Consider the following 71943-nt stretch of genomic DNA (forward strand, 5'->3'; position numbering starts at 1 on the left):
ATTGGTAATACCGTAATGGCACCCCAAGCCCAAGGCACTACTGAATGGGCTCCTAGGGTTGGTATTGGTAATACCGTAATGGCACCCCAAGCCCAAGGCACTACTGAATGGGCTGCTAGGGCTGGTATTGGTAATACCGTAATGGCACCCCAAGCCCAAGGCACTACTGAATGGGCTCCTAGGGTTGGTATTGGTAATACCATAATGGCACCCCAAGCCCAAGGACGAGAGGTGTACCGAATACAGAATATTGGGGTAGTGAAGGACAGAATGCACATATCCCACATGTAATTAAAGGAAAGTGATTGAGAGTGTAAGATTGAAACAGGAGAATTACACTACTGAATGAGAACTTGCAAAATGCTCTCAGGCAGTTGAAAAGAGCAGAAGCAAAACTGAAAAAAAAACTCAGTCTGAACTCGATGATCTGAGACAAATAATTTGAACGACCGCTTACTAAATCTCCAGGTAGATTGCCAGACCAAGGAAGAACTGGTTTCAGACTTGGAGAATAAATTAATGAAGTCAAAGCAGAATGAAAATTCTCTTGCCTCCCTTCTAGCTGAGAAGGAAGATGCTTTACTTGAAAAAGTTGACAGGTTAAAGCAGTTTTCGGAAAACATTGAGAAAAGTCAGGTAACAATAGAGACCGTGGAAAAAGAAAAGTTGAATCTTGAGAATAACTTTAAGCAATAGATTATGCTTTTAGAGAGCCTAATAGCTGAGAAAGCCGCATTAGTGAAAGCACAACTACAGGAAAGAGCACTTCAGGAGAAAGAAATGGAAGAGATTAATGTAGAGCTAGTTACTGCTAAAAATCAGCTTGAAATCAAGCAGGCTGAAGTGGCCAGATTACAGGCAGAGGGCCAAGAGCTCAGGTCAAAGCTTAAATAGCAGCAAGTAAGACCTTGAAGAAGTATTCAGCCATTAGACGACTACAATCTTTCGATAAGATACCTGAAAGCCCGAGAAAGGCTTGTATCGGATGGCATGGGTGGCATGATATTGAGATACCGGTATGAGTGTGTAAATGTGATTTGTTACGTATGAAATAATTACCATCCAGGAATGTATGGTGAACCTGCACTGAAGAACGGGTCTCAGACATGCTCAGTTACTTGACAACAGCAAGACATGAAACGGTTAATGTGGCTCAGGAGAGCGAGACAACTTTTAAAGCATTGACACATACTCCATCGAGAAACTATCTAATTAATGAAACAATCAGAATAGAGTTAAACACACTGGTACCTGTTAGAGGGATTGAAATTGAAGTTGAAGTGGAGAGTTACATGGAATCTAGATTGGTACAATTGAGGGCCAAGGAAAAATCATGTTTAGTAAAGAATTATCCACAAGATGGATACAAGTAAGAGAGATCTGGAGGATCTTTTAAATCCATGATTTGTTGATTAGATGTTAAACTGTAATGTCGCTTGATATGATTGCAAGATTGAATTTAACTGTGACTGTAATAATTGTGTTTTGTAGGTAACAGAGCGTGGGAAAAACCAGTACGAATCCAGTATGAGGTGATTTTGGCAGTGCCTCCTGTGTCACTACTACTGCAATTACCATGCTTTACGGGTCTAACAGGACCTGTCCCATCAACCAACACGTTTTTAAGTATGAGCTACACAATTATGTGGCACAATTCGGATACTCGGATACGACATTCCCCTGTTGTTGGTGGGTTTCAGTGAGCTCATGATACGACTGAACTCCTCCCTAAAGCATTAATTTTGGAGCAAGACAACACGAGAATAGATATTGAAATTGACAGCATAGGGGACAACTCACATTGATGGGATATTGGGCTTAATACATCAGCACGCCCTTAGGTTCATATTATTTCACATGCTCTGGTAGCTATCCAACTTGTAATGATAGTGTATTTGATATATGGAACATGTGTAGTAAGACTTTGATACATAAGCCAATTGGGTACTCATGCCCATGACTGACAAGCACTAACAAATTAATTGAGCACACCGAAAGAGAAGATCCGAATTAATATAGAGGAGACCCCAGGTGGGGTAACATCAGGAAAGATAGAAGAAACAGAGGATACCCCAGGCGGGGCAGAATTGGAACACCGGAACAGTGAATTGAATTTGAGTAAGGGGTCAGAGGTTGCTCCTCCCCCCCAAAGGAATGGACTGTAAGGAAGGGAGAAATCTTCAAGACTCCCTACTAACTAACGCCCAAGTTGAGAGAGCAATAAGAGCTAGCTAGATTAGTCAAGAGCCGATTGTGAGAAGTATTTCCTTCTCAAAGAAGGGAATTGTAAGAAATAGCTGTTAGATTCAAAGATGGGTTTTAATTCTTAGGCCAGGGACTGACAACAGGCAAGTGGAAAAAGATAGCATAAATGCCAGCAAGGTCGAATAAATGGTAAGGGAATGGTAAAATGCAAGGAAACATGGAGGATAGCACCTGCTAGATAACAAGGAGCCACGAAGCCATAAAATGCCCTTGAAGAATCTTGACAAAACATTCCTCAGAAAGATAAGAGGGAGGCCTTGTACAACAGGATGGGGATCAAATTGTGTGTTTCTGTTGATTAAATGTGCTTGCCACCAGGCGGCTGCTGCCCTGCGGGCAAGACGCCTTGCAGGTCGGCGCAGACTGTTTTTACATCTTAAAGGGGCATGTTATATTTAGCTGCTAGATTGTTTTGTACCTTTTTCTACTTTTTATAATTTTTCTACCTTTTTTTACTTTTTAATTTTTACCTGAATGTATTTTTCAAAGCCAAAGCCATAAGCTGAGGGGAGCTCCTCCCACTTTTTAAGATGCACTAATTAATTTAAGATCATGAAATCAATTAACTTATTAAAACCAGGCTTTTACTGTGGCCATGTAAAATCCTGGTTGATGTAAATTTGTGCAAAAGCCACTGATCCGGACAGTGGCAAAACACAGCAATGATTGATTATATTTTTAATCTGACTATTTTATGATTCAATTTTTGAAAGAATCAAAGGAGGGAGTGTTAGGGAATATATATATATATTATATATATAACATAGATTTTAATATGATTAAAATCTAATGACTTAAAGAAATCTGATTATGCTTAAGCTGACCACGTGTCAAAGGATGGTGTGATGTATCAGATCCAATCACAGCTGGTAACGTCACATCGGCTGACTTAAAAACTGAGAACAATGAAAGTGCTGATTTAGCTTAACATTGAAAGTGCTGATTTAGCTTAACTAGAGAACAAAGGAATGAGTGATGTATCAGAGATCCAATCAGTGCGATGTAGCTGAACCAACCATAGCTCTGTATGCATGCTGCTGAGCCAATGGTAATAAAGGGGGCGGGTACATCTGCTGCTGTATAAAAACCAGCCATTTTGAACATGATGTCAGTTGCTGAAGGAAGTCAAACAGTGTAAATCAAGTGATGCAATAAATCGACTATTTAAAACTTACCACCGGACTCGCAAACTTTTATTTTAGTGTGTTGACCTCAGATCAGTGTGGTCCACTGAAATTAATTACCCGATCTAACACCGGCCTTGCTCAGGAGCTTCACACACAGCGTAGCCGAGATTGGGAATTCAGGACTATGTCTCTCCTCCCACCCCCAGGTGCTGTGTGTTGATGCCCCAATCTACATCACGGCACCACCTTAATACGTCACTGCCCCTCTCATGCTGTCCGTGTGAAGTAAAAAAAAACTTAATAGCTCATCAGAAGAGTCCGTGCTTTGGTCAACCGATCCAGGGTGTCCTTCAAAGCTCTTCGTTTTTCTACAATATCATCCCCCTCGTGAAGGAGAGCGTCCACATCCTTACTGTGGAATAACTGAGCCAACTCCACCTTGAACTGGTCAGACAATTCTTGGAGAAGGAAATATCTCAGCACCATGGGAACCATTTGGACCAATCGATCTATAGCAATCTGAGGATTTAAAAGGAAGGTAAATGCTCAAACAATACTCGGCAGACCCGCACAGTTTAAAGATTAACTCTCGCTTTCCCAACAAAAAATGACCCATAAACAAATACTTTGGTTCTAAACAAATACTTCGGTCCTGTCTTCACAGAAGAGGACACAAATAACTTCACAGAAATGCTAGGGGACCAAGGATCTAGTGAGAAGGAGGAATTAAAGGAAATTAGTTTTACAGGAAACTTTGTGATATCCGGCACCGACGGGACCGAGCTGTTGCCGATCTATCAAAACTGCCGGACATACCAGCGTTAATGTTGAAGCATAGGGAGGTTTTCATCTCCGTATCTGACAACAAACACTGTTGCTTAGCAACAGCTTCTAAACAGTCGGCCCGTACCTTGGAAGCGTCTCTGTAGCTTAGCAACAGCTTCAGAGAGACTTTCCAGAGCCTGACTGTTGGAAAAAAAAGCCACGAGAAGAAAAAAACCTAACAAAACGGCTCCTGATTTCTGCTGGTAGATCGAGGTTTCCGGATATACAACCTCCGGATAAACCAAAGTCTCCTGTAGTAAAAAAAAGTGCTGGAGAAATTAATGGGACTGAAAGCCGATAAATCCCCAGAGTACTAAAAGAGGTAGCCATGGAAATAGTGGATGCATTGGTTGTCATCTTCCAAAATTCTATAGATTATGGAACAGCTCCTGCAGATTGGAGGGTGGCAAATGTAACCCCACTATTTAAAAAAAGGAGAGAGAAAACCGGGAACTACAGACCAGTTAGCCTAACATCTAATGCTAGAGTCTATTATAAAGGATGTGATAACAGGACACTTAGAAAATATCAACAGGATTAGACAAAGTCAAAAGGTCTTTGATAAAGTCCCACATAAGAGGTTAGTGTGCAAAATTAAAGCACATGGGATTGGGGGTAATATACTGGCATGGATTGAAAATTGGTTAACAGACAGGAAACAGAGAGTAGGAATAAATGGGTCTTTTTCGGGGTGGCAGGTGGTGACTAGTGGGGTACCGCAGGGATCAGTGCTTGGGCCCCAGCTATTCACAATATATATCAATGATTTGGATGAGGGAACCAAATGTAATATTTCCAAGTTTGCTGACGACACGAAACTTGGTGGGACTGCGAGTTGTGTGGAGGATGCAAAGAGGCTTCAAGGCGATTTAGACAAGTTGAGTGAATGGGCAAATACATGGCAGATGCAGTATAATGTGGATAAATGTGAAGTTATCCACTTAGGTAGGAAAAACAGAAAGGCAGAGTATTATTTAAATGGTGATAGGTTGGGAAATGTTGATGTACAGAGGGACCTGGGTGTCCTTGTACACCAGTCACTGAAAGCAAACTTGCAGGTGCAGCAAGCAGTTAGGAAGGCAAATGGTATGTTGGCCTTCATTGCAAGAGGATTTGAGTACAGAAGCAAGGATGTCTTACTACAGTTGTACAGAGCCTTGATGAGACGACACCTGGAGTACGGTGTGCAGTTTTGGTCTCCTTACCTAAGAAAGGATATACTTGCCATAGAGGGAGTGCAGCGAAGGTTCACCAGACTGATTCCTGGGATGGCAGGACTGTTGTATGAGGAGAGATTGGGTCGACTAGGCCTGTGTTCACTAGAGTTTAGAAGAATGAGAGGGGATCTCATTGAAACGTATAAAATTCTGACAGGGCTAGACAGACTGGATGCAGGGAGGATGTTTCCCCTGGCTGGGGGAGTCTAGAACGAGGGGTCACAGTCTCAGGATACGGGGTAAGACATTTAGGACTGAGATGAGGAGAAATTTCTTCACTCAGAGGGTGGTGATCCTGTGGAATTCTCTACCACAGAAGGCTGTGGAGGCCAAGTCACTGAATATATTTAAGAAGGAGATAGATTGATTTCTAGACGCAAAAGACATCAAGGGGTATGGGGAGAGAGCGGGAATATGGTAGAGATAGAGGATCAGCCATGATCATATTGAATGGCGGAGCAGGCTCGAAGGGCCGAATGGCCTACTCCTGCTTCTATGTTTCTATAAAGTGACTTGACTTTAACTGAACTGAGACTTTTAAGTAAAGACAATCTGGTAGTGAAACTAGATATTACTAGCTAGTCAGTGGATACTATACTGTAATATAAAACATTTCCAATTTGAGCTGAGGGCAGTTAAAGGCTTGTAAATTGTACTTTCATCAAAATGGTACTTGTGTCAATGGCATCAATTTTCACCATCAGCAATCATGTGGAGCATGTGCCCAAATTTGTAATATGCGTCCTAGTGCGTGAAGCTCTGTGTCAAGAGAACTAAATCATAAAATACATCACAGTGACATTCAATTTAGGTGTCATTGCAGCTTTAAGACAATCTCGGTCGCAGGACTGTCAGGGTGATTGCTATTGGCTTTTCCTTAGCTCCATCTCATCAAAAAGTTGATGGGTTGATGACTGACCTAGCTGCAGCTATGTTGCATCAGGCAGACTGCACTTTTGCAAATGAACATGCTTTTATTGCTGTTTACGGGACCTTACTGTGCACAAATTGGCTGCCGCGTTTCCCTACAATACAACAGCGACTGCGCTTCTGAAGTACTTTATTGGCTGGAAAAAGAGTTTTGGGATGTCATTAAATGGAGAGAGATTACAAAATGCTACAGTTCAGAGGGACCTGGGGGTCCTTGTGCATGAAACACAAAAAGTTAGCATGCAGGTACAGCAAGTAATCAAAAAGGCAAATGGAATGTTGGCCTTTATTGTAAGGGGGTTGGAGTATAAAAGTAGGGAAGTCCTGCTACAACTGTACAGGGTATTGGTGAGACCACACCTGGAGTACTGCGTACAGTTTTGGTCTCCTTATTTAAGGAGGGATATACTTGCATTGGAGGCAGTTCGGAGACGATTCACTTGGTTGATTCCTGAGATGAGCTGGTTGACTTATGACGAAAGGTTGAGCAGGCTGGGCCTATACTCATTGGAATTTAGAAGAATGAGAGGTGATCTTATCGAAACATAAGATACTGAGGGGGCTCGACAAGGTAGATGCAGAGAGGATGTTTCCCCTCGTGGGGAAATCCAGAACTCGGGGGCACAGTTTTAGAATAAAGGGTCGCCCTTTTAGAACTGAGATGAGGAGGAATTTCTTCTCTCAGAGGGTCGTAAATCTGTGGAATTCTCTGCCCCAGAGAGCCGTGGAGGCTGGGTCATTAAATACATTTAAAGGTGGAGATAGACAGATTTTTGCAAGATAAGGGAGTGAAGGGTTATGGGGAGCGGGCGGGGAAGTGGCTTTGAGCCCAAGATCAGCCATGATCTTATTGAATGACGGAGCAGGCTCGAGGGGCCAAGTGGCCTATTCCTGCTCCTATTTCTTATGTCCTGAAGGCCATGAAAGGCGCTATATAAATGCACGTCCTATCCTTTTATACAATACGAGTGTGGGGCAAGCCGTACAGGTTCAGTCATGCTACCCTCCCACAGTCGAACAAAATGGTCAGGTTACTTGGGTGACTTTCTGAAACATTTGAAAGTTTCTGCCCACACTTAACCCTTTAACTCCCATTCCTAGCCAGTTCTTCTGCAACAGAGTTAATGAACATAATGTTACTAATTTCAGTTCACTGTGCTCTCGAGATCTCACCTGATAATAGGTTTGTAAATGAGCGACCATTGACTGGGCATCAAGGTTTGAGTTCGCTGTTGAGTTGCTCCCCTTTTTTTGAGATAGTGACTGAAATTCCATTAGTTTGTAGCTGTACATTGTGTCTGGTGCATAGACCATTCCCTCCATTTTAAAGTTTGTCGTAATCATATGCTCCGCCTTGTTTTCCATTTTCTGACAGATTTCAGCAATTTTTATCTGTGTAAAATAGAAAAGACAATTCTGATATTCAAAAATGCAGCAATTAGGAGATAAAATCTCAATAGCACCCAACAGCCTCAGGCTGTCCTTCTTTGGTAGTTAGTACAAGTATTCGGAGATTTTAATTGGTTAATCTCAGTGGTCTAGTGGAAGAGGTTTAGAGGATGCCATCTGATGCGTGGATGCCAATGTACCCGACTTGCTAATAGTTCATTGTGCTGGGAACATGGCAGCCCTAAGTTTGGCTTTGCAATTGTCCAAATTTTGGGGCCCTTGCAAACAAAGCCAAAAGAAGCTCAGTGACTCATTGAATTGTCCATTCTGTTCTGCGGAACCGTAGTGAGGTCCTGTTCGGCATCATCCCCAGTAGTTCAGAACTCGTCTTGGGGAGAGTCACGTTCACCCATCCACCCTACATCCAGCATGCTAGATGTGTATAAAACGGCAATTGGTTGGTTGCTACCGTTTTAAAAGCGTAGAATTAGGAGGAGATGGGTAGATTTGAAGTTACACCACTAGGCAGGAAACTGCTGGTAGCCGAACAACCACTCTTTGTACACCCTGTCTGATTTTTCTTTCCATTCAGTTCCAACTATCATTCATACTTGGGCTTTTTCCGAGGTTGACAATCTTGGCAGGACTGCTCCGGGGGGAAAAAGGGGGGAATAAATTGGCTAGGAAGAGATTCCTTGCTTCAGTGCTTCAGCACACCTCCTAATAATCCAACTAAGTATGCCAAAAGGCCAGCTAACTGGGAACCCACCATGCCTCCTAGTAATCCAACCATGGACTTCAAAACAAGCATCAGCACATATCCTGACCGTCTGAACAAGGACTAAATTTGCCTCCCAGCAGTCTGACTGAGGACCAAAACCTTGGGCAGATCAAAGAACGAAGTGGCTGCGATGGATCGTTATGTGTACAGTCAGTCCACCATTGAAACAACCTCACATGAGTTAGCAGTTAGTGTTACATACCTGAACTTCATTGACTAAAACTGGGAAACCATGAAAGTGTTGAATTGCCAACATGTTAAACACTGTCTCAACTTTATCTGTAAGAAGAGAACAAGAAATAACTGGATTACACTTAGTTACGAAACATGACTTAGTTACAAAACACAACTATCAAAAACGTAAATTATTTGATGGAGAATGAAAAACACTACATTAGAGGAGCATGAATATATATGAAACAATGCTTCAGTACAAATTAAACAACATCTTTCACTTATATAATGTAAGTAATGTCCCAAGGAGCTTCATGGACAGGTGTTAGGAAAATCGATGTCACGTCTGGAAAGTATTTAGGAGGGGTGACCAAAAGCTTGGTTGAATATAAGAATTGGGAGCAGGAGTAGGCCACAAGGCCCCTCGAGCCTGCTCTGCCATTCAAGAAGACCATGGCTGAACTTCGCCCTCATCTCCACTTTCCCGCCCGATCCCCATATCCCTCGATTCCCCTAGAGTCCAAAAATCTATCAATCTCAGCCTTGAATATACTCAATGACTCAGCATCCACAGCCCTCTGGGGCCGAGAATTCCAAAGATTCACAACCCTCTCTGAGTGAAGAAATTCCTCCTCATCTCAGTCTTAAATGGCCGACCCCTTATCCTGAGACTATGCCCCCTGGTTCTAGACTCTCCAGCCAGGGGAAACAACCTCTCAGCATCTACCCTGTCAATCTCCCTCAGAATCTTGTATGTTTCAATGAGATCACCTCTCATTCTTCTAAACTCCAGAGAGTATAGGCCCATTCTACACAATCCCTCCTCATAGGGCAACCCTCTCATCCGAGGTGAAGAGGTGGCTTTTGAAAGAAGTGGAAGGGGGAGGGGTTTAGCGAGGCCATTCCAGAGTGTAGGGCCAAAGCTGGGGTGAAGGGTGGAGGGATGCATTACAGGCCAGTCAGAGGATTGAAGAGCTTGGGTTGAAGGGATATACAGTCGGAGGAGACTACAGAGATAGGGTGAGGGAAGACCACTGAGGGATGTAAAGCAGCAAAGAATTTCAAAGTTGAGTTGCTGAGCAATGGGGAGCCAATGTAAGTCAGTGAGGTGATGGGCGAGCAGGGCTTAATGCAGAAGGTAAGGGAGTCAAGGGTTATGGGGAGCGGGCAGAGAAGTGGAGTTGAGGCCAAGATCAGATCAGCCATGATCTTATTGAATGGCAGAGCAGGCCTGCTCCTACGTCTTTTGTAACAGGATTTTTTTTAGTGCATCATCGAGATGTGGGCATCACTTGCAAGGCTGGTAGGTACTGCCCATCTCTAGTTGCCCTGAGAAGGTGGATCCTCTTCTTGAACTGCTGCAGTCCATGTGAACAGTTTGATACAACAGAGGCTTACTCGGCCAATTCAGAGGGCGGCTAAGTGTGAACCACATTGGTGTGGGACTGGAGTCACATACAGGCCAGACAGGGCGAGGACGGCAGGTTTCCTTCCCTAAAGGAGATGAGCGAGCCAGTTTTTAAAAAAAACTTAATGACAATATGACAGCTTTCATTGATACCCACTTTCTATTTCTAGATTTTTTAAATAAACTTAATTAAAATTCTCAATCTGCCACAGTGGGATTGGAACTCTTGTTCTACTGGGCACGTGGATTACTCGTCCAGTATCTTAACCATTGCTCTACTGTACCCAGGATACATGAGACAGAGGTTTGGACAAGTTGGAGGTTATGAAAGGTAGAGGATGGAGGCCAGCAAGGAAAGTGTTGAACTAGTGAAGTCTGGAGGTGACAGAGGCATTAATAAAGATTTCCCCCAACACTCAATTATTGAGTTTTCCCTTTATTTGAATCAGATTATTATCTTTGTTAGCAGAAAGAGGAGTTTCAGACAAGTGCGGTAAGCATTCGTATACTAGAATCCCACGACGTGATTTCAGGGGCCTTAAATTCTGCTACTTTCAGAAAGCCGCAAACTGCTGAGGCAACCACACAAACCGTCGATTTTGTTTGTTCCGCCTTTTGTTTAGAGTACCTTTTCATATTGTGCAGTCTATGTATTTCATGTTTTACCTGAAAATTCTTTCATCATTTCAAGGGAAGGCTCCTGTAACGCCAGAATCTGGTCTCTGATAATAGCTTCGAAAACTCTGTACTTTGTGAATCCGGGCAGCTCTCTCCCTTTAGAGTATTGTTCGTGATATTTGACCATTTCGATTGCGTCCTCATTGACTGAACACAAACACAAACAAAACAGAGTGGAGAAACTTCAGCTATTCAGGTCATTCTGTAGCCGTTCTTGATGTGAAACGGTACAACATGAGGGGGGGGGGGGGGGGGGGGGCAGTGATCATTTCCTTGGTCACTATAGCCAGAATTTCCTCAGAGCTGACTCCCACTCCTCCGCCGTGACTTCACCGGAGGTGTGACGCAAATCCGTTTCCGTGGTTTCCACTGCGCTTCGGCAAAGTTACGGTGGTGGAGCAGGAGCAGCTCCGGGGACATTCCCGGCCTATGTGGAGTGACTTTGCATAGCGCATGTGTGAAGAGTTCCTGTGTTTGGGCTTTCTTTTGTAATTGTAAATGCTCAGAGGAAGGGAACAGGGTGATGGCATCAAGAGGAATCTGGACCGGTTCTTGACTGGGGCAAAGAAAAAGACTTGCATTTATATAGCGCCTTTCACAACCACCAGACATCTCAAAGTACTTTACAGCCATGGAGTACTACTTGAAGTGTAGTCACTGTTGTAATGTGGGAAACGCAGCAGCCAATTTGCGCACAGCCAGGTCCCACAAACAGCCATGTGATAATGACCAGATCATCTGTTTTTGTTATGATGGTTGGATAACTCAGCTGCTCTTCTTCGAAATAGTGCCGTGGGATCTTTTATGTCCACCTGAGAGAGCAGACAGGACCTCGGTTTAACGTCTCATACGAAAGACAGCACCTCCGACAGTGCGGCACTCCCTCAACACTGCGCTGGAGTGTCAGCCTAGCTTTATGTGCTCGAGTCCCTGGAGTGGGACTTTGAACCCACAACCTTCTGACTCAGAGGCGAGTGTGCTGCCCACTGAGCCATGGCTGACGCTGTCACAGTGTATAGAAGGCGAGTGTCTTTATGGATAAGACTTGGTCCATCTAATCTGGACTGGTCTCGATTGCTTGAGGGGGTCGGAGAGGAATTTTCCAGATTTTTTCCCCCTTCTCTGGGTTTTTTCCTCTGTTTATTAGCCTCTCCCAGAAGATTACATGGCTGCAGGGGTTGGGGGTGGGTGGGACATGTTTAATCGTGACCTCCGGCCGTCATGAGTTGTAGGGCAGGCTTGGAGGAGCAGCTGGCCTTTTCCTGCCCGTCGTTTGATCTGTCAGGGAGAACATGGCTGTCCGAAAGAGCATGAAGAAAAAAAATACATTTAAAGGGGGCAAAAAAATAAAAATAATGCTAATATACTTACGCTTTATTTTCACTTCATCCAGCTTCTTATACCACTCTGTAAACTTCTCCCGGGCAAAGTGGTGCAGCTTCACATCGTTGTTATATTCTCTCTTGTAATCTCCCATTGCTAAATTAATGAGCTCTTCACAGTAGGCTAGAATTTTCTGGAATTGAATTAGCAAGTATTAGTTTTGCAGTGATATATTAAAATGAGCATGAGAAGTTTTTAAAATAGAAGTATCTCTGAGAATGGGCTGGTGGTGGGGAAATGTTTCCTTTATCAAATTTTTCTTTTTTGGGGAAATAGGTATTTTTGTGCTAAAAACTGCATGAAACACAACACCTTTCCAGTTCAGGCACCCAGTGTCAAGGTCAAGCATTGGCAGCTTGAAATGGTTTGGCCAAATGCAGAGCAAAGAGCCGTCTACAACCACAGAGAAGCACTCCGTACTCTAGAAAAAAGGCTTGCATTTATATAGCGCCTTTCACAACCTCAGGACGTCCCAAATCGCTTTACAGCCAATGAAGTGCTTTTTGTTAAGTGTAGTCGCTGTTGTAATGTCGGAAACGGAGCAGACAATTTGCGCACAGCAAGGTCCCACAAACAGCAATGATCAGATAATCGGTTTTAGTGATGTTGATCGAGCGATAGATATTGGCCAGGACACCAGAACTCCTCTGCTCTTCTTCAAAATAGTGCCGCAGGATCTTTTATATCCCCAAGCGAGTAAATGGGGCCTCGGTTTAACGTCTCGTCCGAAAGACGGCACCTCCGACAATGCAGCACTCCCTCAACACTGCACTGGAGTGTCAGCCTAGATTTTTCTGCTCAAATCTCTGGAGTGGGGACTTGAACCCACAACCTTCTGCCTCAGAGGCGAGAGTGCCACCCACTGAGCCACATGTGATGTGAACATTCGCAACAGCTGGCTGGAGGCTTCTCTGGGTGGAATGACCAGTTTAGTGTTGAATTATGGTCAACTTTGTGCTGCAGCCCTTGCCGACTGGAACCGGATTGAGACTGCCCAATTCATTCAGTTCGGACTTTAGAGGAAGAGACTTTTACCTCATCTTAGGACCTTCACAGATACCACAGAAGAGGCATCAACCTGATTTCAGTGTGAGCCCAGGTTCTTGGATAAAATGCCAGTGCTATGACCTACCAAATCATTGTGGGCCCTATCCAACTAACATTAAATAAACAGTGTAGAAACGTTGTGGAATGAATTGAACTGTGATCCAATGATCTAGTGTTCTTATACTGAACTGAACTGTGCTATATTGGACTACACTGAGCGTCAGCTCTTTGTTCTAAGCATCGTTAAAAACTGGACAGTACATAATGAAACAAGGGTTCAGAATAATTTTTCATTACCAAGATCCACAAATAAACTTTTAGCTAGATTACAGAATGTCAGGGGGATGTGTGGTAAACAGAAATCAAGTTTGGATGCTAGGTAATCGGGCTCACCCTTCACGGTGCACACCTGCTGCAGCCCTTGCCAGGGAGTGTGTGTGGGGGTGGGGGGGGGGGGGGGGAAAACGGAAGGGCCTGGAAATAGGCCAGGTCCTGAATATGTTGGGTCCCGGCCCATGCTGGGAGCTTCCATTCAGCCTTGTAAAGAGGCAGATCCTCCACACACCCCTCAGAAGGCAAATGATGCAAAGGTGGGGGGGAGGATCTGGGACAGGGCAGAGGGCAAGGACTCCCCTAGGCTGGGAGTTCCCAGTCCACTGAGCTCAGTGGGACCAGACACAACAAGGTTGGACGACAGTTCGCCCAGTGAGAGGAGGTATGTGGTCTCCAGAAGAGCACAAGTCGGTACAGTAGCATAGTGGTTATGTTGCTGGACTAGTAATCCAGAGGCCTGTACTAATAATCCAGAGATTGCGAGTTCAAATCCCACCAGCTGGGGAATTTAAATTCAAATGATTAAATAAATCTGGACTAAAAAGCTAGTGTCAGTAATGCTGATCATGCATTTACCCGATTGTTGCAAAAATCCATCTGGTTCACTAATGTCCTTTCAGAATGGAAATCTGCTGTCCTTACCCGGTCTGGCCGATATGCGACTCCAGTCCCACACCAACATGCTTGACTCTCAACTGCCCCCTGAAATGGCCTAGCAAGCCACTCAGTTGTATTCCAAGGCGGTGGCTCACCACCACCGTCTCGAGGGCAATTAGGGATGGGCAATAAATGTTGGCCTTGCCAGCGACACCCACATCCCGTGAATGAATTTTTTAGAAGTTAGTATTGGCCCCCCTTACAAAAGGAGGCAGAAAGGTAAAAGGAATTCTCCAGTTTGGGGTGGGGAACCGGGCACCCTCCCAAGTGGCAGTAGGCACCAGAGTTTCTGGCAGCATAGGGCTGGTTGGCATCCAGGATGCACTCAGTGGCACAGACATCTGCCAGCCCCATACAAACAAGGTGCACTCCCACTGACCTCTTATCCTCTGGTGGGATCGGCACTGGAGGGCACGAATCTAGCATAACTGCCAGGTTCGTGCTTCACTATTTATATCTTCTTTGGGGTTATATTTATAAACTGTATTGGGTGTCGGAAGCACAATTTCCTCCCAAGCACTGCCCTGAAACCACACTGAACTAGAAGAGAGAGAAAAACATTTGTTGTCACACTCTGGCTAAACGGAAATTTAACAGGAGATCCTAATTTTTGGTCTTTGTGATAAGAAAGAAATATCTATATCAGTTCACTTTTGAAATCTGTAGTGCTTGAGGTTGAGATGAGCCAATTAATTTAATACTTGATCCCTTCAGAGGCCGTTCCAAGATGGTGGCCAATTATATCTGGAGAAAGGGCGAGAGCCACCTCACATAAAAAAAACTCATTTTCTTTTTACCTTTTTTGTGCTCGTCGAGGTTAAAAATGTTAACATTATTATTAAAAATGTTAGTGTTGGGAGAATGGAACAGGTTTCCATTTGATGTGCTCTGTTAGCATCTAGCGGATTCTTAGATCAGCTTTTGCACAGGTTAGACACCGAATAAAACTCCCTCTCACCTTCCCCATCAATGTTCCTCGACTCAGATCTCAGAAGAACTCCTGTTAGTGAAACGTTGTGACATTTTTACACTTGCCAATGTATTTCAGTGAGTACCAATCTAGTGCCAGTTAGTGCCATATTAGGGGCAAGGTTATGCTGCACTCATACACCAGGAACTAGCCTAAACTGTCCAAGCTCGTTGAATGTAGAACCATAGAACAGTACAGCACAGAAGGAGGCCATTCGGCCCATCGAGTCTGCGCCGGCTCTTTCGAAGAGCAATTCAGTTAGTCCCACTCCCCCGCTCTTTCCCCATATCCCTGCAAATTTTTTCTCCTTCAAGTATTTATCCAATTGCCTTTTGAAGGCTACTATTGAATCTGTATCCACCAGCCTATCAGGCAGTGCTTTCCAAATCCTAACCACTCGTTGCACAAAAAAGATTTTCCTCATGTCACCTCTGGTTCTTTTGCCAATCACCTTAAATCTGTGCCCGCTGGTTATCGACTCTTCAGCCATTGGAAATAGCTTCTCTTTATTTACTCTATCCAAACCCTTCATGATTTTAAACACCTCTATCAAATCTTCTCTTAGCCTTCTCTACTCTAAGGAAAACAACCCCAGCTTCCCCAGTCTATCCACGTAACTGTAATCCCTCATCCCTGGAACCATTCTAGTAAATCTCTTCTGCACCCTCTCCAAAGCCTTTACGTCCTTCCTAAAGTGTGGTGCCCAGAATTGGACACAATACTCCAGCTGGGGCCAGACTAGTGTTTTTTCAGTTTTAGCATAACTTCCTGGCTTTTGTACCCTATGCCTCTATTTATAAAGCCCACGATCTCATGTTTTATTAACTGCTTGGTTAACCTATCCTGGCACCTTCAATGATTTGTGCACAAGCACCCCCAGGTCCCCCTTTAAAATTGTACCATTTAGTGTGTATTGTCTCTCCTCATTCTTCCTACCAAAGTGTATCACCTCACATTTCTCTGCATTGAATTTCATCTGCCCTGTGTCAACCCATTCCACCAGCCTGTCTATGTCTTCTTGAAGTCTATTACTATCTTCCTCACTGTTTACTACACTTCCAAGTTTCGTTCATGAGAGACAAGACAAACTAGGCTCTTCTCATTAGAACAAAGGAGATCTGATAGAGGTGTTTAGAATTATAACAAGATTTGATGCAGTGAATCGGCACGGGCTCGACGGGCCAAATGGCCTCCTTCTGTGCTGTAGCCATTCTATGATTCGGAAAATGAACTATTTCCACTAGTCGGCAAGTGACTAACTAGAGGGCAAAACTGTTGATCATCACCAATGAATGAAGAGATTTGGAGAAGTAATGTTGGGCAGATGGTTGCAAGGACATGGAATGTTCTATCAGAAACAACAGTGCAAATAGAAACTATAAAATCACTTTTAAAAAGGAAAATGGATAAATATTTGAAAAATAAAACTTTAAAAGGGTGGGGGGAAGTTAAGAAATGGGAATAAATGGGCATGCATGAATGTGATGGGCTGAATGACCGCCTTCTGTACTGTAAGATTCTATATAGATGGGCACTCCCAGTCCACTTTTACTGGTATGTTTTGCAATTTTAATGATGCATCGGATGTGCGATTTTTGTACAAAGATTACCTTACTCGTTTAAAGAAAGTTTCAATGAAACAGTTCCCACAACTTACGCTGGTCAGGTTGTGCACTCTTGTCTTCGTGTCCTGTGGCATTCCCACTTTATCTACCTGTTTATTGATCTCGCTTATTTTGATCCGGATTTTCTCTTGGATGGCAGGTAGACATCTCTTTGAAAAAAAAAATTCCAAAAGCATATTAAATAAAGTGCAGATAACTTTTCACACAAGCGGTCAAAATCATTCATTCAGCTAATTAAGCTAATAAGAATTAGGAGCAGGAGTAGGCCCTTCGAGCTTGCTCCGCCATTCAATAAGATCATGGCTGATCTTCTACCTTAACTCCACCTTCCTGCACTATCCCCATATCCCTTGATTCCCTTAGTATCCAAAAATCTGTCTTGAATATACTCAACGACTGAGCATCCACAGCCCTCTGGGGTAGAGAATTCCAAAGATTCACCACCCTCTGAGTGAAGAAATTTCTCCTCATCTCAGTCCTGAATGGCCGACCCCTTATTCTGAGACTGTGACCCCTGGTTCTAGACTCCCCAGCCAGGGGGAAACATCCTCTCTGCATCTATCCAGTCAAGCCCTGTAAGAATTTTGTATGTTTCAATGAGGCCACCTCTAAAGTTCACATGTTAGAAGTCCTGCCGATTGCCTGTATTTTCACTACAATAGATGGTTACTGTTGGAGAAAAAGATGTCTATCTCCATTTGGCTAAAGCGTATCGATAAAAACCAGAACAGACTCTTGTAACGTGCGAGTTAACAAAGTGTTGTGATGGTGATCCAAATGATCACTAAGGTGGCGGCGGGGGGGGGGGGGGGGGGGGGGCGGAAATTACACTAAAAATCCCATAACCTTGCATAAATCTTGCTGGGATGGCCATTACTCTGTATGTTCAGAACCATATTTATATGTGCCATTTTAAGATGAACTCAAGGATAAATGAAATAACAGAAAATGCTGGAAATACTCAGCAGGCCAGGCAGTTTTCTCCCGGTTTCTCCATCCCTGTAAGGACTCTATTCCTTTCTCCCAGTTTCTCCGTCTCCGCCGCGTCTGTTCTGACGATGCCACCTTCCATTTGCCTGGCCTGCTGAGTATTTCCAGCATCCGCAGTATTTTGCAATTATATCAAGGATAAATGAGTTAGGTTTCAGTAAATTTTGGTCCAATTCAGCTTAAAATAAACTCTGTGGTGTTGGGTACATATCATATGCATTAGTGTATTGTAGATAAAAGTCACACATTTCAAGCCCAACAAAGGATGCGATTTTAACTGCGGGCCAGTTTTTGGCCGGTGAGCTTTGGGTGGGAATTTTAACGGCCGGGTGGGAAGGCAGCCTGGCGAGCTGCCAGTCTGTCCGGGGGCAGCAGTAGGAGGCCCGGGTCATTTTAATGGCGGAGCGCCTTATTAACATGCCGCTGGCCGACTTCGCAACAAGTCGGCAGGAAGCGGAGGAACGTTTGGGCCTGAGGTTAAGTGCAGGGAATGGGGAAAACAAGAGGCCTGGGCCAGTCAGTGGTTGAGAAAGGAGAGGCCAACGTTTCCCTTGTGGGTAATTCACCCGCTCGTTTTTTTGTTTTTGTTTTTTTTAAATGCCCCTCCGCCCAGTTTCCACCGGGTGAGGGGAGGTAAAATACCCGCCTTGGTGTTTGTTCAAAACTCACCCACTGCAGCGGAAAAGCTCCCCAGGGTATTTTAACCCCAGGGCCTCATCTTAATGCTGCCGATCTGGCCGGAAAGCTGGCGAGAAGCGGAGGAAAACGGCAGGCCGCCATCTGAGACCAGGTTGGACAAGGATCGACTCGTCGGGCCATCCCACAGAGGTTCCCCCCAATCGTGGGGGGTTGGGGGGCAAGATCCTGTCAAAGAGACTAAGATTTCCATGTGGGGCCTGGAGGAGCATTCCCGCTCAGGCCACCCTGTCAAAATTGCAGTCAATTGAAAATTCCGGATGGGGAAGTGACCTCGGCGATTTCAACTACACATCCGCCCGGCGGGTCGGGTTACAAATCACCCCCATAATCATGTTAATTAACCTCAAAGAGCTGCGATTTGGCCCGTCCACGTCCAACAGTACGGGCTGGAATATCCTCCGTAGAAAGTGGGCCACAATCAGGCAGCAAGGCCTCCTGCTGCCTCCCCACACTAAGCTCCATCACCCTCCCCCACCCGGCCCAGACAGGACCACCGCTAGCTGCCCCTTGCCCACCCGTTCCATCTCACTGCTGCCGTGGGGTTGCTAGCAGTATCGGTGTCCAGCCTGCAGCTCCACTGTGCTCCCGTCTACCTCTCTTACACTGATCCTCGAGACCGCCTGCTGGAAGGTGGAGGTAGGCCTGAGCAGTAGCGAGAAGGCCTACGGAGCCTGGAGGTTTCTTCATACTTGCGGATATCCCGCCCCTCGACACCTCTCCTCAGTCCTGCACTGATGATCCTAACAATATTAAATGACCTAGATGAAGGGACCGAGTTTAGAAACATAGAAAATAGGAGCAGGAGTAGGCCATTCGGCCCCTCGAGCCTGCTCCGCCATTCGATGAGATCATGGCTGATCATCCAAACTCAGTACCCCGTACCTGCCTTCTCCCCATATCCCTTGATACCTTTAGCTCCAAGAAATATATCTAACTCCTTCTTGAATATATTTAAAGACTTGGCCTCAACCGCCTTCTGTGGTAGAGAATTCCACAGGTTCACCACTCTCTGGGTGAAGAAATTCTAAATGGCTTACCCCTTATCCTTAGACTATGACCCCTGGTTCTGGACTCTCCGACCATCGGGAACATTCTACCTGCATCTAGTTTGTCCAGACCTGTCAGAATTTTATAAGTTTCGATGAGATCCCCTCTCATTCTTCTAAACTCCAGCGAGTGTAAGCCCAATCGACCCAATCTCTCCTCATACGTCATTCCTGCCATCCCAGGGATCAGCCTTGTGAATCTTTGCTGAACTCCTTCCATGGCAAGAACATCCTTCCTCAGATAAGGCGACCAAAACTGCACAGTACTCAAGGTGTGGTCTCACCAAGGCCCTGTACAACTGCAGCAGGACATCCTTGCTCCTGTACTCAAACCCTTTCGCTATGAAGGCCAACATACCATTTGCCTTCTTCACCGCCTGCTGCACCTGCATGCTTACCTTCAGCGACTGGTGCACAAGGACACCCAGGTCTCGTTGCACTTCCCCTTCTCCCAATCTATTGCCATTCAGATAATAGTCTGCCTTTCTGTTTTTGACACCAAAGTGGATAACCTTGCATTTATCCACGTTATATTGCATCTGCCACGCTTCTGCCCAATCACCCAACCTGTCCAAATCATCCTGGAGTTTGTCGGTATCCTCCTCGCAGCACACACGCCCACCCAACATTGTGTCGTCTGCAAACTTGGAGATATTACATCTAGTTCCCTTATCTAGATCATTAATGTATATTGTGAATAGTTGGGGTCCAAGGACCGAACCCTGTGGTACCCCACTAGTCACTGCCTGCCACTCGGAAAAAGACCCGTTAATTCCTACTCTCTGCTTTCTGTCCGCCAACCAGTTCTCTATCCAAGTCAATACCTTGCCCCCATCCCATGTGCCTCAACTTTACACGCTAATCGCTTATGCGGGTCCCCATCGAAAGCCCTTTGAAAGTCCAAATACACCACATCCACTGGTTCTCCCTTATCTATTTTCCCAGTTACATCCTCAAAAAACTCCAGTAGATTAGTCAAGCACGATTTACGATGATACAAAGCTAGGTGGGATGGTAAGCTGTGAGGAGAACACAGAGTCTGCAAAGGGATATAGATAGACTGAGTGAGTGGGCAGTAAGGTGACAGATGGAGTATAATGTAGGGAAATGGGAGGTTATTCACTTTGGTAGGAAGAATAGAGAAACAGAATATTTTTTAAATGGTGAGAAACTTTTAAATGTTGGTGTTCAGAGAGATGTGAGTGTCTTCGTGCAAGAAACACAGAAAGCTAGCATGCTGGTACAGCAAGCAATAAGGAAGGCATAGAAACATAGAAGATAGGAGCAGGAGTAGGCCATTTGGCCCCTCGAGCCTGCTCCGCCATTTAATCAGATCATGGCTGATCATCCAAATTCAGTACCCTGTCCCTGCTTTCTCCCCATATCTCTTGATTCCTGAAGACTTAAGAAATATATCTAACACCTTCTTGAATATATTTAATGAATTGGCCTCAATTTCACAGGTTCACCACTCTCTGGGTGAAGAAATTCCTCCTCATTTTTTGTCCTAAATGGCTTACCCCTTATTTTTAGACTGTGACCCCTGGTTCTGGACTCCCCCGCCATCGGGAACATCCTTCCTGCATCTGGTCTGTCTAGTCCTGTTAGAATTTTATAAGTTTCAGTGAGATCCCCTCTCATTCTTCTAAACTCCAGCGAATATAAGCCCAATCGACCCAATCTCTCCTCATACGTCATTCCTGCCATCCCAGGTATCAGTCTGGTGAATCTTCGCTGCACTCCCTCCATGGCAAGAACATCCTTCCTCAGATAAGGTGACCAAAACTGCACACAATTCTCAAGGGGTGGTCTCACCAAGGTAAATGGCATGTTGGCCTTTATTGCAAGGGGGTTGGAGTATAAGAGTAAGGAAGTCTTGCTACAATTGTACAGGGCCTTGGTGAGACCACACCTGGAGTACTGTGCATAGTTTTGGTCTCCTTATCCAAGGAAGGATATGGAGGCGGTGCAACGAAGGTTCATTAGATTGATTCCTGGGATTAGAGGGCTGTCCTATGATAAGAGATTGTGTAGAATGGGCCTAAACTCTCTGGAGTTTAGAAGAATGAGAGGTGATCTCATTGAAACATACAAGATTCTGAAGGGGATTGACAGGGTAGATGCTGGGAGGTTGTTTCCCCTGGCTGCAGAGACTAGAACTAGGGGGCACAGTCTCAGGGTAAGGGGTCGGCCATTTAAGACCGAGATGAGGAGGAATTTCTTCACTCAGAGGTTCTGTGAATCTTTGGAACTCTCTGCCCCAGAGGGCTGTGAATGCTGAGTCTTTGAGTATATTCAAGGCTGAGATCGATAGATTTTTGGACTCTAGGGGAATCAAGGGATATGGAGATCGGGCGGGAAAGTGTTGAGGTCGATGATCAGCCATGATCTTATTGAATGGCGAAGCAGGCTCGAGGGGCCGTATGGCCTACTCCTGCTCTTAATTCTTATCTTCTTATAGGGTGACGGAACTTTCTACACCAGTAAAATGCAGTACAGTTTTGTTCCTATTTTACATTCAGTCCCATAAACAAAGCTTGGATAAAAGTGAGTGTAACTAACCCGGATTTGTACAACAAGCTCATTGGTGAGTCTGGCAGACAGATGTTGGCAAGATGCCATTTTTTTTTCCAGAAGTGGCCTATGGAGAGAGAGAGGTATATTTTAAAATGTTAAAAAATTTGGCACAAATGTATTTCTTATTTTCTTACTTACGAATCAATCTTGACCCTTTTTGCAAATCATAGCTCAGAGGAGATTGGACAATGGGATAGCACCTCCCGAGTGGGGGTAAAAGATCCCACCGCACTATTAGAAAATGAGCACAGAGGGGTTCTCCCAGTGTCCTGGCCAACATTCATCCCTCAACCAACATCAAAAAGGAAGACTTGCATTTAAATAGCGTCGTTCACGACCGCTTGACATCTCAAGGTGCCTTACAGCCAACGAAGTACTTTTCGCAGTGTAGTCACTGTTGTAATGTAGGAAACACGGCAGCCAATTTGCGCACAGCAAGCTCCCACAAACAGCAATGTGATGATGACCAGATACCTGTTTTAGTGATGTTGATTGAGGGATAGATATTGGCCAGGACACCGGGGATAACTCCCCTGCTCTTCTTTGAAATAGTGCCATGGGATCTTTTGCATCCACCTGAGAGAGCAGACGGGGCCTCGGTTTAACGTCTCATTCGAAAGACGGCATCTCCCTCAGTACTACACTGGAGTGTCAGCCTAGATTTTTGTGCTCAAGTCGCTGGAGTGGGACTTGAACCCACAACCTTCTGACGCAGGGATGAGAGTGCTACCCACTGAGCCACAGCGGAGAGGGAAAGCATTATTCCTTGCATGAGATACACTCTAGCTTTACACTGGTCACAACATTAGGATTCATTAACAAAATGTCCTGAGGTCATGAAAGGCACTATATAAAAGCACATTAGCTTGAAGATTCTTAAAGAAACAAACTACTGAGAAACCCACACAGATAGAACGTCTGTTTGCCCATTTTGGTTCCTGCACTCTTTCCCTATTGGGACACACCACACATACCCAATACCCAAAGAATTTAGGTGATGACTGACATGACCGAAGGCTCAGGAACCCCCAAGTATGTGTAAAGTTACCAGCACAGAGCACTGGTGTACTTCCTGTGGCTTATCCAGCCAGGACCACCCTAGCCACTAGGACTTTGGCTTGCAAGGTTAGCTGGAGTTGAATGGGATGAATGCCTGCCCCAGAGGCACGTCTACCCCTGCAGATTGCATTAATGAGCTGGGTGCTCAATCATCAATAGTGCCACGGAGTACTGCAGACCCAACTGGTGCCATGGAGGGTTGACTTGGGCCCAGTCTACCTGATGGGATGTAACCTTGAAACCAACTCGGCCCTGTTGATCTCCTCCTAAGAAGGATGGTCACTAATTGACCAATTTTATGGTAATTATTCAACTTATGAAATAAAGGTTGTGCATCAGAAGACGAGTACCTAAAATGAGCATTCTTCTTGAAAAATGCAGTTTCCTTCTCCAGTGCATTAACCAGGGACGTGTTTGCGATTAGATCCTGCTGTCCACGACACTTGATGAGCATGTAGCCTTTTTGTAGAGGAACAATCTCATTGTTGACAATTTTGAGGAGATCGCTTTCTGTGCCACAATCAATCAAGTCTGGTTTTGTTAGAACACCTGTAGAGTGTAATACAATGTTCAGTGACTTCTAAAGCAGTGTGAGCGACAATCATTCCTCAATTCATTACGGTCATTGTATTTGAGAGTTACATCCAATGGCATATTAAAATGACACCAGTTACAGAACCCAGTTTTAACCAACTACCTTTCAAGCAGAATCGCATTTAAGATAAAAGGTCCCAGTTGGTGGAATCAGTTAGACATTGGTTCAAATCCAACTACTCTAATAGGACGCAGGTCCCTCCTATCTGGTGATTGCATAGGTCCTACATTACATGGGTTTGGCCAGTCTCAATCTAGTTCCCAGTAGGTCCGCACACCTGGGGTCTACCCAACTTTATCATAGAATGGTTACAGCACAGAAGGCCATTCGGCCCGTCGAGCCGGTGAGGCTCTCTGCAACAGCACTTCAGCTAGTCCCATTCCCCCGCCCTTTCCCCGTAGCCCTGCAAAAAAAAAATTCCCCTTCAGGTCCCGCCACATTCCCAGGTCACGGGCGTCTTCACCCTTTTGCCAGATATTCCTTGCTTCCCTCCCTCTCTGCTAATCTGCTGTAACCATCTTTTGTTTCTGTACTTGTCCCATTAGCACTCCCTTTTGCCTTGCACCATCATCCCATTTGTCATTTAATCTCTCCTGCCTTTCACCCTATCACAGACCTTCCCTTTTGTTCTTTCCTCCCCCGCCTCCTTTTCCCGGACTCTGTCCTTGATTAAAAACTGTTAGATCTCCAACATCTTCCAGTTCTGATGAAAGGTCCTCGACCTGAAACATTAACTCTGTTTCTCTCCGACGAGATGATGCCTGACCTGCTATGTGTTTTCTAGCATTTTCAGTTTTGATCCCAATAGGTATGTGTGGGCTTAGTGATTTTTGGCAATTCATTAAAATTATCCAGTAAATGGGAAGCTTCCACACCCACCATCAAAGGCTCTCTGAGGGAAACTGTGAAAGCTTACCCAGATGTCAAAGCAAAGATAGACACTCTCAAAAGGTATGAGCGGTTAGGACTCAACCATGAGAATGAGCTAAGGTATAAAAGCCAAAGGATATCCTGGGTATTGTTAGAAAAGACCCAAAAAGCATAACATGTAGAAATATTTGTAGAAGTCCCCAGAACATGTCAACATTGTCAGGGCTTCTTGGAATATATTTCAATATTTAGGAGGATTCCCCATAACATTGAAAAACTTAAGGGTTAATACATTACCCTTTCACTACAGGAATGCATTGACGTGAATTTGAACAGACTCAACCCAGTTCATAATGGCTCTAGTCCACAGTACAAATCGGCAATTTCTCGACACCGAATTGAAGTCTCACTCGGACAGGCTACGATGACTGGTGTGGGAAATCGTATTACCCTCGTGCAGTGGGGGATGATTTTCTACAGTTGGTGTTGTGGCATATTGTTGGGAAAGAGCAGAGGGGGCATTTCTGATCAGTGCTACACCCACTCTGGCAATTCTTGACAATGACACTGGGGGGGGGGGGGTGGGAAACGTGCTAAAAAGTTTCCAAGTGATGACCTGGTTTAACTGAGTGCACAAAAGCATCCACCAAACTATTTATTTAAGTGGAAGCCAGAAATGTCTTGGCAGCGGACTGAATCCTATTTTGATTTACCCAGTGTTCTCTCTCCTTTAGGATCTACTTCCTGCGCCATCTTCAACGCCTCGGTGGTCGCGATGTCCACATTACAGGAGATGACGACCAAAATGATAGTTTCTTCTTTTATAATGTAGGATTTGATCAGATCTTTGATCTAGAAAAATAAATGAAATGCACCGTTATTTACTGACGCACGCTCTTGAGATAGGGGCAAAGGTGTGTTGCTGGGTTGTAGTGGCGGAACCACTACTTTATTTTTTTAAATTTGTTTGATGGAAAGGCTGGATTTATTGTCCATCCCATGGTTCCGCTAAGAAGGTGGTTAGCCGCCTTCTTGAACTAATTGTTTTTACAGCCAACAGGCTTGCTTGGGACGTTTTGTTACGTTAAAGGTGCTGATCATGCAGTTGTGGCTGTTGCTGTGTATTCTCAGAGGGCATTAGGAGTCAATCATATAGCTTACAGTTGTTTGTAATGTCTGACATTCTTAGAGGGCAGAGTCATAGATAGATTTATACAGCACAGACAGAGGCCCTTCGGCCCATCGTGTCCGCACCGGCCATCAAGCCCGGTCTATTCTAATCCCATTTTCCAGCACTTGGTCTGTAGCCTTGTATGCTATGGCGTTTCAAGTGCTCATCTAAATGCTTCTTGAATGTTGCGAGGGTTCCTGCCTCTACCACCCTTTCAGGCAGTGAGTAGATGCCGAGAGGCTGTATCCCCTGGCTAAAAAGAGTCTAGAACCAGGGGGTCATAGTCCTAAATGGTCAGCCCCTTATCCTGAGACTGGGATGAAGTGAAATTTCTTCAGAGAGGGTTGTGAATTCTCTACCTCAGAGGGCTGCGGATGCTCCGTCGTTGAGTATATTCAAGACAGAGATCGACAGATTTTTGAACACTAAGGGAATCAAGGGATATGGGGGTAGGGAAAGTGGAGTTGAGGTCTAAGATCAGCCATGATCTTATTGAATGGCGGAACAGGCTCGAGGGGATGTATATCCTACTCCTGCTCCTATTTCTTATGTTCTTATGTAGGTCAGATCAGTTAGGGATGACAGGTTCCATTCCTTGAAGGATATTACTGAACTAATTTGCTTTTGTTCAACAGTTCCAGTCGCTTTCATGGTCATTTGTACCAATGCTGGCCCACACACTGCCAGATTTACTGAATTTAATTTCACAAATTGCCACAGGGGGAGATTTGAGCTTCAGTATCAGAAACACTACATCACTGTAACTGACTGGATCTAACCTGTGCTACGCCAGACCAAGGATTGGTCCATTCCAACACCGGGGGACAAAAAATAGCCAAGTGGCCAATTCTCCAGCACCAACACTCTAGGCAGAACCAGGGCGGATGCTCAGTCGTTGAGTATATTCAAGGCCGAGATCGATAGATTTTTGGACTCTATGGGGAATCAAGGGATATGGGGAATCGGGTGGGAAAGCCATGATCTTATTGAATGGCTCGCGGGGCCATGTGGCCTACTCCTGCTCCAAATTTTTATGTTCTTATGTAACACATGATGAGCGTTGACAATAATTTGCCAAAAAGAGATTAATGATAAAAATTCTATATCTATCTGAATCAAGACTTCAAGAGGAAAATGAGACCAGTTACCAACCTCCTCCCTGAAGACAATTGGATCTCAAGGCCAAATTGAGCAGACTTCAATCTTCTTAAAAGACACAGGCAACTCTTACTATTGATGCAGTGGGGAAGGGGGTGAGGAGGAGGGGCACTGTTATATCTGGACACAGTAACAAGAAGCTGCATTCAATTAGACAGCGTGGGTTTTCTGGTAACACTGGACATTACCATGGCAGGGAGTAGCAGGGAGGAGGTTTGTGGAAGGTTAGGTTAGCTTTCCAGCGTAAATCGAGTGGGCGGGAGAGGAAAATTGGACGGGCACCCCTCCCGTTGAGTGTCCGCCCATTTCTGTTGCCTGCCGTGACCAAATAAGGCAGTAAACAGGAAGTGACATTGTGTCACACCTTTGGTCACCCCAACCACCACAGTAACCAGCATCCGGCGTTGATAAGGGCAGTTTTTACACTGGAACTCTCCTCAGTGAGTACAATCGGTCACGGTTTCATACATACGTTCGCACACACGAGTAGAATTTGCCGGATTTTTCAACACCTTCCCCTCTAGGTGGGGCAGAGAGCCGCTCTATTCAGCTGCTGTAGGTGGCTAAAGCCAGCATCCTTCCACTACCCCAGCAGCAGGCGTCCCAAGAGTGGAGAGAAAGACCACCGGGAGCCTGCCCAAAAAAATATTGAAAGAAGGACTTAAACCGGGATCTTTGACTGGCCAGTGGTTCAGCTTTCGGGCAGGTGAAATTCACATCCCGCCACACTTATGGTGGCATAACTTCCAAAGAAGACAGCCTAGGCATCATCTCCTTCATTCTATATTGGAAAGCAGAAGTACGTGTGGACACTTGCTCTTTGCTCTATGTTCAGGCATAGAGCCTGAAGGAACTTCAGCAAATAGGTGACTGATTGGAATCAAGATTAAGATCAAATTGTAACATAACAAGTTTAAGGCATGTTCCTCAGAACTTGTCCTCGTGTAACCGAGCTCTATGACCACCAGGTCTGTCTTACCATGGTTCCAATGTCCGGAGGCTGGTCACCAACGGGAACCCTGATGATTCCAGGCAGGTCGATTAAGGTCAAGTCCGGGGCGCAGCTCGATTCCACTTGTAGGCTGATCAGTTCTGAGCTGATCCTGGTTTTTCCAGCTATGGTTTCCTGGACTGTGTACGAAAAATAAACATGCCTGCATTCATTTCATAACTCAGCAGTATGTGATGATATCATCTCCATTTTAGGTACGCGAGCAGGTCACATGACACTCTTGGGGGGGAAATATTCAACTCACGGCCACCCCGTTTCTGGGGGTAAAATTGGCGTTAGGCCTCGGAATCCTGTGCCGTGATCGCACCAAGTCCCGTTCACCCATCACCCCCCTGTTTTCACTGACCTACATTGGCTCTCGGTCTGGCAATGCCTCAATTTTAAAATCCTCATTCTTGTGTTCAAATCCCTCCATGGCCTCGCTCCTCCCTATCTCTGTAACCTACTCCAGCCCCCAAACCCTCAGAGATCTCTGCGCTCCTCCAATTTTGGCCTCTTGCACATCCCCGAATTTAATCGCTCCACCACTGGCGGCCGTGCCTTCAGCTGCCTAGGCCCCAAGCCTCTCTACCCTCCTTAAAACCTACCTCACTGACCAAGCTTTTGGTCACCTGTCCTAATATCTCTTTATATGACTTCTGTAAAGCACCTTGGGATGATTTACTACGCTACAGGCGCTATTCATTGTTGTTTGTCGAAAGAAACAGATCGCAGGTGGGTTTCCTATTGTCCTGCGCCCCATAGTGCGATGTCATGAGCACCCAGCGCACCAGATTTAATAAGGTCCTCGAGGAAGTTTAGGGTGAAGGTCGCGGAGGAGCGCACGTCTGATATGTCCCACCAAGAACTACACCTAGGGGGCACCGAGAGCATACAACAAATGCTGAATTAGGAATGGGTTTGTGCTGTGATCCCATGCTCAATGAACTGCATTGAGACCCTCCAAAAGTATTTCACCTAGGATTGTTGCAGCCAACAGAGTGAGGAGGTTTTCATTGTCACCCTGGGCTGTACATGAACCCATGTCCCAGAGGTGTGTAACTCACTGCACCACTCCATTCAACAAATTGTACTGTACTATGCTTTTTTCTCCATTTACATCCCATTTAATTATATTACAACATGTGACTAATTGTTATAAAAGCAAGATACTGCGGATGTAGGAAATCTGAAATAAAAACAGAAAATGCTGGAAGCGCTCAGCAGGTCAGGCAGCATCTGTGGAGAGCGAGAGACAGTTAACATTTCAGGTCGATGACCTTTCATCAGAACTGAATAATTTTTATAGACTGTGTACCTGTTTTAATTTCCTCTTCCACCATATCTGGACTATCTAGTGTTACCAAAGTGTCTCGGTAACGTAATTGTCCTTTCCATGGCGTTCCCGTCTCTCCATTCTTCAGTTTCAACTCAAGAGGGCACCTGGTCACGATACCTGATATAAAATGTTAGAATGATATTAGCCTGCTAAGTGAATCGCTCCAATATACCCAAGTTTGGACCATTGGGAACACGGTGTTATTTTGCCGAGTTAGGGCACCGTGGGACAAACCAGCGGGCGCAAACCATAAAGGTCCCAGGTTAGGATCTCAGTCAGCGTTGCATCAGCTGATCTCAGCCTGGACACCCAATGGGATGCTACAGTTGGCCTCAGCACCCAGGATTCCCATACCCAATTTCTACCCCGTGCCTCCCACTGGAAAGCGCTCCCGTGTAAAGCTCAGGTGCGATGGCCCCACTCCACCCCCAACTGAATCAAACAGCCCACCGACACTCACCGCCTAGGCCCACGTATGAAGAAGTCATTTGGGGGAGGTGCCAGGGGATTGCTGATGCCTATGGAAATGGTACCCCAGCCTGAAACAACAGCGGTGGGCAAAAAACTGGCCACAAGCACAACGGGGGTAAAATTCAACTTCGACAGGGGTGCAAGACAAGCGGGCGGATTGGCTGCCCATTATACACCCTGTCCACTTTTCCCTACCGTTGAAGCCGATGGAAAGGAAATTCGAGCAGGGTGAACAACGGACGGCCAATCTGCTACCGTCGGTTTTGCGCGCCCCTTTCGAAATTGAATTTTACCCCCAGTGGGAAATAAAGTGACATGATTGCACGGCCACTGAAATGGATAGAGGCATTGCCTTTACTACCTCAATGTTTTCCAAATTACAACTCACTCAAAGTGCCACAGTCCGAATCTTTACCTGCACAAAATCCCATCATTCCCGTCTACTCCAAGTTCCACTGGCTCCCCACGTCCCAGCGAATCAGCTTTAAAATCCTCATCCACTCTTTGAAATGCCTCACCCCGCCCTACCCCCGTGACCGCCTGCTCCTCTGGCATTGCGTTACTCCTAGACCACACCCCACCCCCCCCCCCCCCACTCCATTTGTTCCACCACTGTTGGTCATTTCACTCCCATCCTGTGTTTACTCCCTCCGTAGATCCCGGCTTTCAAAAGCCTCCTCAAAACCATGCTCTTCTCCCCCGCCCGCCGCCCTAATCTTCTCTGACTCTCCTCTTTTTCCCTCCTCCTCCTCAATGTCAAACACTTTGAGAAACTCTTGTTACAAGAGCGAGTTATTGTTGCTGTTGTGAATTAGATGAGTTCATTTACACATCAGGGAAGAGAGGAATTTAATATCAGTACACTACATGTTTGAATGCTACTATCCCACGGTGTAACGTGAAAGGCACAGAGAATAAGCACAATCTTCTTCTTACCAGTGCCCCTGGGAAGAGCCACCTCAGAGAGCATCTCCAGCACGGAGCTTTTCCCCGAGCTCTGGTCTCCAATCACAGCGATGGTGGGTAGTGGCAAGTCCTTATCCAAGCCCAGTTCTCTCAGGGAGTCAATGAGATCAATGCAAGGACGAATTTTCTTTTCATACTCAGTGTACAAAGAGCAGGCCATTGTCTGAAAACAAAACCACACAATTAAACCATAGATTCTTCTCAATTACTGTCTGCAGAAGGGGGAAATGTATCATATACACAGTTACATTTCTTTAGGTGTCAGCTGTGGCTCAGTGGGTAGCGCTCTCACCTGAGTCAGAAGGTTGTGGGTTCAAGTCCCCACTCCAGCGACTTGAGCACAAAATCCAAGCTAACACTCCTAGTGCAGTACTGAGGGAGTGCAGCACTGTCAGAGGTGCCGTTTTTGGATGGCGACATTAAACCAAGACCCCACTGCCCTCTCAGATGGACGTAAAAGATCCTGTGGCACTATTCAAAGAAGAGCAAGGAAGTTCTCCCCGGTGTCCTGGCTAATATTTATCCCTCAACCAACATCACTAAAGCAGATTATCTGGTCATTATCACATTGCTGTTTGTGGGAGCTTGCTGTGTGCAAATTGGCTGCCGCATTTCCTACATTACAACAGTGAGTACACTTCAAAAAAAGTACTTCATTGGCTGTAAAGCAATTTGGGACATCTTGAAGTTGTGAAAGGCGCTATAGAAATGCAAGTCCTTTCTCTTAGTTAAAAATGTATCAATAAACCTGATCTGTTTATATCACCAGATAAAATAGTGCCAACTGAAGGAACCGCCCCTGTTCTTCGTCGGAATAGTGCCATGGGATCTTTTATGTCCACCCGAGAGGGCAGACGGGGCCTCGGTTTAACGTCTCATCCAAAAGACATTTCAAATTTAAAGCTATAGCAATGCTGGATGCCAGGAATGCACGGGGACACGTTAGTAGTCCTCGCCCCCGGTATTGCTAGGGTGCAAACGACGGGAATATGTCAGATAACGTATCCTGTCATTTGCATGCTCTTGCAATATGTCCGCTCACATTTGGACAGACGTACATGTCTCCTGCCGCTTTCGTCTGAAAATCCCAGCAGTGGCGAGAGGAAGCGGAGAGCCAGCACCCGAAGAATTCCCCACTCCAGCCCTCTAGGGTTACGCCAAGGAGCTGGTCTAAACCCAGCAGAAATCTAGGCTGAAATGCTGTGTCTTTCCTTAGTGTAACCACTAGATAGAGCTGTAGCACATTATGAGGACACTCGGTGGGAAACACGGTCAAGGAACAAACTTCTATTAAACCTTCCTTCAGAGCAGATATGGTGTACTGTGAGGTTATAAGGATGGAATTTATTTACGGGAAGATTTCAAGCTTCCCTATTTCTTTTGATTGTTTTTTTTTCCTTCTCATCTTCCCTCCTGAAGGAGTTGATTCCTTGCTGGGTGCGTGTCCATGGGCATCTAGTGTGATCTGATGCCACGTCAGAATTGTCACTATTTGTGTGCGAGCCTTCACAGGTGAGGGCCAGCAGGCTATTTGAGCATCACAGCTTTTTAAAAAAATGAATTCTCGGGACGTGGGCGTCACTGGCAATGTCCTTATTGTTCATCCCTTGTTGCCCTGAGAAGGGGATGGTGGGCCTTCCTCCGAACAGTTATATTTTTTTGTAGTGGTTTCATACAATTGGCTTGCTAGGCCACTTCAAAGGGAAGTTAAGGGGTAGATTTTCCCAAACCTGTCAGGAAGAAGGCAGGACTACAACTTTCGGGTTTTTGACCCGCCTACATCGATGTCCGGCCAATCCGCGCGTTTTTCCCTTGATTGACCTTGTTGAGTCCGCCCAGCGGGCTCAGCAGGCCAATTAAGGGCCACCCGACAACAGATGACGTCACAGACTGCAATTTCATCTGTCAAGAGTTCTTGACAGATGAAATATCAGTGTTTCACAGCTGTTTGAAGCTGTCAAACACTGACAGTCTGAGTTCTAACATGAGTCCTTCTGCACAGACTCAGTTAGAACTCTCAGCAGCACTCAAAGCTGAAGGCTGTCACTTTTCACAGATCGCAGCCGTTCAGCTTTAAGTGCCGGCTGAGTGATGGGCTCCCGACGCCTACAGGAAGAAAGGCTGTTAAGGTAAGTACAGGCAAGTAAAAGTTCTTTGCACACTTTAGACACACCAAACACACTTCCCTTTGCACTCATGCACCCATCACTCACTTGAGCATCGACATCGCGACCCCTCCAACCCGACGGCCCGCCTGCTCTAACCTGGCGTGGTTTGGAGCCGTCAGGAATCCCACACGACACCCCTCAAAATAGGGATTAGGCTAAAAACTGCCTGTTAACTGGCAGTTAATTGGCACTAATCCCTTCCCGCCTGGTTTCAGCGGGTCCCAGTGCGGGACGGGTACCCGCCGCCCCTGAAAGCTGCGTGGAGCGGGACCCCCAAATTCTGGATTTCCCCCCCCCCACACGCCTGAAACCCCACCTGACGGCTCCAGGAAAATCTAGCCCTAAGAGTCAACCACACTGGTGTGGCACTGGAATCACATATTGGCCAGACCGAGTAAAGAAGGCAGATTTCCTTCCATAACAATAACAACAACTTGTATTTATATAGCACCTTTAACATAGTAAAATGTTCCAAGGTGCTTCACAGGAGTATTTTAAGACAAAAAATTTGACACCGAGCCACATAAGGATAAATTAGGGCAGGTGACCAAAAGCTTGCTCAAAAAGAGGTAGGTTTTAAGGAGTGTCTTAAAGGAGAAAAGGGAGGTAGCGAGGCAGAGAGGTTTAGGGAGGGAATTCCAGAGCTTAGGGCCTAGGCAACAGAAGGCCCGGCCACCAAAGGTTGAACGATTATAATCAGGGATGCTCAAGAGGGCAGAATTAGAGAAGCGCAGATATCTTGCGGGGGGGGGGGGCGGGGGGGGGGGGGTTGTGGGGCTAAAGGAGATTACAGAGATAGGGAGGGGCGAGGCCATGGAGGGATTTGAAAACAAGGATGAGAATTTTGAAATTGAGGCGTTTCTTAATCGGGAGCCATAGAAACATAGATAGAAACATAGAAGATAGGAGCAGGAGTAGGCCATTCGGCCCTTCAAGCCTGCTCCGCCATTCAATGAGATCATGGCTGATCATCCAAATTCAGTACCCTGTCCCTGCCTTCTCCCCATATCCCTTGATCCCTTTAGCCTTAAGAAATATATCCAACTCTTTTTTGATGTAGGTCAGCGAGCACAAGGGTGATGGGTGAACGGGTCTTGGTGCGAGTTAGCACACGGGCAGCCTCAGCACACGGGCAGCCTCAAGTTTACGTAGGATGGAATGTGGGAGACCAGCCAGGAGTGCGTTGGACTAGTCAAGTCTAGAGGTAACAAAGGCATGGACGAGGGTTTCAGCAGCAGATGAGCTGAGGCAAGGGCGGAGACAGGCGATGATATGGAGGTGGAAGTAGGCAGTCTTTGTTATGCTGCGGATATGTGGTCGGAAGCTCACTTCAGTGGCAAATATGACACCGAGGTTGCAAACAGTGTGGTTCAGCCTCAGACAGATGTTAGGGAGAGGGATGGAGTCGATGGCTAGGGAACGGAGATAGTGGCAGGGACTGAAAACAATGGCTTTGGTCTTCCCCATATTTAATTGGAGAAAATTTGCTCATCCAGAACTGTACGTCGGACAAGCAGTCTGAGAATTTAGAGACCGTGGAGGGGTCGAGAGAAGAGGTAGTGAGGTAGAGCTGTGTACGAAAGGCTGATATTTAAAGATATTTAGTAGACGAGAATCATGTATGTATAACTTCAAGTGTAGCCATTGACCAAATAATATTACCCATAATTACTCCTGGGTAACTAAAAAGCTAAGACTTGTTCAAAATGTAGCTGCACAGTCAAAAGCAGTTTTGACTAAGTTTTGGTAACAGACAGCGAGTGAAGGTTAAATCATTAAACATATTATGATGCCAAGTAGAAATTAGAATTCGCTTAACAAAACGAATTGCAACGATATTTTAAAAATAATTAGTATAAAGACATAAAATAAGAGCGATCATGGAGATAGGGTATTTATCTGATAGATTAAAAAGTGAGATAGTCTGGATACCTCAAGACAAGTGAGACAGCAGGATGATATGGCCCCTTGGTATAAAGGCCTTGTACAGGAAACTTTGGTTTATCCGGAGGCTGTATGCCCGGAAACCTCGATCTAACGGCAGAAATCAGCAGCCGTTTTGGTTAGGTTTTTTTTCTTCTCCTAGCATTTTTTTTTATATAAAAACAGTCAGGCTCTGGAAAGTGTCTCTGTAGCTTAGCAACAGCTTCAGAGACGCTTCCAAGGTACGGGGCGAGTGTTTACAAGCTGTTGCTAAGCAACAGTGTTTGTTGTCAGATACGGAGATGAAAACCTCCGTATCCTTCAACATTAGCGCTGGTCTATCCGGAAGTTTTGATAGATCGGCAGCAGCTCGGTCCCATCGGTGCCGGATATCGCAAAGTTTCCTGTACCAGGGAAGCTGGAAATGAAAGAGATAAAGTAAATTCCAATGGGGTTAAAAACTATAAACAAGATAACACTGAACATGGCAAAGTTGGTGAAAAAATACTGGAAAGGCGGGATGCTACCTTAATCAGAGTGACAATGGTATTTTGACCATTAGAACCAATTAAAAAAGGTGATTTTGTTAAAGACCATAAATGGACACTGGCCAAACGAACTACTGATAAGAAAAGGGTTAAAACCGCAATACTCAAAGAACTTCACAGACGTACTGCGAGAACAAAGGAACAGACTTAAGACGACGTCATCTGTGTCCGAGAGGTTCCAGAGACCAAGGACTGCGAGCTGCTCGTTAAAACTATCGCCTAATATTAAGTATATTACGCTGTATGCTTAATAAATCCTGATCTATTGCTCAAACAGACTGGCTGCTGCCTATTGGTGTCTTGTCCAAGAACTCAAGAGATCATTAAAATGTTAACAGCTGGGTGTCATCAGCGTACATGTGGAAACTGACACTCTATTTTCGGATGATGTCGCCAAGGGGCAACATATAGGTGAGAAATAGGAGGGGGCCAAGGATAGATCCTTGGGAGATACCAGAGGTAACAATGTGGGAGCGGGAAGAGAAGACATTGCAGGTGATTCTCTGGCCACGATTAGATAGATAAGAATGGAACCAGCTGGACGACAGTGGAGAAGGATGGAGTGGTCAACCATGTCAAAGGCTGCAGACATATAAAAGGACATTAGTGAACCAGTTGGGTTTTTAGAACATTGCTTTCTGGTCACATATATTCCAGCATTTTTATTTTATTTTGAAAAGACTTGCATTTATATAGCGCCTTTCACGACCACCGGACGTCTCAAAGCACTTTAAAGCCAATCAAGTACTTTTTTGAAGTGTAGTCACTGTTGTAATGTGGGAAATGCGTCAGCCAATTTGCGCACAGCAAGCTCCCACAAACAGCAATGTGATAATGACCAGTGCTGGGACTAGAGTCCTGGCGGATCATATAACTAGGGCTGTAGAGAGGGCTTTAAACTAACTAGTGGGGGGGGAGGTTCCTAGAGAGCAAATAATAAAAATGACAACAGAGAAGGTCATTGACTTAGGTAGCAGTGGGGAAATTAAAAACCAGAGTGTGTCAGGAAGGGGCAGAAGGTATGGAGTAAAAGGTAAAGTAATAAAAAGGGCAAAAGCAGGAACTAAGTGTCACAAAACATATTTGAAAGTTCTCTATCTGAATGCACGTAGCATTCGTAACAAAATAGACGAGTTAATGGCACAAATAACTACATATGAGTATGATCTTGTGGCCATTACAGAAACATGGCTGCAAGGTGACAATGCCTGGGAATTAAACATACCAGGTTATTTAACGATCAGGAAGGACAGGCAGGAAGGAAGGGGAGGTGGGGTGGCTATGTTAATAAAGGAAGGAATCACTGTAATACAGAGAAGTGATATTGGGTCAAAAGATCAGGATAATGAAACAGTTTGGGTGGAGATAAGGAATAATAACGGTAAAAAAACACTAGTGGGTGTAGTCTATAGGCCTCCAAACAGTTGCAACTCGGTTGGACGGAGTATCAATCAGGAAATAGTTGAGGCTTGTAATAAGGGAACATCTATAATTATGGGGGATTTTAACTATCATATTAATTGGATAAATCAAATTGGGCAGGGCTGCCTTGAGGATGAGTTCATTCAGTGTGTTAGGGATGGGTTTCTTGAGCAGTATGTAACTGAACCGACCCGGGGGCAAGCAACCGTAGATCTGGTCCTGTGTAATGAGACAGGATTAATTTAAAATGTCCTAGTAAAGGATCCCCTTGGAATGAGTGACCATAACATGGTTGAATTCCATATTCAATTAGAGGGTGAGAAGGTTGGATTTCAAACAAGCGTACTAAGCTTGAATAAAGGAGACTATGAAGGTATGAGAGCGGAATTGAGTAGAGTGGATTGGGAAAATAGATGAAAGGGTAAGACGATACATGATCAGTGGTGTACATTTAAGGAGTTATTTTACAACTTCCAAAAAATATATATTCCGCTGAGAAGAAAAGGGTGTAAAAGAAAAGACAGCCATCCGTGGCTAAGTACAGAAATTAAGGATAGTATTCGACTAAAAACAAGGGCATATAAGGTAGCCAAATCTAGTGGGAGGATAGAGGATTGGGAAAACTTTAAAAGACAGCAAAAAATAACAAAAAGATTGATTAAGAAAGGGAAGATAGATTATGAAAGTAAATTAGCAAAAAATATAAAAACAGATAGTAAGAGTTTTTATAGTTATATAAAAAGAAAAAGGGTGGCTAAAATAAATGTTGGTCCCTTAGAGGATGAGATCGGGAAATTAATGGTGGGAAATATGGAGATGGCAAAAACACTGAATGAGTATTTTGTATCAGTCTTTACAGTAGAGGACACGAAGAATATCCCAACACTGGACAAACAGGGGGGGGGGGGGGGGGGGGTGGAGGAGCTAAACACGATCAAAATCACTAAGGAAGTGGTACTCGGTAAAATAATGGGACTCAAGGCGGATAAATCACCTGGACCTGATGGCTTACATCCTAGGGTCTTGAGGGAAGTGGCGGTAGGGATTGTGGATGCATTGGTAATAATTTTCCAAAACTCCCTGGACTCAGCAAAGGTCCCGGCAGACTGGAAAACTGCTAATGTAACACCCTTATTTAAAAATGGCAGTAGACAGAAGGCTGGAAACTATAGACCGGTTAGCCTAACATCTGTGGTAGGTAAAATGTTGGAGTCCATTATTAAGGAGACAGTAACAGGACATTTGGATAATCATAATTTAATAGGACAAAGTCAGCATGGTTTTATGAAGGGGAAGTCATGTTTGACAAATTTGCTGGAGTTCTTTGAGGAGTAACATATAGGGTGGATAAAGGGGAACCAATGGACGTAGTGTATTTAGACTTCCAAAAGGCATTTGACAAGGTGCCACACAAAAGATTATTGCTTAAGATAAAAAATCACGGGATTGGGGGTAATATTCTGGCATGGGTAGAGGATTGGCTATCTAACAGAAGGCAGAGAGTTGGGATAAATGGTTCATTCTCAGACTGGCAATCAGTAACTAGTGGTGTTCCGCAGCGGTCAGTGCTGGGTCCCCAACTCTTTACAATCTATATTAACGATTTGGAGGAGGGGACCGAGTGTAACATATCAAAGTTTGCAGATGTTACTAAGATGGGAGGGAAAGTAGTGAGTGAGGAGGACATAAAAAACCTGCAAGGGGACATAGACAGGCTAAGTAAATGGGCAGAGATTTGGCAGATGGAATACAATACTGGAAAGTGTGAGGTTATGCACTTTGGCAGGAAAAATCGTAGAGCAAGTTATTATCTTAATGGCAAGAAACTGGAAAGTACTGAAGTACAAAGGGATCTGGGGGTCCTGGTGCACGAAACTCAAAAGGTTAGTATGCAGGTGCAGCAAGTGATTAAGAAGGCCAATGGAATATTGGCTTTCATTGCTAGGGGGATAGAATATAAAAATAGGGAGGTATTGCTTCAGTTGTACAAGGTATTGGCGAGACCGCACCTGGAATACTGCATACAGTTTGGGTGTCCATACTTAAGAAAAGACAAACTTGCTCTCGAGTCAGTACAAAGAAGGTTCACTCGGTTAATCCCGGGGATGAGGGGATGGACATATGAGGAGAGGTTGAGTAGATTGGGACTCTACTCATTGGAGTGCAGAAGAATGAGAGGCGATCTTATTGAAACATATAAGATTGTGAAGGGGTTGGATCGGGCGGATGCGGGGAGGATGTTCCCGATGATTGGTGAAACTAGAACTAGGGGGCATAGTCTTAGAATAAGGGGCTGCTCTTTCAAAACTGAGATGAGGAGGAACTACTTCACTCAGAGGGTGGTAGGTCCATGGAATATGCTGCCCCAAAAAGCTGTAGAAGCTACATTACATAAATTTAAAACAGAAATAGACAGTTTCCTAGAAGTAAAGGGAATTAAGGGTTACGGGGAGCGGGCAGGAATTTGGACATGAGTCTAGGTTCGGATCGGTCATGGCCCTGTGGGTAGCGGAGCGGGCCCAGGGGCCGTGTAGCCTGATCCTGCTCCTATTTCGTGTGTCTAATTCTGTTAGATTCAGGAGATAGTTCTGTGATAGTAGATTGGCAGTTAGGATCAGATCAGCCATGATCTTATTGAATGGCGGAGCAGGCTCGAGGGGCCGATTGGCCTACTCCTGCTCCTATTTCTTATGTTCTTATGTTCTTATCTGTTTTTGTTATGTTGATTGAGGGATAAATATTGGCCAGGACACCAGGGATAACTCCCCTGCTCTTCTTCGAAATAATGCCATGGGATCTTTTACGTCCACCTGAGAGAGCAGACGGGGCCTCGGTTCAACGTTTCATCCGAAAGACGGCACCTCCGACAGCGCAGCATTCCCTCAGCACTGCACTGGAGTGGAGTGTCAGCCTAGCTTTGATGTGCTCAAGTCCCTGGAGTGGGACTTGAACCCACAACCTTCTGACTCAGAGGCGAGACTGTGCTCCCCACGGAGCCACTAAAAATTCTCAAACTGCCGTGGTGGGATTTGAACTCTCGTTCTCATGACCACTACCCTGCCATACTCAAACTCTGTTGACCCCAATTGAACAGTGGTCACTGGATGATAGTCAGGAGCAATATTTCTGTTAACTCTGGAGGTCCCGCGCTAGACGGTCACCGGCTTTTGAATGGAAAAATCGTGTATGTGCAGAAATTTGAACGGCCCGTGCACCCCCAAAGAAAACTTAAAGGGAACACTGGTCAGGAGCAGAATCCATGGCCAATGTTCCCTTCTCTAGTGTCTGGTAGTGCTCAGTTAATACACCATAAAGTACATTTTAAAAGCGTGGAGAAACCTTCACTGAGAAGAACTTATCTATAGCATTCCTTCCTGTACTGTCACTGACAGCACTCACTTATAATTAACTCCCACCTTATATAATTTCACAGTAACGATAATTTATTTTTAATTGATCATTTTCCTTCAGAACATTATTGCAAAACATGGAATCCAAACAATTAACAAGCCAGACCCAGCACACAAAGTTTGTATTTGAATGTTTTTTTCTTAGGTTTCATTGGCAATCCAAGTTGGAACGAGAAAGGAATAACTGAGGTTTAAACAACTTTTCTAAATCACGTACTCAAATCAATAGGAGTTAAGCGAGGATCCTTCCTGGCACCACAGGGAGCCCGGGGGTTGAGGGGTGGAATGTGCAACTCCTGGCCGGCCTCCCACGTTCAACCCTCCGTAAACTTGAGGTCATCCAAAACTCAGCTGCCTGTGTCCTAACTCGCACCAAGTCCAGCTCACCCATCACCCCTGTGCTCGCTGACCAGATCATTTTATTTTAGTGATGTGGGTTGAAGGATAAATATTGACCAGGACACCGGGGAGAACGCCCCTGTTCTTCTTCGAAAAGCACTGCTTGTGAAACCTCAGCACCTCAGGAATTGGTTTAATCTCCCCAGCCTTCCTGCCTCTAAACCTTAGCAGCAAATCTATAACTCCGAAGGCTTCTCCCGCACAAAGTCCCACACACCCATTACCCATCCTCTTGCTAACTCCCAGCAAATCATCTTTGAGATCTTTTTCCTCATTTTAAATCCCTCTGAGCAATCTTCTATCAGTAGGACCCTGCCTACACCCTTTCCTAATCCGACTTTACATCGCACTCCTTTCATTCCACCATCACAGGCTGATCATTCAGTCACTGTGCTCCTGATATACACATTAGCAAAATACTGCAGATGCTGGAAGTCTGAAATAAAACAGAAAATACTCTGCCGGTCAGACCGCATCGGTGGAGAGAGAAACAGAGTTAACGATTCAGGGCGATGACCCGTTTTTCCAGTTCTGACGAAAGGTCATCGACCTGAAACGTTAACTCTGTTTCTCTCTCCACAGATGCGGCCTGACCTGCTGAGTATTTCCAGCATTGTCTGTTTTTATTCCACTCATTTACACATTGTCAACCACTCGCTTTGAGCGAGCAGCCAACTATTTGAATGGCCTTTGACTACACTCGTGGGGCACCTCTTAATGTCAAGCCATTCCATAATTCTCTGTGCATGCATGCAGCCCTTCCGGTCATCAAAAGCCTCCTAAAAAGGTTTCATTTCTTCTCATTGTCAGCAACTTTGATTCCCCCTCCCCCGCCCCGCCCCCACTAAATCCTTTTTCCTGTCACTGAGATATTTCCATTACATGAAGAAGCACTCTACAAAGCTAATGGTTGTTGTACAGAGAAGCATCCGGGAAGGCGCCGAACACCTCGAGTCTCTTCGCCGGGAGCAAGTGGAAGCCAAGCGCAGGCAGCGGAAGGAACGCACGTCAACCCAAGCACCCCATCCACCCGCCCCTTCAACCACCGTCTGCCCCACCTGTGACAGAGACTGTAGGTCCCGCATTGGACTCATCAGTCACCTGAGAACTCATTTTTAATGTGGAAGCAAGTCATCCTCGGTTCCGAGGGGCTGCCGAAGAAGGTCGTTGTACTTGCTTAGATTATAAATTGATTTGAAGGACATGTTATGAGTCAGATGAAAGGCGGCAAGACAAAAAGAGCCTTACAATCATAGAATGATACAGCACAGTAGGAGGCCATTTGTCCCATCGTGTCCGTGGTAGACCTATCGCATTAATCCCACCTGCTCTTTCCTCATAGCCTTGTAAATGTTTTCCTTTCAAGTATTTATCCAATTCTCTTGCCAAATCCTTCCCCTTTCTCCTGAGGGTGTCGTAACATGCGGAGGTTTGCTGTCACACCCTCTTCACGTGCCGGTCAAGATCTGCGATGATAAAACAAATCACAGCCAAACCCAACTGCGTGTCTGAACGTGCTCAGCAACAACTGCCAAATGCTTTGCCCTGCAGGTGAAGCTCCAATTAGGTGAATTGAAATTAAAAATCCCATCCCTTTCCCAGGAAAAAAAAGACTGAGGGGTGACCAAATAGAGGTCTTTGAAATGATGAAAGGGTTTGATGTAGAGCAGATGTTTCCACTTGTGGGGAAGTCCAAAACTCTGGGCCATCACTATAAGATAGTCACTAATAAATCCAATAAAGAATTCAGGAGAAACTTCTTTACCCAGAGAGTGGAACGCGCTGCCACATGGGAGTAGTCGAGGTGAATAGCATAGATGCATTTAAGGAGAAGCTGGTTAAGTACATGAGGGAGAAAGGAATGGAAGGTTATGCAGATAGGGGGAGATGAAGTAAGGTGGTTGCAGGCTTGTGTGGAGCCCAGACCTATTGGGCTAAATGGCTTCTTTCAGTGCTGTAAATCCTATGGAAAACTTTGAAGATTAATATGGGTGAGACAGATTGTAAATCAATTTCTTAAAAAGAGTGAGATATGCCAAAATAGAGGTCAAAGTTCCTCCGACCTGCTCCCTCTCACGATTACATAGGATATCCAGCACAGGAACAGGCCATTCGGCCCAACCAGTCGATGCCAGTGTTTATGCTCCACTCGAATCTCCTCCCGTCTTTCCTCATCTAACTATCAGCATAACCCTCTATTCCTTTCTCCCTCATGCTTATCTAACTGCCCCTTAAATTCCTCTATACTATTCGCTTCAGCCACTCCCTGTGGTAGCGAGTTCTGCTGGAGGGGGGGGGGGGGGGGGGGGAAAGGAGCAGAGTGGGTGGGGATTCCCACTTGGGGGGGGCAGACTTGGGGGGGGGCAGACTTGGGGGGGGGCAGACTTGGGGGGGGCAGAGTTGGGGGGGGCAGAGTTGGGGGGGGCAGAGTTGGGGGGGGCAGAGTTGGGGGGGGCAGAGTTGGGGGGGGCAGAGTTGGGGGGGGCAGAGTGGGGGGGGGCAGAGTGGGGGGGGGCAGAGTGGGGGGGGGCAGAGTTGGGGGGGCAGAGTTGGGGGGGGCAGAGTTGGGGGGGGCAGAGTTGGGGGGGGGGCAGAGTTGGGGGGGGGCAGAGTTGGGGGGGGGCAGAGTTGGGGGGGGGCAGAGTTGGGGGGGGGGGGCAGAGTTGGGGGGGGGGGCAGAGTTGGGGGGGGGCAGAGTTGGGGGGGGGGCAGAGTTGGGGGGGGGGCAGAGTTGGGGGGGGGGCAGAGTTGGGGGGGGGGGCAGAGTTGGGGGGGGGGCAGAGTTGGGGGGGGGGCAGAGTTGGGGGGGGGGGCAGAGTTGGGGGGGGGGGCAGAGTTGGGGGGGGGGGCAGAGTTGGGGGGGGCAGAGTTGGGGGGGGCAGAGTTGGGGGGGGGGGCAGAGTTGGGGGGGGGGCAGAGTTGGGGGGGGGGGGCAGAGTTGGGGGGGGGGCAGAGTTGGGGGGGGGGCAGAGTTGGGGGGGGGGGGCAGAGTTGGGGGGGGGGGGCAGAGTTGGGGGGGGGGGCAGAGTTGGGGGGGGGTGCAGAGTTGGGGGGGGGGGCAGAGTTGGGGGGGGGCAGAGTTGGGGGGGGGGCAGAGTTGGGGGGGGGGGGCAGAGTTGGGGGGGGGGCAGAGTTGGGGGGGGGCAGAGTTGGGGGGGGGGCAGAGTTGGGGGGGGGGGGCAGAGTTGGGGGGGGGCAGAGTTGGGGGGGGGGCAGAGAGAGTGGGGGGGGGGGAGGAGAGAGTGGGGGGGGGGCGGTAGAATGGAAGTGGGGTATTCCCGCTCTCGCCCACCACCCCCCCAGTGTGAATCGCCGCTTACAGAATCTGCCTGCCTTCGATCTCGTTCCTTTTCTTTCCAGTTTTGAAGAAGGGTCAAACCCGAAACGTCAACTCAAATTTCTCTCCACGGATGTTGCCTGACCTGCTGAGTTTTTCCAGCATTTTCTGTTGTTATTACAGAAGCTGTTTGTTTGCGATGCCCGCTCGCTCTCTGCTCCCTCCTCTGATCTCTTCACCAGGCAGTACCGGGGGCCCCTCCCAGTTACCGGGGAAATTTGAGCCTGACATTTTTTTTAAAAACTAATGGGAGTCGCTCAGTCTGCTTCTGTCTGAGTAAACATGCAGCACAAGAGTCTATTTACTGCTCTACAGCTGGGAAAGAAACAATCCTAGTGAGAGGATAAAAGGCAAACATTGGCTGCACATACCTTCGAGTTTCAGCCTGTGTCAGTGTTGAATCTCTTATTGCCACTGCTGTCATGGCTTAAATAAAAGCTTCAGCTGCCTGACCCTTGTTCAGCATTCTTTATACGGTCTCATCGTGAGAGGCAGATCATTTCCCAGGTGTAGTTTTTTCCGGATATCTTTAACGAAAGTTTCCCTCTGCAATTTCGGTTTCAATCTCACAGTAAATGCTCATAATTGGTCGCACTGGCCCGGGCACGTCCAATTTCCTGTCAGCAACCGCAGGCTGTGCCTGGGAAGTGGCTTTAAAAAACCCAGAGGATAGAAGAGCAGGGAGAAAAATCTAGGAGAACGCCAGTGAAAATAGTTTCTCCCTGTTTAGCAAAGCAACTCAGAATTTTGAAGGCACCTTTTTGTTAATGATTACCTTTTTTTTATTCATTCGCAGGATGTGGGCATCACATTTACTGCCCATCCCTAACTGACCTTGAGGAGGTGCTGGCGAGCTATTTTCTTCAACCACTGCTGTCTATTCACAGAATCACAGAAACCCCACAGTGCAGATAGAGGCCATTTCGGCCCATCGAGCCTGCACAGACACATATCCCACCCGATCCCCATAACCACTACATATCCCACCCTATCTCTGTAACCCCACACATTTTAATCCCCCTAACACTAAGGGTCAATTTATCATAGCCAATCAACCTAACCTGCACATCTTTGGACTGTGGGAGGAAACCGGAGCACCCGGAGGAAACCCACGCAAACACGGGGAGAATGTGCAAACTCCACACAGACAGTCACCCGAGGCCGGATTCAAACCCGGAGTCCCTGGCACTGTGAGGCAACAGTGCTAACCACTATGCCACCGTGCTGGTTTTTGTAGCAGGTTTTTGTCTTATTACGACAAGAGTGGCCATTTCAGAGGGCACTTCAGTGTTCACATATAGGTAAGGACGGCGGGTTTCCTTCCCTAAAGGGCATTAGTGAACCAGATGAGTTTTTTATGACAGTCTGATAGTTTCATGGTCACCATTACTGATGCTAGCTTTTTATTCCAGATTTACTTAATTAACTGAATCTAAGTCTCCCCGCTGCCGTGGTGGGATTTGAACTCGCGGGGGAATTTTTCCGGGGGTCAGCGGACGCGTTTGGTGGTGGATCGGGTGGGAAAATGTTTTTTTTGACAACCCGCCGCCACGCTAATTTCCCAGATGTCGGGTCTGTCATCGCTGAACAGACCCGACACCGAGCAGCGGGGGAGATAATTTAGGTGATTAAGAGCTTGTTAACAGGCACTTAAAAACTATTTTAAGCTCACCGTTAGATTTTAAGAGATCCCCCATGGCTTCCCCGCTGCTCGGGGATCACATTAGGTAAGCAGGTCAGGAGTTGTATCACCATGATATCATCTCATTACTTGACAGCTGCAAATGTGCTATAAAAGCTCCCATCTCACAGCTGTTCACTTTCCAAGCTCAGAAGCTGTTGCTTACTGCATTTGGAAGAGAGATTGAGCTTTATGCAGGTTGCAAGTGTTTGGAGCAATCTCTCTATCCAGTGTCACCTCATTGGAACAACCTCTCTCACCATTGACAGATTGCTACTGTCATCTCAAGTTCACCTGCCATCTATTACATCAGCATCGGTGCCCTTGAAACTATTTCACCTTGGTCCCCAGAATCCCACCACGATCAGCCCCAACACCAGCAGCACCAGGCACACCATCAGCACCAACCTTCTCTACAATCACCTGATGCTGCACAGGACACAGGGCATCAGCACTTGACCACATTGCAAGCCGGGAGGCCAGGGATGGCCTCACCATAGCCAGATTTACTTCACTTGACACTGTACACCCTGGCTGCCACATGATGCACCAGGTTGGCACCATCCCACACCAACACCATAAAGCATCCCCACAATGCCCAAGCCATTCCTTTCACACTCATTGCCATTGCGGGGGGTACCGTTATGTCTCACCATTCACTGCAACTCACTCAGCCACTTCCAAAGGTGCATGCAAATCTGTCAAAGAATGCAAAGTTCTAAAAATAAAGCTTTCAATGTTTGACAGCACATTAACAGAAACTTCACATGAACATTGGCTAAAACACCCAAGTGTCTACCCTTGTGTGTTGTTACTTGGTATGATTGCACTAGGATGAGGGTGAGTGTGAGGGGTGGCTAGCGAGGTGGGGAAGTGATAATGTAGATAGAGAGGGATGGGTGGAGGTGCAAGGTAAGTTGGTGTGAGTAAGGATGTGCAGGAGTAGGGTAGGGAAGGCAGAGTGATGGGGATGTGATGAGTGGCACAGCAGGATGAGGTTGAGTGTGGCTTTGCAGTAACGTATCATGATCTACTGAGATCATTGAAAGGTTTGCGCCACTGCAGCCTGGTCCTCCTAATGACATCCCTGCTTGTGTCCTCCTGTGCAATGTGCAACCAGACAGCCCATTGGAAGGGAAGAGAACCTTCCTGTGTGCTGTGACTCCCTCCATAAGCATATGGAGGAGAGCCTGGGTGCAGCTGTGCACCTCTGCAGTGCTTGTCAGTGTTTGCAGCACCTCAATGCTGTAGAACACTGACAGCACAACTGTCAAAATCAATTTCTGCATGGTCCCTTTTTGCTGTATCCCATAGAGTAACATCATTTAGTTTATCGTTTGTTCATTTTTCCTAGTCCCGTTTCATTGCAATTTCAACATTGAATTTCCGTTGCTATTTCTCAGCCCAATTTCCCAATCTATCCAGATCCCTCAGCCCAATTTCCCAATCTATCCAGATCCCTCAGCCCAATTTCCCAATCTATCTAGATCCCTCAGCCCAATTTCCCAATCTATCTAGATCTCTCAGCCCAATTTCCCAATCTATCCAGATCCCTTAGCCCACTTTCCCAATCTATCTAGATCCCTGCTGTAGGATTTGATCAATTGCCACAGATTACCCAAAAGGGTCGAGGAGTCACAAGCGGTTTATTGAGGAGCGACGGTTCAAGTACAACACATAATCAGGATAGACACAGTAGACATACGACCCGTAACAGCTGAGAATGGTTTACCTGGCCCGGATTGGATAGATGAGGCAGGACGAGTTGATCTTTGCAGCCTGCGGTAACGATCTCTTCTTCGGTCATCTCTCAAGCTGGCTGAGGTGTTAAGCTGAAGCTAGCGTGGATCCACCTCGGGGAGCTCTCCTCCATCTGCCTTTTTTATCCCTTCTCGACTGCCCGTTTATATACATTATTTTAGGGGCCAGTGGATGCCTCACGTCAATCATTCGTTTAATTTCATTTACCCATTCCATTGTTCAATTACAGGGGAATAGATACCCAAGGCGGACCCCTCCTAACCTGGCCTCCAGTCCCATGAGATCATTCCTTCACTTATCTCTTGTATGGACATCTTGTTACCTTCTTCCAGATAGTTTGCTTTAAATACGTGGATCATGAGGCTCCTTCCCCAACCCCTTATCAGGCCCAGTCATACCTACACAAAGGCCTGTTTCTACAAAGCCCTTGGCTTCATAACGAGCTATTGTGAAAACCCTTATCTAACATGGTTATTAGCATTGTTCTGTGTCAGCTCAGGCAGACTGCTGAAGAATTTCCCTTAACTACAGAAGCCTATTTCTTATGATTCTATGGGGGAGAAATTCGGTATCGCCCCGTTTGGGGCGCTAGTATTGGCGGTGTGCAAAGTTTAGCGCCATGTGCAAAGTTTAGCGCCAGGCGCAAATTATCGCCACCTCCAGCGATATTGGGTACCTGCGCCCCTGAAGGTGATTGCGGCGCTAAGTCAGGCGCTGCACGACAGTCTTAAGGCGCTAACCCGGCGGCGCGACGCAATATCTCCGTGGGCGGGCGCAGCGCAGGTGCTGTCAATAATCGAGTGCAGCCAGACACGCTGACGCCGGACAGCTCTTAAAGGGGCGGGTCGATCATCATCTCCAGCCGCACCCTACGTATCGGAGGCCTCAAACTCGGCGGTAACCTACCTGTGGCGTCGACAACTGCCTGAACATGGAGAGGGCCAGGGAGAGAGCGCAGCGCTTCAGCGAGGGGGCATTGGATGCTCTGGTTGGCGCGGTGGAGCGCAGGCGATCTGTACTCTACCCAGAGAATGGCAGGAGGCCTCAGCACAGCGACTATCGCAGAGCTTGGAGGGAGGTTTCCAACAGAGTCACCCCCAGCAGCATGGTTCCCAGGACTCCTGTGCAATGCAGGAAGAAGTTCAACGACCTCACTCGGGTCGTCAGGATGAGTGCCTTTTTCAGAATCATCTTCATCCCTCCATCTGGACCTCACTTTATGGCCAGAGGGTGTGCAAAGCCCCAATGGCCAGCTGTCATCCAGCACCCATGGCCCTTTCTGGAAACACACGCACATTCAGCTCTGTGCATAATGTAAGGGCTCCTGGACATGTCATCCCAGATCAGGGCTGCAGGTTTCCTCACACCCCGTCCTTTCTCTTGCAGGCTAAGCTGGCCCATAATAGAAGGCAACAGCATCGGACTGGAGGAGGCCGGCCTCACCTGCAGACCCTCACAGACCTGGAGGAGCGAGTCCATCGGATTGTGGCAAGCCGGATGATTGGCCCCGTCGCCTCTGGAGATGCCGACCCCATTGTGGACAGCAATGGTAAAGTAAACACCTTTTTGACCTCTCTCCTTCCACTTGTTCCCCACACCAGCATGCTTTTTCACTCTCGAGCCAACTCAGAGCATTGCAGCACTCATGCATTCCTTGCTGCCACCCTGTCCTTTCGCTAAAGCCACTCTTGAACCTCCCTGCTTTCAGATGCTGCATCACCAGCTCGGGAGGCGGGCCCTCAAGCTGCCAGTGCGAGTGACTCTGGAGGCGACGAGGAGGAGGAAGCCAGACCATCCGTGCCATCCTCAGGCGAGCCAGCCCATGTCCAGACTGGGGAGACGCCTTCCCTGGAGGGGAGCGGGGGGGAATGGTCTGAGGAGGATGCAGCTCCAGGACCCAGCGAACTGCAGCAATGCGAAGGGGGTAGGGAAGCTCGGGGGCCGTCTCCCCGGAGGGCGAGTCGGGCCGCGAGTGCTGCTGCACAGAATGCAGAAGAGGTGCGTGCCCTCGCAGAAATGAGCGCCCAGGCTGGGCAGAGGCACACTGAGCTCATGGCTGCAGTGGCAAGGATGCCCGATTCCATTGAGACACTGGCAAGGAGTGTCCAGGACTTCGGCGCAGCACAGGCAGGGAGTGTGCAGGACTTCGGCGCAGCACTGGCAAGGATTGTCCAGGACTTCGGCGAAGCACTGGCACCTGCCACGCAAATGCTGAGTTCTGCCACGCAGTCAGTGGCTGGTCTCATGCAGACGCAGATTGAGGCCACGCGAGCACTGACTGCTGCCACCCTCGCCGTGCCACAGCAGGCCAGCAGTCTGTGCACCAGCAGATTGCTGCGCATGCTGCGGTGCTGCCCCGTCAGAGTGCCAGTGTGTTGGCTGACCAGGGAGCTGCTGTCCGCTCTCAGGATGACGGCATTCCTGATGCCACCACTGGCACTTCTCCACTGCAGCTGCCACTACCTGTAGGACTGACTGCTGTCACCCATGCAGAGTTGGAGCAGTCAGCAGCTGGGCCTTCCAGGCCTAGAGCTGGTCCAGGCCGTCCCTCAAGGGCATCTGCGGTCTCAGTTTCGGACAGTCAGCAGGCCTCCCCCAGCCTTGCTGCAGCCACTGGGGTCCCATTATGGAGGAGCTGCAGGGCGGGAAGGGGGCAATTCAAGCAGCTCACCATCGAGGGGCAAAAAGTAGGAGGTGTTGCTAAATTATGTTATTTCTTTCATTCAAGGCCGAGGATGCTGGTCTGAATGTTGGTTATGTTTTGGACATTGTCTCCAGGGTGTGAGAGCCAGTTATGTGGCAGTCTGTTTGTTTTGGTGTTTGTTTCTATTGCTTTGTCATGCGGGAAGGATACACAGTTTGTTAAATAAAGAAGTTTATTTATTCACAATGTCCATGTCTGTTCTTTGCACAAATTGTTGCCTTGACCGGCTTAGGGGTAGCAGAACGGTTCCATTCATGTTCTTGGAATGGCAGAAAGCATTCCCTCAGAGGGGCCTAGAAGCGACTTGCTATAAGCCTCTGACGGACGGCCCTTGCAGTTTGTGACACCCTCCCGTCTTGGTGCTGCTCCTCCTCCTCCTCCTCCTCCTCTGCTGGTGCTTCAATGTCTGGTGGCATTGGCTGGGTCCTGAGGATTGCCAGGTTATGCAGCATGCAACACACAACCACAAAGTGGGAGACTCGCTCAGGTGAGTACTGAAGGGCTCCTCCGGAATGGTCCAGACAGCGGAACCGTTGCTTCAGCACACCGATTGTGTGCTCCACGATGTTCCTGGTCGCTTGATGGCTCTCGTTGTATCGTTCTTCAGCAGGGGTGCTGGGCGAATGGAGCGGGGTCAGCAGCCAAGGGCACAGAGGCTAGCCCTTGTCCCCGAGAAGCCAACCTCCTGGGTGAACTGGGGCCTCGAAAAGGTCTGCCACAGAAGTCTGGCGCAGGATGAAGGCATCGTGGCTGCTGCCTGGAAAGTGGGCATTGACAGCGAGTATCAGCTGTCAGTGGTCACAAACCAGCTGCACATTCAAAGAATGGAAACCCTTTCAGTTGCGGAAATCCTCTGCTTTCTCTAGAGGCGCCCGCAAAGCCACGTGTGTGCAGTCAATGGCGCCCTGCACCATGGGGAAGCCCACTATCCTTGCGAAGCCCTCTGCGCGCTCTCGCTGCTTGTCCGGGGTCATTGGGAAGGAGATGTACTGCCGTCTCCTTTTAAAGAGGGCATTAGTCACTTGACGGATGCAGCAATGCACCGTGAACTGTGAGATGTTGGCAATGTCCCCAGCAGCGGCCTGAAAGGAGCCGCTGGCATAGAATTTAGAGCCACAGTGATCTTCACAGCCACCGACAGAGATGTCCTGCACCTTAGTTGAGGCTGCAGATCTGGCTGAAGCAGGTGGCAGAGCTCAGTGACCACCTCCTTACTGAAGCGCAGCCTTCGGAAACACTGCTCCTCCGACATGTTGATATACGAAAACTGTTGGCGGAAAACCCTGGCAGCGTAAAGTCTCGTGTGCCTCCGTCTGTTGGCCCTCCTCCGTCTGGCCATGCCTGCCACTCTATCCCTGCGTCTCTGTGCCCTGTCAATATGATTGAGAAGCACGACATTCCCATCCAATGCAGCCCCCATAGTAAGTGCGCACTGAAAGTTATGCCGGTTGAGAAGCTTACCAACTGCAAAGTTATGTTCAGAAGGCTAAAGTTCCTCAGGCAGCGCTGGCTCACTGCAGAAATGGCTCTCCGTTTGTCTCTGAGCAACTCTCTCTCTCTCTCTCACAGAAGGTGTGGTCCAAAAATGGCTACCACTAATAATCCAGGAAGAGTCCCCTTTAAATAGCGCTCCCCCAGCCCGACAGCGACTGGGAAACGTTCCAGGTAGCCTGTCGTTGGTAGCGACAGGCGGAACGGAGGGGGGCGCCACTGAATTTCCGGTCCGGGGCGCCCCAAGGGCGTTGCACACTGAAATGACGTCATGATCTGCGTGCGCCGGTGAGCGGGCGCTACGGTTTAGCGCCGGCGCTAAATGTCCGCTCAATTTGGGAAGAGGCGCAGGGTTCGCTGCGCCCGGGCACTAGTTGGTTCGCGCCCCACTTCTCGACCTCTTTAGGTGCTAATGGGTGGCGCAGCCAACCAAATTTTTCCCCCTATAGGACCACTATTTCTTACAATTCCCTCAGCCCAATTTCCCAATCTATCCAGATCCCTCAGCCCAATTTCCCAATCTATCCAGAGCCCTCAGCCCAATTTCCCAATCTATCTCGATCCCTCAGCCCAATTTCCCAATCTATCTAGATCCCTCAGCCCAATTTCCCAATCTATCTCGATCCCTCAGCCCAATTTCCCAATCTATCTCGATCCCTCAGCCCAATTTCCCAATCTATCTCGATCCCTCAGCCCAATTTCCCAATCTATCTCGATCCCTCAGCCCAATTTCCCAATCTATCTCGATCCCTCAGCCCAATTTCCCAATCTATCTCGATCCCTCAGCCCAATTTCCCAATCTATCTCGATCCCTCAGCCCAATTTCCCAATCTATCCAGAGCCCTCAGCCCAATTTCCCAATCTATCTCGATCCCTGCTCTTCAATTGCAACCCCTCCCCCCTCCTCAGTTTCAGTGGCAAATGTTGACAGTTTTGTCTTTATCCCCACTTCCAAGTCACAGCGACCCAGCAATATTTAGAAGCCTGAGTTGAGGCATACTATCGCTGTCTTCTTAAGCATCTCAGCTTAATTGGCATTATATTGGCAGGGCTCCTGGTAGGATTGCCCCCTGCACAGGACACCCACCTTATAGTGGGTTCTATGAAAATAACCAGCTTAGGGTTGCCAACGCTCCAGGATTGCCCCGGAGTCTCCAGGAATCGAAGATTAATCTCCAGGACACTACTGCGAGTGACCCTAGAGAAAAATCACAGGAGCATTAAGAAAAAAATCACTTTCTTTCACCACTTTTGGTTTATTAGTTATAAAATGATGGAGTTGGGTAAGAAAAGGTTATTTGACTGACCGTCAAGAACCATCCAATCGGAAAACGAAGAGCCTGTTCACTTTCCAATTGGCCGTGGGAAGAGGTGGTGCGTCGAGAGAATGGTCGTGCCGGGCGACCAATGGTGGGGGAGCTGGGGGGGGGGGCAGTTGGAAGGAGCGGGGGTCATGTGACGAAATCTCCAGGAATACATCCAGCCAGAGTTGGCAACCCTACGCCAGCTCCTGCAGCTTCAGCCCCAGGCCAACTGAAGCGGAGGGCTAGGCTATATAAAAAAACATTTTTTGGGGTGCAAAAAGTGCACTAGTTAATGGGGCCTTTTAAAATTTAAATCCCTCGCCCCCTACATGCCACATCAATGATACACACACCAGGAAAATGGTAGTGTTCCTTACCTCTAGTGTTGCTGTGGTGATAATGATGGAAGATGTGATGAATGGAAGCCATATCTGGGTGGACATATTCCACAGTCAATGTCATTTCTGGCAGAAAAATCACAGGTGTGACACCGACCATCGGAAAACCGGCAGAAAGGTCCTGGCCAATTTCCCACCTGCTTCAGATCCGCCCAATATCGGATAGATAGGTAGCCAAACGATTCACCTCATGGCCTGTTAGCGATACCGTAATTCTGCTTCGAACCCGCTGCAATTTCCTCCCAGGGCCCTCAGTTGATATGCAAGGTGGGTTTAAAGCAATAATACCACTCCTGATCGGCTTACCATTTGCCAATACACATCCTCTAACACTGAGACCAAACTACTCGCCCCCTAACCTCTCACACTCTTTCTCTTTCAACGTCTGGTTGCCAGGGGAACTCACTTCTGCGAAGGGCAACCACGGCTAACACTCAAGCACCTTTTATTGTCAAAGCAACTCTTCCAACATATTGTTTGCCACAAGGGCTACTGTTAGTCTCCAAGGACACTTCATTTAAAGGCCAATGCACCTACATATCATCGGATGCATGCCCTCATATGACCGCTCGCATGCCCCTTAATATTGTCTTCTCTCCCTCCAAAGGGAAGAATTCCTATAACCAATGCCACAAACATACCACCAGGGAAGGAGCAGCAGTGTTGAAAATCCTCAGCGCATAGGAACAGGAGGCCATTCAGCCCCCAAGCCTGTTCCACCTTTCAATGAGATCAGAGCTGATCTGTATCATAACTCCAGATACCTGCCTTGGTTTCACATCCCTTAATACCCTTGTGTAACAAACATCTATCAATCTCAGTTTGAAATTTTCAATTGACCCCCGGCCTCAACAGCTTTTTGGGGAGATAGCTCCAGATTTACACTACTTTTTGTGTGAAGGTGTGCTCCTGATTTCACTCCTGAACGGCCTGGCTCTAATGGTGAGCTTATGCCCCCTTGTTCTGGATTCTCCCACCAGAGGAATTATTTTTCTCCATCTACCCTATCAACTCTTTTAATCATCTTAAACACCTCAGTTAGATCACCCCTTAATCTTCTATACTCGAGGGAATACAAGAGAACAGGCTGCAAATCGTGGGGGTGGGGGGCGCAGACAGGAGAACCCGAGGGAAAGGCGAGGCTGGAGGTGAGATGGCAACGGGCGGTTGGTAAATGCTCATCATTCAGCTGTCTGAGCAGCTAAACAAGTTCCTCTGAGCCTCGTATCATTTCTCTTGCAAAATTAGTTTCAGTTACCACAGCATTAACTGGAACCACTTCCTCACCAACCGCCTCTTACTTGTTGAAACATCAGCACTGAGACATCCACTAGGGAGGAAATAGTGAAGCAAATAAGCTGTCACTGGATGAAGTACTGAGCATGAGTGAGAGTAAGAGTGGAAAAGAGGGAGTGTGTCATTCCATCCAGGGAGGCTGAGGAAATGACTACCCTCGAGCGAAGAGCCTAGGGAACTGGATCTCAAGGGCCTAGCCTTTAACATCGCTATGATTAGGCAGCATCGATCTCATGTGCAGGCACTGGGCTCCACGCATAAGGTTGAGATGGACAAGTGAGTTCACCACCCACGTTTGCAACACACTGCAGGCAGATTGCCACAGCCTGTGCAACACCCTGGAGACTATGACAACCCGAGGTATTTCTGCGGAGTTACAACAGCTTCTAAGAATGTTGATGGCTTCCAGAATGGCAGCTGCCGCTGCCTCAATAGATGCCATGCCGGGTGGCTTGAACACCACACTTGCACAGGACTTCCCCTTGACCCCATTTACATGAGGTAGATCGGGATACAACTTGCGGGAAAGATTGAGTATTGCCCATTTTGGGGCGCTAATATCGGCCGGGCGCAAAGTTTAGCGCCCGACGCTAATTATCGCCTCCAACTGCAAAATTCACCTCTGGAGGTGATTTGAGTGCTAAATCAGGTGCTACAGACCTCTCTTAAGGCACAAACATCAGGGAGCGAGGCGCTACCTCAGAACACTACCGAAGTTCAGACGATGCCAGTTACCGTGGAAGCCAGACAGACTGTCGCCATTGTAATGTATATACCTTTAAGGGGGGAACTATGTTTTACAGCTCATGTATACTGCAGTACCGGCAGTGACCACACCTGTATATAGCACTGAGTAATAATCTGTACAGATCAGTTGCAGTGTGGAAAAGTAGGACACATAGCACGAGTCTGCAGGTCGGGAAAGAAAACCAGCAATAAGAAACCTACCAAAGAAAAGTACAAGAAGGTACATAAGATGACGGAGAATAGTTCAGACGAACAAAAGAGTGATAACGACTCCGAAAGCAGGGAACTGAGTTGTCTGAAACTACATAATGTGATCACAACGGAGGATCACCGAAGCATTTGGGTCACTCTCAAGATAGCAGGAGTCCAGGTAAAGATGGAATTGGACACAGGATCAGCCCTAACAGTCATAAACCGACGGGACTACGAGCGGCTATTCTCACACATACCCTTGAGAGACACAAAAATTATTTTGAAGACGTACACGGGGCAAAAAGTCTACCCCAAAGGAAAAATAAGGGTGACCGTTATATATAACGGTAAGGAAACACCAAAACTAGACCTGTATGTATTGCAAGATGGAGGACCACCATTACTGGGACGTGAATGGATCCGGAAAATCCAACTGGATTGGCATTCCATACAGGCACTGACTGTGGCTGACAAAAAGGATTACGACGTCACACCTGGGCGACTGTCAAAGATCCTAACTGACGCAAAAGAAGTGTTCCAGCAAGGACTCGGAACACTAAAAGGCATGACAGCGACGATTAAAATTGAAGAAAACGCAAGCCCAAAATTTTTTAAGGCCAGACCGGTACTTTATGCGATCCGCCAAGCCATCGAAGCAGAGCTGGAGAGTCTGGAACGTTCAAGTGTACTGTCCAAGGTAGACTGGAGCGAGTGGGCTACACCCATCGTCCCTGTGATGAAAAAGTCGTTGAGCAGCACGCCTGGGGAACCAAGGAAGGTTCGCATCTGTGGGGACTTTAAGGTAACAGTAAACCCAGTCCTTCACACCGTACAATATCCACTTCTGCGGATTGAAGATATTTTCGCCTCGCTATCTGGAGGGAAACGCTTCACTAAGATTGATCTGGCCCAGGCGTATCTGCAAATGGAGGTAGAAGAAGCATCAAAAAAATTACCTCACAATCAACACCCATAAAGGTCTCTACCAATACAACCGGCTGGTATTCGGGGTAGCATCAGCTCCGGCTATTTGACAGAGGGCAATGGAACAAGTCCTGCAAGGGATCCCAGGGACCCAGTGTTATTTGGACAACATCCTGGTCACGGGCGAAAATGACAGTGATCACCTTGCCAACCTGGAGCAGGTGCTCACTAGATTGCAGGAATATGGGCTCCGAGCTAACCGCCCCAAATGCGAGTTTTTTAGAAAACAGATCTCGTATTGTGGCCACGTTATCGATAAAGAGGGGTTACATAAGCCCCCAGAGAAGATTGAGGCAGTAGTCAAGGCTCCAGCACCGGAAAATGTGTCACAACTGAGGTCGTTCCTCGGGCTGGTAAACTACTACCATAAGTTCTTGCCAAATTTGTCTACAATACTACACCCACTGAACACCCTACTGCAAACTGGGGTGCCATGGAAGTGGAGTGACGAATGTAGACGAGCTTTCCAGAAGAGCAAAACACTAATCACATCGAAAGAGGTATTGGTCCATTACAACCCGGCATTACCAATTCGGTTGGCATGTGATGCGTCACCCTACGGCATTGTAGCGGTGCTGTCGCACAAATTCTCGGACGGCTCAGAGAGGCCAATAGCCTTTGCGCCACGATCACTAACCTCAGCTGAGCATAGCTATGCCCAGATTGACAGGGAGGCCCTCAGCCTAGTGTGGGGAGTGAAAAAGTTCAATCACTATCTGCACGGGCAGAAATTCACCTTGCTGACGGATCACCAGCCTCTTGTCTCCATTTTTAATCCGAAGAAGGGCGTTCCGGTGATGACTGCGCAACGACTACAAAGATGGTCACTTTTTCTAGGGGCGCACCACTATGAGATTGAATATAAGGGCACGAAACAGCACGGAAATGCTGATGGGCTATCACGCCTGCCACTGCCTACTGCGGAGGAAGCACCAGCAGTGGATCCTGTCGAAATATTTCATTCGACTATAGTTGAATACCTACCGGTAACTAACGCTTGTATCGAAAAGGAAGCCCGAAATGGCCCGACACTGTCTCGGGTATATGATTTGACGGTGAAGGGATGGCCAGCACATGGCGACTCACTGTTGCCAGCATTCTCGACAAGGAGAGAACAGCTGTCAGTGTGCCGGGGGACCTTGATGTGTGGATCCCGAGTGGTAATTCCACCCAAGTTAAGGGATAGAGTGCTCAATGAGCTTCATGAGGGTCATCTGGGAGGGGTAAAAATGAAAAGCCTAGCCAGGGCTTATGTGTGGTGGCCGGGAATCGATAAACAAATCGAGGACCTGACCAAGAGCTGCTCAGGATGCCAGAAAGTCCAAAATGCACCACCACAGGCCCCTCTACACCCATGGGAGTGGCCCTCATCTCCATGGCAATGGGTGCATATTGATTTTGCTGGTCCATTCATGGACTCAATGGCCTAGAAATTGGGTTGGGGCGCCAAAGTGGCGCAAAAGTCGGCGGAGCGCAGGATTTAGCGCAGCGATCGGAGTACTTCCGATCGCCAGAAATTCAGTTTCAGTGCCCCTCGAGGGAGACGGGACGAGGCTCGAGGTGCTCCGCGTCCCTCTTAGGGCGCTGAAACTGATTATCGCAGCGCAACGTGCCGCAGCGCCACATGCTGCGGCACAGCACGCTGCGGTACTGCAGGCCTTCCTCCCACTGTTAAGGGGGAGGTGCCTGCAACAGCACGATCCCCGATCGCGAGTGCCGACAAATGAGCCCGGCACCAAGGAGAAGGGCTCTCGGGAAACAGCTGGCAATGCCGCGGAGGGGGGGGGGTTAGGAGGCCGGGGACGGAGGTGCTGGCAGGCGGCCGCCGATAAAGCGGCCGCCCCGCACCTCCACCTTAACTTGCGCCGCTGCCGGCACAGTAAGGCCCCGTGAACCGGGTGCGGGTAGCAAGCAGCGCAACTGCGGCTTTCGCTACCAAATATCGAGATCGGGGCATGAATGGGGCGCTGCGCACACCGATGACGTCATCGGTGGTGGCGCAAAAGCCTAACGCCACCATTAGCACCCCTACTGAATATCGCGGGAGAAGCAGCCAGTGGCGCTACAGCCACTGACTGCCTCTTTAGGCGCTAACAGGTGGCGCTACACACCCAATTTCTCCCCCAATGTTTTTAATAGCCGTGGATGCGCACTCGAAATGGCCTGAGGTCATCAAAATGTCCTCCACCACCACGGAGAAAACTATTGCAGTCCTACGGACCATTTTTGCCAGGAATGGCTTGCCAGAACAGATTTGCTCCGACAACGGACCACAGTTTGTGTCCGAAGAGTTCCGGAGGTTCTTGAAAAAGAATGGGGTATGGCATTATACATCCACCCCGTATCATCCAGCCACAAATGGATTGGCTGAGAGGTTCGTACAAACCTTTAAGAAGGCAATAAAGGCTATGTACAATGACAACATTCCGCTGCAGCACAAGGTGGACAATTTCCTGTTCGCCTACTGGAATGCGACACATGCAGTCACCAACCAGGCCCCAGCCATGATGTTCTTTAACCGAAGGTTAAGATCTCGCCTGGATTTGCTCAGACCAAACGTACGAAGAGATGTTGAGAGTAAGCAATTCCAGCACATCCATGAGAAGCCAACAAGGAGCTTCAATGTAGGGCAACCAGTCTTGGCCCACGACTACCGAACAGAAAAATGGCAGCCAGGAACGATATGCACACGGCAGGGCCCACTAATGTACACAGTGGACGTTGGGGAGAGCATCGTGAGACGCCATGCTGACCAGATCCTAGAGTCACAGGAACAAGTTAACCCCATGCCTCGCCCATATGTACCTGGTGATGAACCCGACGTACAGGTCGCATCTACCCCAGAAACAGTAGCATCGGAAGCTGATGAACCAACCGACGACAGGGGGCCAGAATCGCCTCCGCACCAAGAGCAAGACACTCAGGAAAGGCGCTATCCAGAAAGGATCAGGAAGCCTCCCCAAAGACTATTTTCAGCTAATGTTGCATGTTAAAAGTGTTAATTGTAATTAGTTTGATATTTAATTGTTAAATGAGTGTTATGGTACTGTTAATCTAAAAGGGGAGGAATTGTAATGTATATACCTTTAAGGGCGGAACTATGTTTTACAGCTCATGCATACTGCAGTACTGGCAGTGACCACACCTGTATATAGCACTGAGTAGTAATCTGTACAGATCAGTTGCAGTGTGAGCCACGTTGAGTAAACACCTGTTGTACCGTTCTCCGCAGTCTGTGTCTTATTATACACGGACGTAACAGCCATCCAGTTCTTAAAGGGGAGGGGCCATCTTGCTGGCCAGCCACACCCTGCTCATTGCAGCCTTGAATCTCGGCCTGGAGGGTCCTCAAAAGCAATTGTGTTGGAAGCACTAATGGATAGGTCCAGGGAAAGAGCTTGGTGCTTAGAAACCTCAAAAGTGGTGCTGAGGGTCAAAACACCTTAGGACAGCGTTAAAACCAAAAATTTTGCCGACAAGAAAAGGCAGGAAGCGCCCGCCTTTAAATAGCGCTCCCCCAGCCCCTTCCTGACTTGAAAACATTCTCCATTACCTGTTGTTCCTAGTGGCAGGCGCTAAGGCAGGGGGCGCGACTCAATAACCGGTCTGGGGCGCTACCGGGGCGTTGCATGCTTGACTGACATCACGATCTGCAAACGCAGGAGATCCTGGCGGTAGTGTTTAGCGCCGCTGCAAAACGACTGGTCAATTTCGCGAGTGGCGCTAAAATCGCTGCGCTCGGGCGCTAAGTACCTAGCACCCCGTTAGCGCCCCCAGAGGCGCTAACGGGAGGCGCTAACCAACCAAATTTTTCCCCCAAGGAGACCTTAAAGGGGGCAATCACTTTTTTAGAGGATCATTCAGGTGCATATTTTTTGGCAGCAGGTTTGAGGCAGTTGCCTCTAAGAACCCACTTTACTCCATATAATATCCCAAATCAGTTCTGTGGAGAGACTAGAGAAGCTGGGATTGTTCTCCTTAGATCAGAAAAGGTTAAGGGCAGATTTCATAGAGGTGTTCAGAATTATGAAGGGTTTTGATAAAGTAAATAGGGAGAAACTGTTTCCACTGGCAGGAGGGTCGGAAACCAGAGGACAAAGATTTAAGGTATTTGGCTAAAAGAACCAGGAGGGGAATGAGGAGAATTTTTTTTACGCAGCGAGTTGTTGTGATCTGGAATGCACTGATGGAAGGGTGGTGGAAACAGATTCAATAGTAACATTGAAAAGGGAATTGGATAAGTACTCGAAAAAGAAAAACCTGCAGGGCTATGGGGAAAGAACAGGGGCGTGGGGCTAATTGGATAATCTCTTTCAAAGAGCTGGCGCAGGCACAATGGGCCGAATGGCTTCTTTCTATACTGTATGATTCTATGAAATCTACCCTGAAAAAGGTGGTAATTTGGAGGAAAATACGGGCCTCTATGTTTAGATCTTGCCACAGGAGGTCTTTAAAGAGCTAAATTATGTAACAACAGCCTAAGATTACTTTCTAAGCTATTTCATTCATGTCTTTATCTCCAGTTTAATCTGCAGTACACTTTTTGTATTTCCAAAGTAGGATTTCAGATAACAACATAGCTATCAATGAATGAGTTAATCTTTTGTGAATCGGAGGCCCCGGGACACAGGTGGTTCTAAGGGAAAGGGGCCGAGCTTTATTGGAGTGTGGAGTGAAACGCCACTGGCAAGTGTTCTTAGCCTGTGAAAGAAGGAAAGTGTCATGTGATTTCCAGTAAATCTGAAGGGAGTTATGGAAGTTTACCAAAGGCATTCAGTAATGTAATGCCTCCTACAAACAAGGAAAGAGAACCATGATTTTTGTCTTGATCTTCAGGGCACGGTTATAAATATTTATTTCTCAGTGTCTCTCCTCTCCTGAAGATACTGGGCAAGTGCGAGTCTAGAAAGACTTGCCTTTCTCTAGCGCCTTGCATGACCACCGGACGTCTCAAAGCGCTTTACAGACAATTAAGTACTTTTGAAGTGTAGTCACTGTTGTAATGTGGGAAACGCGGCAGTCAATTTGTGCACAGCAAGCTCCCACAAACAGCAATGTGATAATGACCAGATAATCTGTTTTTTAGTTACGTTGATTGAAGGATAAATATTGGCCAGGACACCGGGGATAACTCCCCTGCTGTTCAAAATAGTGCCATGGGATCTTTTACATCCACCTGAGAGAGCAGGCGGGGCCTCGGTTTAATGTCTCATCCAAATGACGGTACCTCCAACAATGCAGCACTCCCTCAGCACTGCACTGGCAGTCTAGATTTTTGTGCTCAAGTCCCTGGAGTGGGATTTGAACCCACAACCTCCTGACTCAGAGGCAAGAGTGCTACCCACTGAGCCACAGCTGACACTGTCTAGGCCACGAGCATTGGCAGGCATTCGACCATGAAAGGCCTCACAGATGAGCCCTACCGTGTTTTCAACCAATGTCTGCCAGGAACATTTTTTCAACCGGGGTTCACTAATGGCGATCAGGAACAAGCAGCCAAGCTTATTTCTCTCTCACTGGCAAGACCTTAAGAGAGGGAGATCTAACAGGAAAGGGGTATAGGGACCATTCCAAGGGTTAAATAAATATTGCAAGGCAGATTATCCCCTAGAGTCATGGTGGCTACCTTGCAAAACTACAACAGCCTAAGATTACTTTCTAAGCTATTTCATTCATGTCTTTATCTCCAGTTTAATCTGCAGTACACTTTTTGTATTTCCAAAGTAGGATTTCAGATAACAACATAGCTATCAATGAATGAGTTAATCTTCTGTGAATCGGAGGCCCCGGGACACAGGTGGTTCTAAGGGAAAGGGGCCGAGCTTTATTGGAGTGTGGAGTGAAACGCCACTGGCAAGCGTTCTTAGCCTGTGAAAGAAGGAAAGAGTCATGTGATTTCCAGTAAATCTGAAGGGAGTTATGGAAGTTTACCAAAGACAATCAGTAATGTAATGCCTCCTACAAACAAGGAAAGAGAACCATGATTTTTGTCTTGATCTTCAGGGCATGATTATAAATATTTATTTCTTAGTGTCTCTCCTCCTCTCCTGGAGGTACTGGGCAAGTGCAAGTCTAGAAAGAAAGAAAAACTTGCGTTTCTGTAGCGCCTTGCACGACCACCGGACGTCTCAAAGCGCTTTACAGACAATGAAGTACTTTTGGAGTGTAGTCACTTTTGTAATGTGGGAAACGCGGCAGTCAATTTGTGCACAGCAAGCTCCCACAAACAGCAATGTGATAATGACCAGATAATCTGTTTTTAGTTACGTTGATTGAAGGATAAATATTGGCCAGGACACCGGGGATAACTCCCCTGCTGTTCAAAATAGTGCCATGGGATCTTTTACATCCACCTGAGAGAGCAGGCGGGGCCTCGGTTTAACGTCTCATCCAAATGATGGAGCTCCGAAAGTGCAGCACCCCCTCAGCACTGCACTGGCAGTGTCAGTCTAGATTTTTGTGCACAGGTCCCTGGAGTGGGACTATGAACTCAACCTCCTGACTCAGAGGCGAGAGTGCTACCCACTGAGCCACAGCTGACACTGTCTAGGCCACGAGCATTGGCAGGCTTTCGACCATGAAAGGCCTCACAGATGAGCCCTACTGTGTTTTCAACCAATGTCTGCCAGGAACATTTTTTCAACCGGGGTTCACTAATAGCGATCAGGAACAAGCAGCCAAGCTTATTTCTCTCTCACTGGCGAGACCTTAAGAGAGGGAGATCTAACGGGAAAGGGGTTTAGCAACCATTCCAAGGGTTAAATAAATATTGCAAGGCAGATTATCCCCTAGAGTCATGTTGGCTACCCTGCAAAACTCCAGTGGACGGGCTGGTACATCAGGCAAGAGTCATTCCGCCAGCCCTCTGCTACCTGTTGCCCTCTCTCCTGCAGGTGATGTTGGGCATTCAATATGTGCCCCCAAACAAGAGGTGGGCAAATTGAAATGATGTGCAAATGACGGCGCTGTGTCGTGACATGGAAGTATACACATAGAATAACATTGGAATTACAACACGCAAACAGGCTGTTGGGCCCACCGGCAACAATTTGCATTTATATAGCGCCTTTAACCTAAGAAAACGTCTCAAGGTGCTTCACAGGTGTGTGATCAGACAAAACATTTCTGTGATGCTTGATTCCAATCTGTTCTCTTCCACATCCTCATCCTTCTCCGCTTCATGGCAGAAGAATGGAGCAATTCCCATTGCGAAGTCCATGACCCCAGTGCAAAGCAGTGCTTTGAGCATTGGCTCAAATCATGATGATGGAGAGGGAGTTGAAGGATCTACCTCCCCACAACATGAGGAAGGTGCACAGGTAGGAGAGGTCATGGGACAGTTCAAGCAGCAGCCAGAGAAAGGAGGGTGCAAAAGATACCCCAGCATTTTCAAAGAAATAAAGGCTGACTCCAAAGTCACGTCACTCCTGCTTGTTCACGCCCCACTCCCTCATAATCTCCCTTATTGCCAACGATTCATAGAGTCATAGAAATTTACAGCACAGAAAGAGGCCATTTGGCCCATCTTGTCCGTGCCGGCCGGCCGCATCCACCCTAATCCCACTTTCCAGCTCTTGGTCCGTAGCCTTGTAGGTTACGGCTCTTCAAGTGCATATCCAAGTACTTTTTAAATGTGAAGAGGGTCTCTGCCTCTACCACCCTTTCAGGCAGTGAGTTCCAGACCCCCACCACCCTCTGGGTGAAAAATTTCTCCTCAAATCCCCTCTAAACTTCCGACCAATTACTTTAAATCTATGCCCCCTGGTTATTGACCCTTCTGCTAAGGGAAATAGGTCCTTCCTATCCACTCTATCTAGGCCCCTCATAATTTTATACAACTCAATTAGGTCTCCCCTCAGCCTCCTCTGTTACAAAGAAAACAACCCCAGCCTATCCAATCTTTCCTTATAGCTATAATTCCCCAGCCCAGGCAACATCCTCATAAATCTCCTCTGCACCCTCTAGTGCAATCACATCTTTCCTGTAATGTGGTGACCAGAACTGCACGCAGTACTCTAGCTGCGGCCTAACTAGTGTTTTATACAGTTCAAGCATAACCTCCCTGCTCTTGTATTCTACGCCTCGGCGAATAAAGGAAAGTATCCCGTATGCCTTCTTAAACACCTTATCTACCTGTCCTGCTACCTTCAGGGATCTGTGGACATGCACTCCAAGGTCCCTCTGATCTTCTGCACTTCTCAGTGTCCTACCATTTATAGTGTATTCCCTTGCCTTGTTAGCCCTCCCCAAATGCATAACCTCACACTTCTCCAGATTGAATTCCATTTGCCACTGTTCTGCCCACCTGACCAGTCCATTGATATCTTCCTGCAGTCTGCAGCTTTCTTCATTATCAACCACGTGGCCAATTTTTGTATCATCTGCAAACTTCTTAATCATACTTCCTATATTCAAGCCCAAATCATTGATATATACCACAAAAAGCAAAGGACCCAGTACTGAGCCCTGTGGAACCCCACTGGAAACAGCCTTCCAGTCACAAAAACACCCTTCGACCATTACCCTTTGCTTCCTGCCTCTGAGCCAATTTTGGATCCAACTTGCCACTTTAAAACAGAAATAGACAGTTTCCTAGAAGTAAAGGGAATTAAGGGTTACGGGGAGCGGGCAGGAATTTGGACATGAGTCTAGGTTCAGATCGGTCATGGCCCTGTGGGTAGTGGAGCGGGCCCAGGGGCCGTGTAGCCTGATCCTGCTCCTATTTCGTGTGTCTGATTCTGTTAGATTCAGGAGATGGTTCTGTGATAGTGGATTGGCGGCTAGGATCAGATCAGCCATGATCTTATTGAATGGCGGAGCAGGCTCGAGGGGCCGATTGGCCTACTCCTGCTCCTATTTCTTATGTTCTTATGTTCTTTGTCTTGAATCCCGTGGGCTTTTATTTTCGTGACCAGTCTGCCATGCGGGAACTTATCAAAAGTCTTGCTAAAATCCATATACACTACATCAAACGCACTATCCTCATCGACCGTCCTTGTTACCTCCTCAAAAAATTCAATCAAGTTAGTCAGACACGACCTTCCCTTAACAAATCCATGCTGACTGTCCGTGATTAATCCGTGTCTTTCTAAATGAAGATTTATCCTGTCCCTCAGAATTTTTTCCAATAATTTTCCCACCACCGAGGTTAGGCTGACTAGCCTGTAATTACTCGGTCTATCAATTTCTCCCTTTTTAAACAATTGTGTAAGACTAATGTTTACATTTCCTCTGTCATCATCCAAGCTCCCATAAAGGGAACACCTATGTAGAAGTGAACTCAGAACTTTATGCAGACGAGCTTGATTTGCTTACAGAACAGCGTGTTCTTCAGAAGTGCCAAAAGTTCTAATCACCCTACATACAATGCTTCTAAACACTGCGTCCACCCTCTGTGCCAAATAACTTGCTGCATCATGTTCCAAATGTATTACTCCTATGAGTGAGGTTGAGCAATGGTGGCTGGAATGGTCGTGCTGGTGTCTTAGAGGACTACTGTGACCCGCATCTCCAGGAAGTAGCTGTCCCAGAGGGGAACAAAGGCAATATTGAGGGCATTTTGAGGGGCTTGGGCATTTTCCCCCATATGAGTGCATGAGTGAGACGTGAAGGTCCATTATCCCTTGAAATCAAGTGTCCTTGAAGACTGGCAGTAGGCCTTGTGGCAGGCAAGTTGAGTTTCCCGATTAGTTTTAAGTGGAGAAGGTGCATGAGTGTTAGTAGGAGAAAAGATTAGTTAATTGAGGTTTTGATGTTGGACAACAACTTGCATTTAATATTAGCGCCTTTCATGTAGAAAAACATCTTGGTGTTTCACAGAGGCACAAGTAAAACAGACTAGGATGGAAAGCTTGGACAAAGAAGTTGGTTTTAAGGAGGGTCTTAAAGGAGAGGGAGATGGCTGCTGATTTAGATGAACTTCAGCTCATCCAAAACTATGCTGCTTATATCCTAACTCACACCATGTCTTGTTCATCCATCACCCCTGTGCTCGTTGACCTACATTGGCTCCCGGAACAACAACGCCTTGATTTTAAAATTTTCATCCTTGTTTTCAAATCCCTCCCTGTCTCTGTAACCTCCTCTAGCCCTACTGGCCTTTTTGCGCATCCCCGATTTTCATCACTCCACCATTGGTGCCCGTGCCTTCAGCTGCCTGGGCCCTAAGTCTGGAATTCCCTCCCTAAACCTCTCGGACTCTCTCCCTCTCTCTCCTCTGCTAAGACACTGCTTGAAACCTACCTTTCTGGCCAAGGTTTTGGTCACCTGTCCTAATTTTTTTTTAATTAATTGATGGGATGTGGGCATCGCTGGCTAGGCCTGCATTTAGTGCCCATCCCTAATTGCCCTTGAGAAGATGGTGGTGAGCCGCCTTCTTGAACCGCTGCAGTCCATATGGTATAGGTACACCCACAATGCTGTTAGGAAGGGAGTTCCAGGATTTTGGCCCAGCGACAGTGAAGGAACAGAGATACAGGTCCAAGTCAGGATGGTGTGTGGCTTGGAGGGGAACTTGTAGGTGGTGATGTTCCCATGCGTCTGCTGCCCTCGTCCTTCTAAGTGGTAGAGGTCGCGGGTTTGGAAGGTGCTGTTGAAGGAGCTTTGGCGAGTTGCTGCAGTGCATCTTATAGATGGTACACACTGCAGCCACAGTGTGCCGGTGGTGGAGGGAGTGAATGTTGAAGGTGGTGGATGGAGTGCCATCTCCTTATGTGGCTTGGAGTCAAATTTTGTTTGATAATCGCTCCCGTGAAGCGTCTTGGGACATCTTACTATGTTAAAGGCGCTATATAAATACAAGTTGTTGTTGTCAGCAATAGCTGGCAAAATGTTGGGGTGTGGTGCAAAATAAATGAGAAATACTCTTAATATGAACAGTCTTGCTTTATGTAAAAGGAAATCAACTAGGATTCCAATTGCAAGTTTTCCCTTTTATTCAAGAATGGATGGGATTATTTAAAGAATATATAATTGGCATTAATTCTTTGAGTGAGAATCGTCAGATGCTGCCTTGCCATCTATACCAATTGGGAATGCCAACTGCAAAGCATAGGGAACCAAAGCAAAATATTTTCCTGCAACACCAAGAGTTTGAAGCTTCAGACTTGCTTTATGGTGTAAACAATTACCTAATGCACCGTGCCAAAATATTTCTTGTTGAAACGTGCCCCATCTGTTGGCGCATTGTTTGTGCTGCTGGAGGTTGCTTGCGCTGTTTATTAATTACAGGGAGCCTCCCTTCTTCAGTAATACATGCCAGCGGTTAACTAAAAACCAGATTGGCAGTCATAACCTTCAAAATTCCGCACTGCCCACAGGCAGCATAGCCCCTTCCCCACCCCATGGAGCACGTTAGTCCCACTTTCTGCAGGTATTGAAAGGTCTAACTGGCAATGTTTAAAGGGATTCTGGAGGCCTCTTCAGATAAGCTGAGGATTTTTTAAATTTACCTTTAAAGACTTTTGTGTTGACCAGGAGGAGCCAGGCCCACCAGAACAACTTCCAGCCCGCTGCCGGCCCATACTCGAACTCCGCACCCGCCCGCCCCCTGCCACCCGCCCCCACCAACCCGCTCCCCAGCATCCACTCCCCCTTTAAACAGGCCTTTCCTGTGGCGGGTTGAGTGCCACAGCCCACCGACCTTCTGCTGCAGCAAACTGGTGGACTGCTTGTCGCTGTCGTTTAAAACCAATCGTGCGAGAATCACGCGGAAGTCATTGTTGCTGGACTAACACCCCTTTGTTGCGGCCGTGACCACGGGAAGAAATCCACTGACACCCCCCTCAACAAACATCCGCCGAATTTTCACAGAGGAGGAAAATCCAAATTAGGTCCAATAACAGTCCTGTGATACCTACTGAGAAACTGCACAGGAAAAAGTAATTAACTTGTCTGTCATGGAATGATAATTTGTTTGCCAATTAAAGTTACCTATCAATGGAAGTGGACCATCCCAAATTTGAATAGAGGGTGGCACCACTCACAGGGTAAAAGAAAGGAATGCAGGATATTGCAAAACACAGCGAGCGAGCCATCTATTTGACTAGAGAGCTAACAACGGACCAGACTATATCAGAAAAAGATTAACCTATTGAAGGAAAAGGGAATCTGTATTGGAAGCATTTCCCAATAAGGTAAGCGCTACCAGTTCTCAGTCACTGCAAGACCTGTTTCTCTTGATAGTCTATTAATTTGTTGGGTACGTTTCATTAGCAAGTTATTCAATGCCTCTGGAATGCACAATTTCTTATGTATTTTTAGTTGCTGTGACATTTTTCCTGAGTGCAAATTCTTTCCTGTGATCACTTTCAAAGGGGCGGTACCTTAATGGGGAAGAGTTCAGAAAATAGTTTTAGCCGTGTTTGGAACTTAAAAAAAAAAAAAATTATGCTGCTAATTGTGCCATTCTGACATCTTCACTTTGTGCTCTGTGCTCTCCGCGGTCTTCCGACTGTCCATTTTTGCCATTATTGAATATTCATCCTCCAACTGCCCCAGATCTCTCTGTACAAAATGACTTTAGCTGCTTTGATATAGGCATGGGTGGTGTGTTTGCATCACTGGTTCCTGAAAGACAGGTTTCGTGCAGCCTGCAGTGGCTGCGCTATAGACCTGTTCCATTCACTAAGGCTGGTGCCCATTGGTAACTGGGGTTCCCACCTTAGTGAATTGGGCAGGTTTACATTGGGGTTGAACGAGACCCAGGCTCTAGGAACTGGCCTCAATATACATAAAACTGCATGGAATTTACAGCACCGAACCAGACCATTCAGCCCAACTGGTCTAAGCTGGTGACGATGCTCCACACAAGTGTCCTCCCACCCTACTTACGAACATATGATCAATGATGGACAGGTGAAGACCCTCTGGTCCGTCGAGCCTGTCGCACACAATTGCAATACCTTGTGCATCACAATGTATACACTCTACCCCACCCGAAACCGTGTGATTTCCTGGGAGAGGCGAAAAACCAGATAAAAAACCCAGGCCAAATAGGGAGAAAAAATCTGGGAAATTCCTCTCCGACCCATCTAGGCGATCGAAACTAGTCCAGGAGATCACTCTGGCCCTGCATTCCCTGCAGCACCTGCCTTCTGTAAGAGGTGATCTCCGCCCCAGCCAGAAACAGGTCCAGCTCTCGCTTGAAGGAATCATCCTATTACTTAATCTCACCCTATCAGCATATCCTTCTATTCCTTATCTAGCTTTCTCTTAAATGCATCAAATACATTTTTAGTTTACTGTAATATTTTGTATCAGTCAGCACCTTTAGGAGAGATGGTGAGAAAACTGGAGAGAGGGAGAGAGAGAGCATTTATTTTTTTCTCTTGTGGGTGTTGAGTAATGCAAAATAAATATAACAAATGGGTTAGTATAAAATCAGGCTTCAGGCAAAAATAGGATAGAATGAAGCAGTTGGTAAACTGAGAGAAAATTAAAATAACAATAGAAAATGCTGGAAGCACTCAACAGGTCAGGCAGCATCGAGGAGAGAGAAACAGGGTCAACGTTTCGGGTCGAGCACCCTTCGTTGGAACGTTAGATTAACTAGCTGGCATTAGACAGGAGCATAAAATTACAAAGAGACATTGATAAATTAAGTGAGAGGGCAAAACAGTGGCAAATGGCTTTCAACGCAGGTAAGTGTGAGGTCATCCATTTTGGACCAAAAAGAGATAGATCAGAGTATTATTTACTAGTGAAAAGCTAGGAACAGTGTAGGTCTAAAAAGATTTAGGGGTTCGCATACACAGATCACTAAAATGTAGTAGTCAAGTACAAAAATAATCAAAAAGGATAATGGCATGTTAGCTGCAATTAGCCCTGCTCCTGTTGAGTATTTTTACACTTGCCTGTACCTTGTCCTTTTCCATAACTATTCTAAACCTGATGATATTATGATCACTGTTTCCCAAATGCTCTCCCACTGAAACATGCTCCACCTGCCCCACTTCACTCTGCAGAACTACATCCAGCACTGCTTCCTTCCTCGTTGGGCTGGCAACACACTGATAAGAAAGTTCTCTTGTACACATTTCAGGAATTCCTCCCTCTCTTTGCCCTTTACACTGTTACTATCCCAGATATATTAAGATCATTTAACTGAATTTAAATTCAGTTAATTAAATAAATCTGGAATAAAAAGCTAATATCAGTAAGGGTGACCATGAAACTATCAGATTGTTGTAAAAATCCATCTGGTTCACTAATGTCCTTCAGGGAAGGAAATCTGCTGTCCTTACCCGGTCTGCCCTGGAGGGAAATAAACTTGCAGGGCTACGGGGATATAGCGGGGAATGGGACTGACTGGATTGTTCTACAGAGAGCTGGCACAGACTCCTTCTGTGCCATTATAACTCTATGGCCTAGAAATTGGCCTGAGGCGCCCAAGTGGCGCAAAGTTCGCTTGTGCGCTGGAATTTGCGCCGCGATCGCCACATTAGCGATCGCCGCAAATTCAGTTGAAGTGCCCCTAGAGGGAGACGGGGCACAGCTCGAGGCGCTCCGTGTCCCTCTTAGGGCGCTGAAACTGAATATCGCAGCGCAACGTGCCACAGCGCCACACGCTGCGGCACGGCACGCTGCGGTACTGCAGGCCTTCCTCCCATTGTTAAGGGGGAGGGGCCTGCAACAGCACGATCCCCGCTCACGAGTGCCAGCAAACGAGCCCGGCACCAAGGAGAAGTGCCGGGCTCTCAGGAAACAGCCGGCAATGCCGCTGGGGGGGTTAGGAGGCCGGGGACGGAGGTGCTGGCAGGCGGCTGCTGAAAAAGGTGGCCGCCCCGCACCTCCACCTTAACTTGCGCCGCTGCCGGCACAGTAAGGCCCCGTGAACCGGGCGCGGGTAGCGAACGGCGCAACTGCGGCGTTCGCTACCAAATATCGCGAACGGGGTGCGAATGGGGCGCTGCGCACACCGATGACGTAATCGGTGGCGGCGCAGCGCAAATGGCTAACGCCACCATTAGCGCCCCTGCTGAATATTGCGGGAGGCGCAGCCAGTGGCGCTACAGCCACTGACTGCCTCTTTTGGCGCTAACAGGTGGCGCTACTCACCCAATTTCTCCCCCTATGACTCAGACTCACAACAATGTGGTTGACTCTTAACTGCCCTCTGAAATGGCCTAGCAAGCCACTCAGTTGTACCAAACCGCTAATAGGAACAGCGGTTCAAGAAGGCGGCTCACCACCACCTTCTCAAGGGCAATTAAGGATGGGCAATAAATGCTGGCCTTGCCAGCGACGCCCACATCCCATAAATGAATAAATAAAAATTGAAGTCCCCCATTATCACAACGCCATAATTCTTGCATCTTTCTGCAATTTTCCTGCAAATTTGCTCCTCTATCTCCTTCCCACTATTTGGTGGCCAGCAATATACACCCAGTAGCATAATAGCTCCTTTATTCTTCTTTAATTCTAAACAAATAGATTCT

General features: G+C 47.1%; 2 protein-coding genes across 2 annotated transcripts in view; one reads left to right on the plus strand and one right to left on the minus strand.

Annotated features, from left to right (window-relative positions):
* Positions 1–3428: 3428 nt before the first annotated feature.
* LOC147107848 (interferon-induced GTP-binding protein Mx3-like) lies at positions 3429–44751 on the minus strand. The gene is made up of 13 exons (XM_086007201.1): positions 44320–44751; positions 30712–30904; positions 29284–29421; positions 27954–28105; positions 25359–25497; positions 23531–23729; positions 22107–22185; positions 16842–16958; positions 12166–12310; positions 10783–10941; positions 8737–8813; positions 7538–7756; positions 3429–3911 (listed from the first exon to the last, which is right to left on the minus strand). The coding sequence occupies exons 2-13, from the start codon at positions 30899–30901 to the stop codon at positions 3690–3692; spliced, it is 1836 nt and encodes a 611-aa protein (XP_085863327.1). The 5' UTR covers positions 30902–30904; positions 44320–44751; the 3' UTR covers positions 3429–3689.
* Positions 44752–68531: 23780 nt separating this feature from the next.
* Positions 68532–71943, plus strand: part of LOC147107849 (interferon-induced GTP-binding protein Mx1-like) — a 99392-nt gene continuing 95980 nt past the window's right edge. The window contains exon 1 of the mRNA XM_086007202.1: positions 68532–68640. The gene's annotated coding sequence lies outside the window, so the exon portion shown is untranslated. The remainder of the gene's footprint in view (positions 68641–71943) is intronic.

This window comes from Somniosus microcephalus, chromosome 14 (assembly GCF_052327205.1).
Source record: "Somniosus microcephalus isolate GS21.2 chromosome 14, FLI_Smic_1.0, whole genome shotgun sequence".
NCBI classification, from domain to species: Eukaryota; Metazoa; Chordata; class Chondrichthyes; order Squaliformes; family Somniosidae; genus Somniosus; species Somniosus microcephalus.

What these genes read in the sequence shown, in the direction of transcription:
- LOC147107848 (XM_086007201.1), bottom strand. Translation starts at nt 30,901, where the DNA reads ATGGCCTGCTCTTTGTACACTGAGTATGAAAAGAAAATTCGTCCTTGC. An exon ending in AATGATGAAAGAATTTTCAG is followed by an intron (nt 8,814 to 10,782) that starts GTAAAACATGAA and finishes CTCTTCTTACAG; the next exon opens with ATAAAGTTGAGACAGTGTTT. An exon ending in ATTTACAAACCTATTATCAG is followed by an intron (nt 3,912 to 7,537) that starts GTGAGATCTCGA and finishes TTAAATCCTCAG; the next exon opens with ATTGCTATAGATCGATTGGT.